This window comes from Dasypus novemcinctus, chromosome 4 (assembly GCF_030445035.2).
Source record: "Dasypus novemcinctus isolate mDasNov1 chromosome 4, mDasNov1.1.hap2, whole genome shotgun sequence".
Classification (NCBI taxonomy): domain Eukaryota; kingdom Metazoa; phylum Chordata; class Mammalia; order Cingulata; family Dasypodidae; genus Dasypus; species Dasypus novemcinctus.
Genome location: NC_080676.1, coordinates 127,888,608 through 127,960,696, shown reverse-complemented (window position 1 = coordinate 127,960,696; position 72,089 = coordinate 127,888,608). Strand labels below are relative to the sequence as shown.

At 38.4% G+C, this 72,089-nt stretch overlaps 1 protein-coding gene across 1 annotated transcript; it reads left to right on the top strand.

The window, feature by feature from the left end:
- Positions 1-28,824: 28,824 nt before the first annotated feature.
- Positions 28,825-29,154, top strand: LOC101445914 (large ribosomal subunit protein uL23-like). The gene has a single exon (XM_058296478.1). The coding sequence runs from the start codon at positions 28,825-28,827 to the stop codon at positions 29,152-29,154; it is 330 nt and encodes a 109-aa protein (XP_058152461.1).
- The last annotated feature ends 42,935 nt before the right edge of the window (positions 29,155-72,089 follow it).

Below are 72,089 nucleotides of genomic sequence, written 5' to 3'. Positions count from 1 at the left end.
ATAATTCTTATTTTTAAAGTATTTATTTATTTATTTTAAAATCCACAGATAATTCATAAAATGCATTCTTCTTTCAGAATATTAAAACAATACAGATGGCATGAAAGCCCCTCTCAACATTTCTTCCTAATTGATTTTCCTCTCTGTAGATAAATCATTTCAGTGTGTAAACTTCCAGAGTTCTCTATGCTTTCCTTGCCTATACTTCCTTATAATTTCATCCTTGAACCTCACCTGGCTCTGTGACCTGCCTTTAACCAATAGAATGTGGCATAAGTAACGTTACATTGATGTGGGCTATGGGTGGAAGGTTCTTTGTCTCTTCAGAGATAACCTTAACCTAAACTGTCTTTCCTGACTTGTGGGTGTGGAAAGGTAAGAGGCTACAGTCCTGCCTTTGGTGACCATGGCAACGGCTCCAGTCCAGGAGAAACAGTTTAGCAATGCAAACTCTATAAACTTTAAATATTCAGGGAAAATGCAAACCAAATGTGCTAAAAGCTTATCTAGAATGTATGAAGTCCATGCTAAAAGCTTATCTAGGATGTGGAAGATATATGCTCATTCAAGCCTATTGAAAACTGAAACAAAAGGACCATTTGACTCCCCACCCTGTATAAAAGGAACTTGAGAGTCTTGTTCAGGGCTCGGGATTGAAACAGAAAGTTCCCGAGTCCAGCCGGCCATCAATAAACCATTTTTCCTTCTCAAAATCATTCCTGAGTCCTAGCCTTATCTATACGCAAATAATTGAACTTCTCTCAAATTCTACAATAGAATGACTATTGAAACTGAGAGAGAAGAATCCATGCAGCTTCTGCCTTGGTCTCTGGGGATACTCACTTGAAGAAGGCAGCCAATATGGATAAAGTCCAACTACCCTTTGACTATCATACTGTGAGGAAGCCCATGCTAGCCCCATGGAAGGGCTTCACATGACCAAGCCCCAAGCTTTTCCAACCCAGGAACCAGTTGAGCAACCACATGAGAAATCTCCAATAAGAACTGCCCAATTCAGCCCAATAAACACAAAGAAATGGAAGAGATAATAATAAATGGCTGTTTTCAGCCAAGCTTTGGGTGATTTTATTTACAATGATACATAACCATTTTTCTCTATTTTTCACCAATGTATTAGCAGAAAAGTCACTTTTCATTCTTTCTTTAATTTGCATTTTCCTGATCACTAATGAAATGGAGCATTGTTTATTCTTATGAGATTTTATATCCTTCTTTAATTTTTGTTTGTTTTATTTCTTTTTAATCTTCAGCTTCCATGCCTTCTTTATGGTATTTTTTCTACCTGGAATGATCTAATTCTCCCTGTTTAAACTCTCTTTGTGCATCAAGACCACCTCATATTCCAACTCATTAAAACTTTCTAGCTTCTCTTGGTTGGAAGCAGTTTCCCCTTCATTAAACTCCCTCAAAATTTTGACTATCCATTGCAGGATTGGTGTTATTCTAACTTGTTTTAAATTTGTGTCTGTCAATTTATTGACAGTATGTGATATTTTTGCACTTAGTTTAATAACATTCAGTGATTATTTCTTATATTAGTCAACCAAAGGGGTGCTGATGCAAAGTATGAGAAATCTGTTCGCTTTTATAAAGAGTATTTATTTGGGGTAGGAGCTTACAGTTACCAGGCCATAAAGCATAAATTACTTCCCTCACCAAAGTCTGTTGCCATGTGTTTGGAGCAAGATGTCTGCCAATGTCTGTAAGAGTTCAGGCTCCCTCTACCTCTCTTGGCTCTGTGGTCCCAGCTTCTTCCAATATCAGCTGTAGGCTGGGATAAGTCTCGTCTCCGTCCAGGGGCTCATTCCTCTCTGGGCTCAGCTACTCTGTTCTCTCTACAAGGTCAGATATAGATTAGCAGGCTCTCTCTCTTCCCAGGGCCTCTGCCATGTCTATGGAGCTGTCTCTATTCCTATGTTCTTCTCCTGTGTTTACTTCCCAGGGCCCTAGCTCAAAATGCCAAACTCTGTCCTCTGCCATGTTTTTTCTCTATGAGTCCCCACCTCCTTGGTGGGCAGGGACTCAACATTCTACTGACATGGCCCAATCAAAGCCTTATTCATAATTTAATCAAGTAAGAGTGAAACCTCTGAATCCATTCCAATCTAATATGCCCAGAGGGACAGACCAGTTGACAAACATAATCCAGTATCTATTTTTGGAATTTATAAACAATATCAAATGCCTAAACTTGTTAAAGGAAAAATATTTTAAAGTGAAAAACTGGATTTTAAGAATTGATAGATTATACATTTCTACTTCAAATATATCAATAAACTAATGAGATTACAAATTATAGGTAAGATACAAGTGGAGTTGAGATAAATTTCTGGTTTATGGGCTGGGTTACAAGATGATTGTAATGACCTAAACTAAAATAATGAATGAGAAAGATCAGTTAAATTCATAAGGAAACGTGACAAATTCTACTAGATATTTGCGCTCTTATTGAAATATCCATAGAGAGATATTAAACAAGCAATAATAAAACAAGATAGAAACTAGAGCAGTTTTGAGGACACAGCAAATTGTGTTAAAATCCTGACCATTCAGAAATAAATATTCATCATAGATACAGCTATAATGACTAAAGTATGTGTTCTTCATTGAATGGGCATTTTGGAGTCACTGAGCTCCAGGTATTTCCCAGGATCATCAAATTCATGTAAAACATTTAGTGAGGTCTTTGCTGGCCAATCAAACACTATCTTTCAGGTGCAAAATCTAAGATATAAGATGTAGTCAAGTCAAAGCAGCAAAGAACTATCCAAGTAGAAGTAGTATATCCAAAACAAAAACAAAAACAAAACAGTTACAGCAGAATGAGAGGTAGAAACTGCATAGGAGCTTACTGGGGATTCAGTGGACAGTAAGGAAAAATGTGAGAGAAGATTATTATTTTGAAAAACTTGAATGAGAAGAGAGTTTGATAGTGGACTGAGGGTATAGACTCAAAGGATGTTTCTGTTTCAGCTTGGTTTTCAGCTTGGTTTTAGTATAGAAGAGGTTTACCATGTTTATAGGTGAGGGAGCCCACAGAAAAGGAGAGATTGGGGCTGTAGGAGATGCAAGGGATTGAGGAATTTTCTGGAAAAAAAATGAGGAATAATGGAATCATGAGGACAGGTGGACAGATTGTCCTTGAAGAAGAAGAAAAATAATTCATTCTATGATTTGGTGAGGGTGCGACTCAGAGCACCAAGACTAATATAAGACTGTTGGAGAATTTGATGGGCAGAGGGCATGAATTTAAATGAGAGCATGTCTGAAGTACTAAGTTTTCTCTGTGAGGCAGAAGCTAAGACTATCTGCTAAAGGAAGAGTAGTTACAAGTCAGGAAAGGGGAAAAGATTGATAAGGTTTGTTAAGAGTAACAAGATAGGGAGATAGAAAAATACAAGTAAAACAATGATTTAATATTGTTCCAATGAATATTGGTGGATAAAATCATTCCATAATTTATCATTTTACCCCATACAAACATACAAATAATGCAAGAAACAATGCTATCTCGCTATTGTGAATTAGATAAAAGTTTAAAGATTGTCTGGGGGTTGCTTTATTGTTTTTCAGATAACTTCACTTCAACAATTATGCATAGACGTTTTGCTATATTCCTGGTATTGTACTAAGTTTGAGGATACAGAAATGAACAACATGCCTTGGAGGTTACATTCTAATAACATATATAAGATATGTGTTATTAGATATTGGTAATGTTTGGTAAAATATTTGGTAAGACATTGATTTGAATACACTGCAAATAGACTAATAAGTTACCTCTTTGATGGATATACATGGTATTATATCAAAAGTGCCACCCTGGCTTCCTGAAATTTGGCCATTAACAATTCAATCATTTGAATATGAAGAGATTTTTATTATAAAAATTTCCTCTTAAATTTCTCCTAAAACCTTGAGGATTATTAGCTGAGAACAAAGGCCTGAAGTAATGGGAAAGTTTTGTCAATAATAGAGGGATAGTCCTTTGGGATGCAGAGACCAGACACATCTTGAAATGGAATTTGGAGGAATAGTCCATGACAAGGGATGAATAACACTGTATTTTGATTAGAGATTCTTTGGTCTTTTGAACTTTTTCCTACTGTAAATTCTGACTACTCAGCTTACCGACTTCTTGATAGACAATCACTTTGGGAATATTTTTCTATACCAGATCAGACTATTTTTTCCTAGATTTCCCTCTATGACTCACCTCTCTTGAAATCATGGATATATTTCTCCTTGGGTTTCTTCTAACATGTGGAAGCTATTGCCATCTGTGTGTGTGTGTGTGTTTTCTGCACTGAAGCCATAATGCCGGAAGCATTGATTTTGTTGATGGTTGATGGAACGGGTACTACTTCCTCGACAAAAATGATAACTTACTATTTATTATGAAGTCTGACCTCTGTGGTAGAGCAATGAAACTGATGGAGATCAATGAGATATCTTGACAGGGGGAAAAACAAAAACATTTAGAACCAAAGCTGATAAAATGCACTCTGTCATAAAATTCTCTTCTGTACTATTCCCAGTCACCAGTGAAAGAGTTGAAAAAGAAAGATTAATATTTTTATTTCTTGTCTGAGAAATGTGACACTGGAGGAGACTGCCTATTTTAGCAGAGGACAGCAGTACACAGCAGATGAAGAACTTAAGTGCTTTGAATAATTAAATTGGGGTAGATCCCAGAAGAGATGCTCAGAGATTTAAGAATGAGGTCAAGTACTTGGGTATAAACCAAAGAAAAGGGATCTATCATATCTGCTTTGGTGCAGAGCAGAGAGGTAAGTATAGCCGGGAGGATGAGGTAGAAGTTAAATCAAGTGTATGGGGGCCAAAACCTATAGCGGAGGAGACTTTTCTATTGTAAATCTCAACAATCACACACATCTGGGAAGTCCTTCCCATAGTACTGGTATAGTGGGCCCAAGTCCACTTTATTCAACTCTCATAGGACAGGAGGATTTCAACAGATATCTAGGTTATTGCATTAGATAATAAGTGTCATGAAGATTTATATCACCTAGAAAATTTTAACTCAATTGGGATAGCAATTGCCTTATTGAAATCATATTTTAAACATTTCAGGCTAAATTTCTGTTTTAGAGTTCCTCATTTTTTTCAGTCACTGTATCACATATCAAAAATGCAAGTAATCATTTATACATCTTGTCTTCACTTAGCAGAAGTAGCCCTTCACAACTCAATTTCAAATCTTATCTTATGTATCCTGTATCTCATTGCAAGGGCTAGTGAGCAACCTGATGTGTTTTCTGGAATATGGTGGGAATAAATACAAATATTAAACACTAAGCCTAATACAGACTGTTCAATAAATGTTACTCACTGATAGGCAGCATGATTACTTATTAGAAATATACTGAATAAATTAATTTCAAATTAGTCCAAAGTTCCATTTTTTAATATTTATTATGCTGTTCAGTAGAAATTTTTAAAATATTTTATATCAGTGTTATAAGATTCTCTGTTAACATGAGCTAATAACTATAATAAATATAAATCTGTTTTTAATGATCAGTTCTATAGTCTGGTATGATCAGTAGAGATTTTTTAAGTTACTATTAATGTGAATGTCAGCAAATTTGGTGTGGGCATTTGTACTTCCTAGAGAAGACGGTATAAATTTGTAAGCAGCTAAAACAAAACAAGTACCAAATCATAAGTTAATATACTTATTAAAAGAGACTTGTTTAATGGTCAATGGGATAAAAAATAAAAATCTCTAGTCAATATGATGAAATGACAAAACATGACAAATGAGTTGTCTTGCTTTATTTAATATTTTTACTATAGATTCATTCCACATTATTATGATCCTTTTAAAACTGATAAAACGTACATGTACTGATCCTTAGTGCTAAATTCAAGGCCCTTAGTCAATATCTATGGTACTGAAAATACACACTTGGTGGATTGCAAGGTTAAGATAATTTTAAAAACAAATTACTAGCTTGCTGTTTTCTTTCATATCTCTTAGGGTTGGCAACTCATTTTACCACACAGCTTAATTAGGTACTAATAATTACAGTCTTATCTTTTACAGAGTTATGAACTTAATATGAAACCCTGCTTAAAATTTCTCATTGAATAGCACTGCTCCCCATAGCTAAATTAAGTCTTTGAGATAATGTATCAATAGCTAAACATAATAAGTTGTAAAAATGTACATAACTTCTGTGCAGCAAGTGGTACCTTGGTCTTTCACCATTTCTTTGCAAAAATGCATTAATGTCATTGTAGATGCCAAAGGGGCAAAGTAAAGCCATCATATAAATATTTATTTGGGAGAATTTTATTTTTGAAAGGTATGGCAATTTGATATTATTTATGAATTCCAAAAAGGATATATTAATTATGTTTGTAAACTGGTCTGTTTCTCTGGGCATGGTAACCCTTTGATTATACTATTTTCAGCTGCGATGCCTTTGATTAAATTATGTTAAGATAAGGGCATACAAGACTGAGTCCCCACCTCCCCCGCTTTGGTAGGCTATATAAATGGACGCTTAATCAAGAATGCACAGAAGCAGATACGCAGAAAGAGAGAGTGTGCTCCATAGACACAGCCCTGGGAGGAGATGAGTCTGAGTCTAATAGTCTACAGCTGACCTTGTAAAGAGACCAGAGCAGCTGAACCAGGGAAGAAACGAGACCCGGGGAGAGAGATGAGCCTTATGCCAGCCTACAGCTGAGAACGGAAGAGGCTGGACCCAAGGAACCTTAAGAGGAAGAAGGAAGACTAAACACAGTCATCTTAAGAGGAACCTTAAGAGGAAGAAGGAAGACTGAACACTGTCACAGACATCGCCCACCATCATGTGTCACCATCATGTGTCAACCTTAAGAGGAAGAAGGAAGACTGAACACTGTCACAGACATCACCCACCATCATGTGTCAACACGTGGCAACAGACTTTGGGTGAGAAATTACTTTTCATGGTGCCTTGAGTTGGAGTCCTTAGACCATGGTAAGTGTAAGCTTCTACCCCAAATAAATACACTTTAAAAAACCAAAGGATTTCTGGTACTTTGCACCAGCACCCCTTTAGCTGGCTGAAACAAAGGGGGAAAAAGCAAGCTTTATGCTGATAAAAAGTAGAAAACACCATTCAATTGACTTAGTCAATATTTGAAGAGAGAGGATGAACATCAATTCCCAATATGCTGATTGGCTCTCATCTATGTCCAAGATGAGTGTGTTTCCCTGAGAATGCATTTCAGTCTCTGTTTATCAAATTTCAGGTGGTTTACTAAAACTGCCAGCAAGAGAACTAACTGATGCCAATTACAGGGTCTTTCTCAGAGGAACTGGAATGAGTCCACATTTTCATTTTATACACATGACTTATCTGTTTTCATTTTAATAATAATTGCTAGCCACCTCGGTACCATTCTAGGCAAAAAAACTATTCCTGATTTGCTTATACAATTTTTGATCTGAAGTTAAATCAAGACACTTTATTACTGGCACTCATATAGCAGATTTATCAAAATTTGGATTTGATTTTCAGCTTTACTAATATTACCACTTCTGTAGTAATGCAATATTTAGTTTCATAAAAAACAGAAATATAGTTTTAAAATATTGTTAAAATGCATCTCTCAGAGAAGTCTATTTTTGGAAAATGCAGAAATAACACAAGCTGTGCTACTATAGCACATGTCAGAAATGACAATTCAAGAAACATAATTTTAGCCACATTCTGAATGACAGTTGCTATTTATGACTACTCTAATATAAATAATTAATAACATTACCAAAAGTTAATGTTCTGCCTCTCCAAGGCTTGTTGAAATACCTCCTGTTTGAAAGCTACTATACATCTTCACAATATCTCAATGTTTTACTCTTACAGGTAAAGAATAGCCATTCTTAGGGTGTGAGAAGAATTTCTCTCCTTCGCATACTTTTAATTTAAAAAGATAGGATTTTGCTTCAAAATGAAGCAGGTGAACAGGGGTAAAATTCTATCATTGACTGTATTCTATGATATGCCAGGCATTGCAATGGTCTAATGTAACCGTCAGAGCAATTTTATGTTGTAAATATGATAATGCCTTCTCAAGGCTGAGGAAATGGAAACTAATTATCTGGTGGCACCATCCTGCAAGGCAAAGAATAGCCTGAAAAATGGAAAGAGGCCTAGAAAGTCTGACTTGTAGCAACCACAGAGTTTAAATAGTGAATGACTCTGCTCTGAGTGTGAAATTTTTAATATGAGTTGAAAGAATTACATATACGCTTAAGTAAATGTAACATGTAAATGGGATTTCTGTTCTTTACCTAAAAAAAAAATGAAGAAACTCAATTTACTTATTTTAGTTCTGCATACAAGTGTCTGATTCTTGTTTAATTGAATGGGGGAGTTTCTTAGCTAAATAAAGTTATATTTTTTTAATCCATTTCTTTGCCATTACCCAAATATTTTCTTGAGAATACAAAGTCTGGTAAAATGGAACCAGAATCTAAGTTTCAGGATAGTTAGAAAACGAGATGATCTTGGGGATCAAAGGTGATCAATCTTACCTGAAAAGTCAGGAGAACTTAAAAATGACTACTAAGATTATATGCAGATTCTTACTATCATTCTTCCTATACTGGAGGTCATTTAAACCTTTTCCTTTTCATAGGATTTGGAAGAATAAAATGCCATGTGTTTCTCTGGCCCATATTTATAACTTAATTCTATAGAGTAAAATATACCTGATAATAACATTGTATGAACTCACTTACCACATTGAGCACCACAGAATCTAAAACTGCTCTGTCAGTAAACTTTAATCCAGCATTTAAAAAGGTGAATATAGGGTGTGTGGGAAATATTATTAAAAAATAACTCACTTCAAATGATCATAGTATATTTTGTAACCTCCCTGATAGATCTTACCCTTTTGCATGCCCCTAAAATATTTTTTTAATGACAGTGCTGAGAATATTCTTACAGAACTCTATGTGTTTGTTAGTGAGGGATTCAAGAAAACTTCAGAGTATATCTACTTCATGCCTCATCTTTTTAGAAAAACTCAATAATATCTTAAGAAGACTTTACCACCTACATCTCAGTTCTTAAAGATGTTTCCCTACATTTTCTTCTAGGAATTTTATGTTCTTGCTTTTATATTTAGGTATTTGATCCATTTTCTTTTTTAAAGTTTTTTTAAAAATTTCTCTCCCCTCCCTGCACCCACGTTGCTGATCTTTGTATACATTCACTCACAGTATGTTCTTCTGTGTCTGCCTGCATTCTTGTCAGCGGCACCAGGAATCTGTGTCTCTTTTTGTTGCGTCCTCTTGCTGCATCAGTTGTGTGTGTGTACGGAGCCATTCCTGGGCAGGCTGTGCTTTTTTCATGTGGGGTGGCTCTTCTTGCAGGGTGCACTCCTTGCATGTGATGCTCCTCTATGCAGAGGACACCCCTGCGTGGCACGGCACTCCTTGTGCGCATCAGCACTTCGTGTGGGCCAGCTCACCACACGGGTCAGGAGGCCCTCGGTTTGAACCCTGGACCTCCCATATGGTAGACAGGTGCTCTATCAGTTGAGCCAAATCCACTTCCCTATTTGACCCATTTTGAGTTAAATTTCGTATAAGAAGTGAGAAAAGGTTCTCTTTCTTTCTCATAGATATGGATATTGAGCTCTCCCAGTACCTGTTGTCGAATAGACTACTGACCTATCTGTGTAGGTTTGACAGCATTGTCAAAAATCACTTGACCATAGATGTGAAGGTCTGTTTCTGAACCATTGGTCTATGTGTGTACTTTTACATCAGTATCATGCTATTTTTTATCACTGTAGCTAGATAATATGATTTAAAGTCTGAAAGTAAGAGTCCACTGATTTTGTTCTTCCTTTCTAAGATGTTTCTGGCTATTTGGGGCCCCTTACCATTCCAAATAAATTTGATAACTGTATTTTCTATTTCTTTAAAAATTGCTGGTGGAGTTTCTTCAGGATTGCACTGAATCTGTTTAATAGTACTAAGGCAGCTGGTTTATAATTGGATTGTGGCTAAAAAGGATAGTCTATGGATGTAAATGCCAATTGAAGGAAAGCTAGAGAACAATCTGTGGACTGAACAACATAGTGAACCCAGAGGTGGATGAGAATTGTAATCAATAGCACAAATACAAGAAGGTCTTTCTCTGAACTAGAACAAATGTACACCACTAATGCAAGTGGTAAGAATGTAGAGAAGCATGGGGAAAATACAGTAAATGTAGCCTATGGATTATAGTTAACAGCAATATTGTAATATTCATGCATCAATGCCAATGATGTACTATGTTAATAATAAGGAGGTATGGAAAAATATGCCAAATGTATGCTATAGACCATAGTTAGTGGTAATAGTCTGATGCGATTAATAATCTGTAACAAACATTCTGCAACAATGTAGCATGTTGGTAGAGGGGTGTCGTATGGGAATTTCACACATGTACATGATCAGTTTGTAAGTTCACAGCTTCTCTAATATAAATATATTTTGGGGAGCAGATGAGACTCATCTGGTTGAGTGCCCTCATATGTGCAGTCTCGGGATTGTTTCTTGGTGCCTCCTGAATAAATAAAAAAACAAAAACAAAACAAAAAAAAACAAGCAAAACAAATGAAAAAACCAACTCAAGGAAGACAATGTGGTTCACTGGTTGAGCACCAGCTTCCCACATACAGGTTCCAAGTTCAATCCACGGCCCCTGGTAACTGAAAAAAATAATGTTTGAAAAATCTTAATAAAACCTATATGCCTATAGCATCCACCTGGTATATAAAATGTAAGTTGTAAAAATGCAAAAAGGCAAAATAATAATAATAATAGGCTAAAGAAAATACCTGTGTAACTTATCTAGTCCCAAGACATTGTAGAATAAAAGTGTGTGAAAAATGATAAAACTATATGTTTTAAATCTTCCATCAATCATTGCTAAATTTGAGAATTCACCTGCTGCATCAGTTTTGCAAAGTAAAATTCATAACAGCATGTAATAACAACTAAAACAATAAAATAATCAGAAGTACACATCTCTGACCTTGATTTAAATTTTACTAACTTTATTCATAGAAATAGTTCACCTATTCTATTCTTTGCTTGTTTTTGGCAGGTTCGTATTTTCATTTTGTGCTCATTTTTCAATAAACTGTGAGCTTAAATGGAAGAAATACCTATGCCTGAAAAATCTGGCAGAAGTGGAATGAATGAGAAGGTACAAGCACACAAAAGGATTTACTTAAAGGATTTTAATTAAATCTGATAAAAATTCTAGGAATTTCAGAATAATTTTCTCATTAATTAAGATCAATTATGGAAGCATTTGCAGAGGGATTTCAAGAGCTATGTTAATAGAGCCATGAAAGTTTTTGATGTCTCCATAGGAAAATAATGCTATGTTGTAGGGGAGGGAATTATTTTTTTTAATGCCATCACACAACCTTGGGCAAATAAATCAACTGAATGAATGTACAGATAACAGAATGAAGGTTATGTTTAATACAGGGAAAAGTGTTTAATTACAGTAAAGACTTTTTAAAAATATCAGACATCATAATCAGTTGAATAAATTTATTTTCCCCTAAGCTTATTTCTGAAAGAAAATATGTATCAGAGTGTACACTGTATCCTAAACGCTCTTTTAAATGTTATAAAATGTCTGTGAAAATGGAGTCCTAACATATTGTAGATCTCATTTTTAAATGTGTAATTTATACACTGGGAATTTGACATAAAGAAAAAGATTTCACTGTTATAGTAGAACATCATTTGGAATGTCAAAAAATCCTCAGAGAACTTGGTAACAAGATCCACTCAGTACAAAATATTCCATGTACTGTGAGGTACTGAGAACTGCTCACTAATGAGAAGGAAAAAATAATAAGAACTGAATGTAGGTGCATAGACATTTGCTAGAATTGCTAAAGGGATAAAGGGAAACTAATCCTATGTTATGAGAATGAATAAGAAGATGTTTGTATAAAAGAGATTTCTATCAGAAATAATTTAAAATACCTACCTACTCTGGGATTGCCATCTGGGTTTTTCAACAGTGTTTTTCACTTTAAACAGCCTCAACACAAGATCAACATTCATGTTAATAAATATGTAAGGTGTACAATAATCATTCTTAGCTGGATATATCAATAAAGAGTATACAGTCAAATGAGAGAGGGAATATATAGTGATTATACCATATACTTTGCAAGCTATTAGTAATTTAATATCATTAATAAGGACAACTCGAACAAATAAGTGATTATTGAACACAGTAAAAAATGGGCTCTTTTAGTTTGCTAAAGCTACTAGGAGGAAAACATCAGAAATGGGTTGACTTTTATAAAGGGGATTTATTTAAGGTAAAAAGCTTACATTTCTGAGACTGAAAATATCCAAATCAAGGCATCATCAGAGATACTGTTTCACCAAGGCTGGCTTTGGGTGATCCTGATCTCCTGCCATGTGGCAAAGGAAAATGGCGGCTCTGCCTTCTCCTCCAAGCTCACTTTCTCCATGAGCTCAGCTGTGGGTGATTGAGCTCATGGCAGGACCTGGCTTCTTCAAGCTTCTCAAATGATTCCAGTCTCCAGCCTTCCTCTCAACCTCTAGGTATTTCTATTTTCTGCAGATGTAGGAGATCCTGGGGCCCTCTTTCTCATGTAGCAGGGTAAAAATGGTGACTGTGTTCCTCTGTGTGTTTCTGCTTTCAGTTCTCAGTTTATATAAGGCTCCAGCAAGAGGGTAGAGACCTATCCTGGGTCACACTTCACTGACATAGTCCTATCAAAAGCGCTAAACAATCTAATCAAAAGGTGATCTAACCAAAAAGGTCCCTTAACTGAATCTAATGCAATCAAAAGGGGTCCCACGCCCACAAGAATGGATTAATTCAAAGAACATGATATCTTTGGGGATTCACAAAACTTCAAACTGTCATATGGGCACATTATTCCTAGGAAATATTTTTATCAATACTTAGCATATGCAAATCTAACTTCTAATTTATAAATATAGTTAATGTATTTATTATAAATATATATTTCTAAATAATATAAATACATATTTTCCTAAAACATTTTATATAACCTCATAATCACTTCCCATAAAAAATCTATTAAAAGACATTTTATGTACTGATATATTTGGTAATACTTTGGTAGAAGTAGCTGTGACTCTGCTTTCCTTAAAATTTACATTAGCAAACTCAAAATCAAAGCAGGATATTTTTGATTGAATGAAGATAAAAAGACATTTATGTGTAGAATAATGATGAAACTTGAAAATAAAAACTTAAGGATAGTATACAACAAAATAAAATCAATAGGAAGTTCCTACCAGTTGGTTTTACCAACCTTTTTATAACATTATGGTAATATATAAAATGTATTTAATACATTCAACATTTATGTCTAATAATCACATAAAGAAAACTACCATTAAGTATCTATTACAGTATATAAGACACTGGGCAAAGCACTTTAAATCCACTTTAATCTTCACAGCATAATATATTATTAAACTCATTTTCAAGGACAGAAAAGTTGCAGAAATGATAAGAACAACATTCGATGGCTATTAGGAGAAAAGACTGAAGCAGGGATTTTTAACTGATATTCTCTGACATCAAACCCTCTGTTCTTTTTATAATCTCTTATTCTAGTACAAATCATGCATTGTGCTGGGTGCTAGGTACTATGAGGTAGAAAGTCAGAGTATGCAAAATAATTTGCAATTTGCCATTAGACAAACTTGGATTTAAATTGAAGTTCCACTGGTTGCTCTCCTACTGTATAATTATGGCTTGATTGTATAAATTCCCGGAGTCTTGAGTCTTTTTCTATAAAATGGCAATGACAGTAGCATCTTCTTCCTAGTGTTGTTCTGAGCATTCATTCTTATGGGCATTAAGTATATGATCCAGGTACATGGCACATTTTCACAAAATGATATCTGTTATTACTGGAAATTCATAGAATTGCTCTGAAGATAAAATAAGGTGGTGTGTATCAAATTCTCCGCACATCAAGAGTATTAGGTTTAATCTTTCCCATTCTACTAGAAAAAGATATTATACTGAGCTTTTGGTCAGACTAGTACTATTTTTCCCTGACACTGAAAGCCATAGATGATTATCAAAATTTTATAGATACAGCTTATTAAAAACATTATTATTGTTGACCAAACTGTTTATGAATTCAGTCTGACTTTTGTGGAGTTTATGAAAATAAAGGAATAAGGGACTCATTATCTAGAGGAAATAGTATGAAACATTCTATTTTGCCCCTCTCCTTATGACAAAAAAAGTTCTTTTCCTTGTGCCTCAGTTGTCAAGACTAGAAAGATTGAGATTACTTAATTTGGATTCAAGGATTGATAAATATTTATCAAATGGATTAATGATTGTTCTTCTTTCAAGATTGTGTGGTGTGTGCATGTGTGTCTTTCCAAATGAGAGTAATTAAAAAAGAATACACATAGAAGAGAAAGAGCAGATAAGGAAGAGAGAACAGAATAGGAAAATGGAACACTTTAACCTTGAGGAAAATCCTTCCATTGTGACTTCTAAACAGTAAAGTTGTTTGTTTCTGGTGCTTGTGGCCAGGAGGGGATGGGATTTTTCTGTCAAAAGCATTAGGAGAACCTGGGCTGAGTCTGCTTTTGCCACTAAATCAATAGAAACAAAGTTCTTCATTTCTGTTGGCCTTAGCATCCTTTCGTGTAAATAATAATAATGCCTATCATGAATTGAACTCTATCATAAGTCACCTTTTTTATATCCATTAAATTATTTGGTCTTCCAAATAATGCATTGGACACTACTATTACCTTATTTTACATAATATGGATCTTTGGCACTTGGAAGTTTAAATAAAATATCCGAAATCCAAGGCTAGGTTTTTACCAGAGCCAGGACTGGAACCCAGGAAGTCTAGTACCAGGGCTGCAATCTCAACAAGCTACTATGTGTAACTATGGGTCAGTCTAGGTGAGTCAATTTGCCTCTTCCAGAACCAACACTCTTTGAATGAATGTGAATAACAATCTAGAAATATTTTAGCTCACAATCAAAATGTTTCACAAATACAAATTCTATTTTTCGGTTGTAATAAGTGGAGACAATTCAATAAGATATTTCAGTTCCTAAGAATAATTCTTATAAGACACTTTTGTTTTATTTTCATAGGATAACTCTCATAAACGCTTCTTCCAAGGGATAATTTTACTCTTCTAATAGCATTTCATAGGAAAATGGTCTCCCTTCTAGTAGAGCTTTCCTTCTTGAAAGTCGAAATGATTTTTTGCTCTACATGGAAAATTGTTTATTATATTTTTATTTTTTCATTGCTTGTTACCTTCTGACAATATTTATAAGAACAAGAGAAATACACAGTTCCTAATAGTACAGTTTATCAACTGAGAGGTAACATTAACAATAGGTATATCTCATGTGTGTACTTGTGCTCGCATACACACACATACACCAAAGTGCTTGTAAAATAATCTATCTAGAATTTCAGATGTCCAAGTCCATTTGCCACCTGTTGACAGTTGAAGTCATATTCCTGAGAGTTGCAGGGTACAGTGTAGGGAGGAAGTGTCACTCTAATCTTTATTCGTTTTCACTTTTATCCTGTTAATTCATAATGTGAGTGAAACCTGTATTTTAAATTGAAAGGAAAGAGTAGCCTATTCACTCTCTCTAGGTGTATGCAAACCACTTGAAACCAATTAGGTGTCAACAGAATTGTTAATTATCCAGGGTCACCACCTTTTGTGAAGCCTTTCAGTGTAAAAGGGAGGTGTGGCTTAGCTCGCAGCAGGTTCAAACAGCTCTCTAATTGACAAATTTTATTCTCAGCAGTTGGGTTAGCTAGAGAGGTTAAATCACATTTACTCTTTCTCTGTTGAAGAAAATGAATGGATCATTAGTGTATCATTCATTCATTTATAAAGCAAATACCTATTGATTCTCTGGTATGAGATCCAGGCCCTGGCAATCCAGTGGTAAATGAGAAGCAGTCACTGACTCATGAAACATACATTTTCTCTGCGTGAGAAAATACTGCCACTTCTCAATTTACAAGTGGTTAATGTAGAGGAACCGATTTTAGAAAACATCAGAGGACTCCTTCGAAACTAGAGACTTCCAAAGCCTAGGCTGCTTTGTTCCAAACACCAAACAGGTGAAGGTGCTGTATCTTCATATAGGAAAAAGAATTAACAAATTCCTCACAAGTACAGCCCTAAACCACCAACAGAACACCAGCTTTTCTCTTCTGTATCCTAGTTCCAAGATCCCCATTCCTTGAAGGAGCCACCATAGCCACTTTCCTATTACCACTATCCCAACATGGAACCTGAAATACATTGGAACCCACATTTTCCTATAAAATCAGTTAATAATTCCACTTTTACATATTTGAAATAACGTTGGTAGTTTTAGAAGTACTAATCCTAAATCAGAAGCCAACATCCCTGCTCTTGTTCAGTAACTAATATAGGTCAACTATTTAACTTATTGTGGTGGTTTGGAACTGGATGTACACCAGAAAATCATGTTCTTAAAACTAACTCATTCCAGTGACCCACTGTAAGTAGGTTTTCATGAGGTTACTGCAGTTAAGGCATGGCCCAGGGTGAGTCTTAATCTTGTTGCTGGAGTCCTTTATAAGTTGGATGAATACAGAAAGAGAAAGTCACAGAAGCAAAAGCTAAAAACAACAAAATCTGGAAGAGAAGGAAGAGACCAGCAGATGGTGCCATATGACTTGTCATGTGACAGAGGAGTCCAGGATCACTAGCAGCCAGTCTTCAGGTAGAAAGCATCACCTTGATGATGTCTTGATTTGGACTCTCATGGCCTCAAAACTGTTTGTAAGTTAATAAAAACTGATGGTTAAAGCTGCTTTCAGCAGCCTAGAAAACTGAAACAATTATCTAATCCTCATTTTCCTCAGCTTCAAAATGGGGATAAGACTATTTCTTGTCAACTTAAGAGTGTTACAAAGCTTAAAACAAATACATATATAAAATGCATTTGAAAATGAAATGAGAATACAAATGCACAGCATTTTAAGAATCATTATGATTTCATTCTAAGAATTACAAATAATAACTTGTATAAACCTCATAGCATAACTGTACAGCAAAATCAACACTTCCAAAGTGTGGTCTGGGGACCACAGGCAGTTTCCAACACTTTATTTTGAGGTCCTTCAGATCAAAATTATATTCATAATGAGAATAGTAAGATGCTACTTGCTTTTTTCACTCTCATTACTGAGAAATCATCGGATTTCTCCAGAAGCAATGTGACATATGATACCACAACATATTAAATGTAGAAGCAGATATGAAAATCTAGAATATCTTCTATTAAGACAGATATTAAAGACCTTTTCCAAAATGTTATAAAAATGCCATTCTTCTTATCAATTATTATTTTTTTTAAGATTTATTTTATTTATTTATTTCTCTCCCCTTCCCCCACCACCCCGGTTGTCTGTTCTCTGGGTCTATTTGCTGCATCTTCTTTATCCGCTTCTGTTGTCAGTGGCACGGGAATCTGTGTTTCTTTTTATTGCGTCATCTTGTTGTGTCAGCTCTCTGTGTGTGCGGCACCATTCCTGAGCAGGCTGCACTTCCTTTCATGCTCCGTGGCTCTCCTTACAGGGCGCACTCCTTGCACGTGGGGCTCCCCTATGCAGGGGACACACCTATATGGCACAGCACTCCTTGCACACATCAGCACTGCACATGGGCCAGCTCCACACTGGTCAAGGAGGCCCGGGATTTGAACCGCAGACCTCCCATGTGGTAGACGGATGCCCTAACCACTGGGCCAAGTCCGCCGCCCTCCATTATTTTTGTTTGAAAAAAATGTACAAATTTTTCACAAAATATGTTATACTAATAGGCAATGAGCTTATTATTGTTATTTTTCAATGAAATAAATATCTTTAAAATGTATGAGTTGAAATTTCAAATAGAGGTAATATAGATAAATATAAAGAATATATACAAAATTGATTTGGGGTCCTCAATGATTTTTAGGAGTATAAAGTTGTCAGAGGCAAAAAAAATATTCAGAACCTTGAGCTAAAATAATATATGGAAAGGGGCTTAGTAATTATGAAGTTTCAAATACATAAAAACTGTTAAAATATTCTTTGAATTGGAATTAAGTAGCCATTTGTGAATTGGCTGGTATCCTTCACCAGCTCTTCCATATTTTGTGCTCCAAACAACTTATTTCAGTAAAAAATGTCTCAATAACTAACCCAATGTTACTGCATTATTTAGGATGCAAAGAATACCACTATTTCAACAATTTCTGTTTGGGGGTGGGTACCATAATTAGTAGTTTGCAAATCCCTGTCACCCATGTAAAGAAGTCAAAGATTGAAGAATAGGGACATTTATCCTCTTCCCCTCTTTTTCTGGGATCTTGTTGACATTGTCTCAGTCAGCTGGGTGCTCAAACCTGGGACTTTGAATCCTAAGACAAAGCAAAGGCACACAGAGAGACAGAATATTCACAGTGATGGTGGCACAGTTGAGAATCCAATCATGGTGAGCTGGTAAGTGCACAGATGCAGTGTTGCCAGCTATGGTAGTGATGCATATCCAGTGGTGGTGTTTTTGAACCAAAGACCTGGTCTTGGCTCTCTTCTCAGCAGCCTAGTGTTCCTGGGTTCAAGCATATATGCTGAGTCTGGTTCTATTATGTTCCTATGGATGCTGCAAGTTATCTTTTATCCTTTCAGTAACTTCTTTTCTGCTTATTTAGTCAAAATTGGTTTTTGTGGCTTACCATCTGAAACCCTACAAATACTGGTTGCTGAGTTAGATAGATTAAGGTATCTAATTCCAATTATGTGATGTACAAATGTAATAATTTACACAAATCATTTTACGTCTTTAAAAAAAAATAATTGTCTCCTTAGTCTTGGTTTACTCATCTGTATATTTGGAATATTTTGAGAATCAAAAGAGATAATGCATGTAAAAACTTAGCCAGTGTCTGACACATAGTAAGTCCGAGCTTTCTATGTGCACTTGCAATAGATTTGAGGGAATAGTCAGAGAAAGGCCCATTTTAGAAATAAAATTACTGAAAGATTCATATGAATGAAGACAGACAGCAGGACATCACTCTTATGCTGTTTTATATTTCCTCTCCTGAGAACAAATGGCTTGTCTACTAGATTCCTGACTCCTTTAATCCACTTCTGTCAGCATATCAAATCATAGTTTCTCCTTTCTAATTAGAGCTCATCTTAATGTTGTTCCATGAAAGTGGTGCTATTAGTATTTTTGGCAGGACAAGATTTTATTGTTAAGGATTGTCCCATGCATAGCAGGTATTTATTATCAATAAACTGTCTCTAAACTTACAGTCATCCAAAATATCCCCATACATTTCAAATTTCCTCTTGAGGACAGTTCTGTCCCCAGTAGAGAATGATTGCAAGTCTTAATTGTTCCACAATACATTAGCAGAGTGGTGTATTTTTAAGTATTTTTTAATGATTAGGTATGGAAAAGAAAATATAGTTATTAAATTTTGTAATGTTTCCAGTATGAAAGTTAGTATTTTGAGCAATGAAATACCAAAACTCATAATGGACTGAGCAAATCAGAGTGGTTGTCAAATAAGGGAATTTATTATATTATATACAAGTTTAAAGAAAAAGCACATAAATAATATTTTGAGGGACTTCCAGAACACACAGCCCAGTTTTCCTCCAAAGTTCATGTGCCTCAGAATTACTTATGGGCTTAATATAAATACAGGCACCAAATTCTACTCCCAAATTGCCAAATTGGAATTCCAGAGAGTGGGCCTTGGCATGTATATTTTTATACAACATTTTGTTCATAAATGTTTAGTGCTTTAAAGTGAATGGATTTTGTGGGTTTCATTCATTCAACATAAATAATAACAGGCTTCCATAACACATTTCATCAGAACCTACTATGTGTCCAGCATTGTGCTATGCACTAGGGAGATAGAGATGAACAATATATAGCCTTGTACTCCAAATGCTCATTGTTGAGTAATATTATAAAAGTTTCTAAAGGTAAAAAAGAGGAGGAATCTTGAAAATACAAATCAATAATAGAAACCACTTCATAGAGAATTTGATGATATTTGATGAGGAAAATAATAGGAATTAATATGGCAGAGCATGGGAGAGTTTTGCTCTTGTTCAAAACAATTTTGTGGTATCTGCAAGGAACAATTGACTGTGAACAATTATAAAAGAATAACTCTATTGGCCTGGAGCCTAAAGGTTAATATTTATGCATGTACTATTAGTTCTAATGTTTTGGCCAAATTAACTGATTACTTAGCTTTTTTCTATATAGTCTTTTTTATGAAGAGTAGGAATAGTGGTACCATGTGATATAGCAAATATCCATATATATATGTTGGAGTCTCATACTTTCTAGGGAATATAATAAAAGTAATAGTTGCATTTCCTTAGAAAATAGCACATACCCATATAGTGTGGAAATCACAGTGAAAGGTTCACAGAGGCCTGAATATCTGTTCCAGTTAAGAACCTCATATAGGGAAGTGGACTTGGCCCAGTGGTTAGGGCGTCCATCTACCACATGGGAGGTCCACAGTTCAAACCCTAGGCCTCCTTGACCTGTGTGGAGCTGGCCCATGCGCAGTGCTGATGTGCGCAAGGTGTGCCGTGCCACACAGGGATGTCCTCCACATAGGGGAGCCCCACACACAAGGAGTGCACCCCGTGAGGAGAGTTGCCCAGCACGAAAGAAAGTGCAGCCTGCCCAAGAATGTTGCTGCACACATGGAGAGCTGACACAAGATGACGCAACAAAAGGAAACACAGATTCCCGTGCTACTGACAACAACAGAAACAGACAAAGAAGACGCCACAGCAAATAGACGCAGAGAACAGACAACCAGGGAGGGGCGGGGGGGAGAAGGGGAGAGAAATGAATAAATAAATAAATCTTAAAAAAAAAAAAAGAACCTCATATATTTAAAGAGCATGGACTTTGGATTAATCTAGAGATGGATTCTAGAACTTACTTATCTGCCTGGCCATAGTAAACAAATTACTTAGTCTCTCTGTGATTTAGTTTTCTCATTTGTTAAACTGGAATAGGAATTGTATCAATCTGACGAGATTTTTGTGAGAATTAAATTGGATTATATATGTAAATCACTCAGAATAATGCTAAACACAGACTAAGATCTTAGTATATATTAGCTGCTATCATCATCGTCATCATCATTATCATCTGTTGTTTTAGTTTGCCAAAGGGCTGCTCATGCAAAGTTCCAGAAATGTGTTGGCTTTTATAAAGGGTATTCATTTGGGGTAAAAGCAAACAGTTCCAAGGCCATGAAAAATCCAGCTCAAGGGCACCATAAGAGGTGCTTTCTCGTTCAAGTCAGCTGCCATGTGTTGAAGCAAGATGGCAGGCAATCTTTGTCTGTTCTGCCTTCCCCTCCGGTCTTCCTTTCTCAGGCTCAGCTGCTCTGCTTTGTTCTCAATTGCTGCTGCAAGCTGGCATAGGGCTTTTCTCTTTTTGGGTCTCCTATATTAGTCTTGGCTGTTCTGCTCTCTTCCCAAGTTTACCTGTAAGCTAACAGGCATAAAGCAGGGCTGGTCTCTTGAGCTGCTCTGTGGGCCCAGCCTCTAGGGGGCTTTGTGCTTAAGCAATCCTCTCTCTCACACTGCAGAAACAAAACTGCAGGCTCCCTTTTTCCTCTTTCTGTTTTGAGTGTCACTTTACATCAGACCCATCAAGGGGAGGGTGACTCAACATGACATAATCCAATCAAATGGTTCTCATACTCAAAGGAATGGATTCATTTAAAACATAATCTTTTGCTTTTGGGGGTTCACAAAATTCAAACTATCATATCCATTATAATTATTTTCTATAAAATGCGACTAAAATCATTATCTCCTCATAGAATTCTTATGAAGATTAAATGAAACAAAGAATGGAAAATACAAATATGTTCATAGTAAGATCTCAGTAGACATTAACTAATATCTGCAACAGGCTTTTGGTTTATGTCCCCTCATATAAACACTGGAAAATGGACGCTGTGACTACCTTCATAGAACAGGGAAGACCTTTCTTATCACTGTGCTGTCTATAACAGAAAAAGCTTTTGGCAAGAATTAAACTTTCAAAGCAAAAGCTTTCAAACAGTTAAAAATGTGATTCTCATGCAAATATAAAATAAGCACGTGTCAATATTTCCTTCAAAACATTAATTAATGAGGGAACTGGTTGGATGTTAAGACCAGTTTAAAGAAGAGTCTGAAGAACAAAGATTCAGTCAGGGATGTTGAAGTGAATTTTTAAAGACATACGAAACTGTTTTATAACTTTTAAAGCAGTATAACGTAAAGATTTACATGATCTTTTTTTGCAGAGCAAAATGCAATTGTGTCTCTTACAGATAAAATTCGTTTGTTTATGGACAAGAATCACTCACATGATTTTCAGTTTTCTATAAATTAACTTTTATTCCTACAAATTGTAAAATAGTCCAGTCCATATAATGTAATCAAAGGTATACAGCCCTATAGAATGAGATAATCTCTGAAAAGTTTGCAAGACAAACCTAAAACTTCGCTGAAAGGGTACCCAGTAATCTTTTATACCCATTTCCAATCTTGCTCCTAAATATTTCCCCTTCCAAGGGGAAGTTATTTATTCTATGACAGTTTCACAATATTACATTTTAAATATCCCCCCTTCCCTATTCCTCTCCTTGTGGTTCTTCAGTCAAATTTCCCCACTAGTATATAGCTTATACTATATGACCCAAAATAGCTACTAATGACCCCAAATAGTCATTGCCACTTCTAGTTATTGCCATTTGGCAAAATAAATTTTATCTAAACATTCCATCTTTATGGTTAATAGAAAAATGCTACAAATGTGGCATCTTTTTTTTTCAAAGAGTAATCAATGTGAAAAAAAAAATCTCTGTATTTAAAAGCCATTTCCTCTATTACATAGGCACTAAATACATTCCATCACTCTAAAACCATATCCTCGTATACATAGGCACCGTAATAAAGTTAATTCTCCTCTCACCTATTTTTGAAAGCAATTTGTTAAGCAGAAGAATACTAAACTGTGAAATTAAAACACTAGAGGCACATGGAATTTTACTCAGATAATATAGTATATTAATGTACTTAAATTTCATTAAACATGTTAATGGAAGTAATTTCATAGGGATATGAGATAGCTAATTCAAAGTCTTCAGTAAAAAACCTTTGTCTCTTGTTTTTGTCCATTTTTTGTGTGTTTGTATCTTATGTCCTACACATAGAAATCATCTTAACCTCACTATTTTAAAATATTCAGACATCTGCAGCGATACATAGTCAGTCATAAAGGTCTTTCATATCAAGTTTTTCATCCCTCAGTCTGTTTTCATTATAGGTCTATTGGAAGATTTCCATTCTCAGCCCTATTCTCTTAACAGTTAATTAAAATACTTTTGCTATTGAAATGTGCTATATAGACCCTATGAATTAAGGGATATCAAATACTGTAGTTTGCTTAGAGTAGCTAGGATTCAATTGTTTTTTTTTAATTCCCACTATTTCATACTTGCTGTGATTTAGAAAAAATTGCTGATGCATCAATTAATGCAAATTGTATAAAAGCTTCTCTAATTTAGGTCTAAAATGCCAGATCCAACCATGGAGCTTTGTGTTCTCAAGCGCTACAACTTAAAATATGGGGCTCAATTTCCATTTACCTAATGTTCCCCAGTAATAAAGACGTGTCTATTAAGGACATCTGTTACAATTTGGTAACCTCTAATTTTAATGGGAAATAATAGAGTTCATGTCTGTAAGATTAGAGGTTATGGACTAGGTCTTTACACTGGTTTGGCGTCCCTGATATAATGTTCTGCCAGCCAACCTAATGTATTCACAAAGGGCCCAGAGACTTGGTTCTGCAGGCCAAAAAACACACATAAAAAATAAGAAAAAAGAAAGAATGAAAAGGAAAAAAAAACTTTTCTATCTTGTCACTTTGGGCATTGCCTTCTTGAAAAGCTGTCACTGCCTGCTAGAAAATAATATTTTGTTTCTCTTTTTTTAAAAAGCACATGTGGAGAAAAGAAACCAGGGAATAATAACACAGTAAAGTATACTTTTCCAACTGACTATGAATAAGAAGGGAATGGAGAGGAGAGGAGAAGGGGGCAGGGAGGAGGTAGAAGTACAGGAAGCTCCAAGGCCCCCGTGGAACCCATGGCCTCTCACTATGTTTAGGTTTTCGATATTTTTCCCTTGGTAGGGGGTAGGGGATGAGAGTAAGGGAGGGAAGAAACCTTTCCCTCCTCGTTCTCTTCTTGAACTGACAGCCTACAGATATTAAAGAGAATGCATCTGAGAAAACAATTACATCTGCCAACTGGTAACAATGCAATAGTGCATATTTTTCTTTCTTAAAGCCAAACTTCAGCATTCCTTTTGATACCAAATCCTTAATGGCCTTTATGACTCTCGTGGGCATTTGTTTTAGCTGAATATCTTGCATTTGCTATACCAAGAACAATCCTGTGTAAAAAACACTCCTGTCACTTTATTCAGGTTTCAACAAAAAGCAACCTAGCCAGTCAGTCACTAAATGGGACTACCAACTTCCTATGACATGCTTGAATAATGCCTTAACTAGTCTGTTTACTGCAAAGATTAGACTGGAGTGAGTAAAACTCTCTAGAAGGATGCCTGTACAAGCTGAGCTGAGAACTCTTTCAAAATGTATTTTCATTTGGCCTTTGAGTATTTTGAAATGTTCTAACACGAAGCAATAGAATCACATTTCTTTCCAACTCGCTTTCAATATAAAGGAAGAAGTAGGAAAATCAAACTCACCAAAAGAACAGCTTTAACTTGAGGTCGGCTTGATGGGAAAAAAATGAAAGCAATCATTTAGATTGGCAAAACTGAGTAGGACATGTTTCACACATATATGTACTTTTTTTAAGTTGGAATGTTGGAAACATCCTTGACCCAGTTCTATTGGAATATAAGAAGGGAACTTATATAGTCCATGTAGATGACCCCATGAATGAAAAGAGTGACAAGATTACGAAACTTTCAGTATGTGTAGAAGGTTGGATGAATATATTTTATTATGATCAGTTCTCTAATGAAGGTACTTACCCACAAACTTACTCATCAAAACCATGAGATCTCCATTAGGCACACATCTGTGTGCTTTTCATACCTACAGCAGAAAAAACAAAGTCATTCAAAAGTGTTCTTTCTGCCTTTTAATCACACTGGTTTCAGTTACATTTGCTCTGTAAATATACTTAGAGTTAAGTTATGCAAGCTATCACTAAATGTATAAATGACCAGCGTTCATATTTCTAAAGGAATATCCCATTTTGAGTTTTGTTTTCCTCAAATATATTATCTTAAATTGATCCCTACCCCCAAAAACATGACATAGAATCTTTTCAGTTTTAGATAAGAAATAATATGGAGTTTTATTATTGCCTAGTTAGGCAAACTTATTTTTGTTTGACTCATTATAATCATTTCAAATTATTCTTTAGCATCTCCCTCCCCCCTCTCCCCCAATAAAACCCTACGTGTTTTGCTGAGTTTATTTCAGAAAGGCTTAACAGTAAAATATCTGAAGTTTTTATATTTTACTAACATTCTCTTCTTGGGTGTTTAGAAGACTTGACATATCTTTTTTATTGGATAATAACATAGAATTTTAAAAGTAAAAATAAAGAAGGCCAAAACATCATTTTTTCAGGTTCATATGGCTCTTTTGGTGATATATAGATTAATCAATCATCAGTGGGATTAAAGGCCATTTAAACTAAACAAATTGCTTATGGCCGCAGCAAATTGTGTTTTGAGATTTAGTGATAGGAACTATAAATTGCCAGTCATGTTATTAGACATATAAATCAGAGAGTTACTGAAAATTGATTAGCTGATGCCATTTTTCAGAACACATTGTTACTCTAGCTTATTATTTTTCTTTTCCAGGTCAGAACAGTTCAACTCTACACCAACTGAAGGAATGTACACTTCCTATACATTCAGTATCTACAGTAAATGCTTGATCATGTGTTTTTATAATTCATTTCTATAGACATCTCTGAGATCAAGAAAACAGATTTTCCCCTTTATATGAATATTGCAGTATTGATTTTCTTTCTTCTTACACTCTGAATATAATTATCCCAGGTGTAGAAATGAATATATTTTAGTAACATAATTGCAAAGCATTTCTTGTGTTTAATAATGGAACCAATGTTAGGACAAGCCCATAATGAACATAACCTCTTCCTCCTTCTTTAACATTTCCCTATTATCTTAAAGATATAATTTACTTTTAAAAATATATATATCACTGAAGTGGAAGGAGTGAACCATGTATATTTGTATTATTATGATCACCTTTATGATAAAGTATAAAATGATAAGCACTCATTTTAAAAAGAGTGCATATATTATTTGCCTTCTGAGTGAGTAATTGGTAAGGAGAATATGCTAGGTACAAATTTTGAATTCCGAATTATTATACTAAGTGATACTTTTCTCTTCCTATTCCGATACACCACATACAATGTTGCCAGAATATTCTCACCCGTGACTCTCACTGTGTTATTGCCCCATTAGTTATTTTAATGGCTCTTCAACTATCAATAGCATAGTTTTCAAAATTCCATTTTCTCAAACCAATCTTCAAACTTTGTGATCCAATCAATTCCAAGATGTCCATTACCCAGACACTTTCCTGCCTTACTCAGTATTGCTGTCACCACCCACTTCAACAGTATTCCTTGTACATCCATCTATTAGTATCATACCCACCCTTCAGGGCCCAGCTCAATATCTACTCTCTCCAGAAATTATTCCCCATCTCTTTGGAAAATATTGCAAATTAAGTCACCTCTTGTCACTTACTTATTGTGGTAGGGGCATGTCTTAGTGTGGTCTGCTGCCTTTCCCTGGGACCCAAAATGCATCCTGTACTCAGGACCAGGTCTTTCAACCTGGCAGACTAAAACACAAACCCCCAGTAAATAAGGGGATTGCCTGTGCATTCTGTTTTAGTTTGTCAAAGCACTTCCAGTGTAATGTACCAGATATGTGTTGGTTTCTATAAAGGGGATTTATTTGGAGTAAAAGCTTACTATTCCAAGGTTGTGAAAAGTCCAGATCAAATCACCATAAGAGGTGTTATCTCATCAAAGTCAGTTACTCTTGATCCTGTGGTATGGCCACATGGCAATTAAGATGGCCACCCACCTCTGCCAAGGTTTCAGCCTTCCTCTCCAGGCTCACCATCTCTTGGAGTCCAGCTCCTGGAGCTCACTGTGAGCATCCAGTTTTAGGGCTTGTCTCTTCCTGGGCCTTCTCTATCAGTCTTGGCTGCTCTGTTTTCTTCCTGAGTTCAGCGGCAAGCTATCAGCCATATGACTCATCTCTCTTTGGGCTTCAGCACTTTGAGCCTCCCAGGGGCTTCTCTCCTTGTAACTCAGCTGAGGAGGCAAATGGAGTCCTCTCTCTCACATGGCAGAATTGATAAAGGGCTCTCTTTCCCTGTCTGTCTCCCTCTCTGTGCCTCTGTTTTTTTTTTCAGACCAAGCAAGAGGGTGGAGTCTTAACCTAAGTCATACCTCACTGATGTAGTCCAGTCACAAAGGCCTCATGCCCACAGGAATGGATTAGTTCTCTCTTTGAGATTCATAAAAGAACTTCAAACTGTCACACAGTCCTTCTCCTATTGCTCCAAGTATATGTAAACATTCACTGAAGACAGTCTGACTCTGGCGGGCATATTTTATGACATCCTGCTCATACAGTGGTCTTTCTGTCTCTGGCAGGGAAGGAGAAGAGTTCCTCTGCTGTAGTAGCACATGACCATAAGAGAGGGTTGCTGTGGCAAAGAACATATCCCTGCATGGATTTAGACCCACAGGCTGTGAGGAACTGGTGCCCACTAGTAAAACTGACCTTGCTCTGTCTCCTCTCTATGTTGGTAAAACATCTTTCCATCAGAGCCTGTGAAATGTGCTTCTGCTGGCAGCCCCAACACCTATATTGAAGTGGGTTGACATCTCTTTAGGTGCCTCTCTTCTTGATAGACAGTTATACTACTATTAATGCATTTATCTGTTATATTCTACTATGATCTCTATGCACGTTATGGATTGAATTGTGTCCCTCAAAAACACAGGTTCAAATTCTAACCTTTGGTCCTATGAATGTGCACTTATTTGTAAATATGATCTTTGAAATCGTTATTAATTAAGATGAGGCCAAACTTAGTTGGCCTTAGTCCAATATAACTGGTATCCTTTTAAGGAGAGGAAATTTGAATACAGGCAGAGACAGAGAGGCAGTGAGAGACACAGCCTTGTGGCAGCCATAGAGATGGAGTAATGGAATCAGCAAGTAATTACCAGAGCCCTAAGACTTCAGAGGAAGCATTTTCCTGCCAACACCTTGATTTTGGAATTCTAGTCTCCAAAACTGTGAGATAAATTTCTGTTGTAACTGGTGTGTGGTGTTTTGTTATAGCAGCTCTAGAAAACTAAGTATCATTTATAGCAGGCCTAAGTAAATTATAACAAATTGTTGGTGATAACTATTTATCCTAGCATTCCTGAGAAAATATACTGTATAGAAGAGATGATTGTCATTAACTAACCACTTGTGGGAATTCATAGTACACAATTACCAAATGTTTTAACTGATCTAGAGCCTTTTCACAAGATGGTGCCAATAGAGAAAAAGGAAGCCTATGGCTCTTCCAAAACTGAAGCCCAAACAAAAGCTTTGAAGGCCAAGAAAGCAGTACAAAAAAGGTATCCAAAGCCACACACACACACAAAGACTCACACATTACCCATATTCTGGGGACCCAAGACACTGCATCTCCAAAGACAGCCCAAATATCCTCAGAAGAGTACCCCCAGGAGATACAAGTTTGCCTGTTTTGCCATCATCAAGTTTCCTCTGACCACTGAGTCAGCCATAAAGATCAAAGACAATAACATTCTTGTATTCATTGTGGATGTCTGCGACGGTTTGCTCGGTCGGTAGAGGTGGGGTCTGGCTGCGGACGAGGGGTCGGTCCCGCTTGGGACGAGGGGTCGGTCCCACTTGGGACGAGGGGTCGGTCCGGCAGCAGACGAGGGGTCGGTCTCACAGGGGTTGCGCGGTTCGGCTGACGGGGTCGCCCGGCAAAGCCGGCGACGAAGGGGTCACCCGGAGAAGCAGGCGACGAACTGGGGACAAGGGAGGCCAGGCCCTTGTCGGGGGCTCTCAGGACTGGAGGGTGCACAGCAGAAGAACTACCGCGGAGACAAGGTAAACACGCAAGTCCACTTTATTGAGGGAGAGGCAACAGTTTTATAGGGGCTGGGGAAGGCTGATTGGTCGAAGCCACGCCCTGTTCTGATTGGTTGCCGGAGAAAGGTCAGTGGGCGGTACTGGACGGGGGAGGGGTGGTGGTTAGGGATTGGCTGTCGCTGTTGCTGGGGGAAGTGGCAGGGTTTAGTGATTGGTGGCTGCTGTTGCTGGGGGAAGGGGCAGGGTTTAGGGATTGGTGGCTGCTGTTGCTGGGGCGGAGGGCAGACTTGAGTTTCCCGCCCACGCCTCGCTGTTGCTGCTGTCGGGGGGAGGGAAAAGGGCAGACTGGATTTTTCCGCCCACGCCTGGCTGTTGCTGCTGTCAGGGGAGGGGAAAAGGGCAGACTGGATTTTTCCGCCCTGCGCCTGCGCAGGGAGAAAGAAGAAGAAGGGTGCCGCCCCACAGGCATTGTGTGGCGCCATCCGGGAGGAGGGGCGGCCACGGAAGCATGGCTGCCGAGAAGGGGAGACCCCAGGGCACTCTGCGCCCATGGCGAGCTTCCTTCAGGGGTGGCGGTGAGTCCGACCAGCCACCCTATTATGGGGGCAGCGGCTTGGCCTGCCGCGGCTGCTCCCCCACCAGGCCAGCAAACCACACTTCAGCCCGAGGGGTGACCACAGATGTCAAGGTCAACAAGCTCCAGATCATAGGTGTTAAAGAAGCTGAGTGATATTGACATGACCGAGGTCAACAAATTGATCAAGTGTAATGGAGAGAAGAAGGCCGATGTTTAATTGGCTCCTGACTATGATGCTTTGGATTTTGTCTACAAAATGGAAACATCTACACTGAGGCCAGCTGGATAATTCTAAATAAAATTTTTTCCACCATTTTAAATAATCTAGAAACCCACCTGAAAATTATAAACTAATTCTAAATATTTTATAATAGCTACCATTTGTATCAGGTCCATATATTTAAAGCATTGGCAAGAAAATAAAGGAAAAAGAGATGAGCTGTTTTCCTGATACTCACCACTAAGCTAAAATGGTGGTCAATATAAATTTAGAAGTTAAGAAGAGAGACTTTGAGTCAGAGAAATCTGGGTTCAAATTTTAACCATTGCCGTGAAAAATTCCTGCCATGGGAAACACTAGCCATTATTTGATACAAGGAGTAGTATATGAACTTTAACCCTTTTAAATTCCCCACACTAACAGTGTGTTGTCCTTAGTGGTTGTTAACTTAATATTTGTTGACTACGAATGATTCTGGATAGAAAAGTATCATATTCTATGGCATGGTCTGCTAAGATATTAGATATTTGATCTAAAGACTTGGTTTTAAGGTAACCTTATATTTACAAAGTCATCTGAACAACTGAGATCATCGAAACTAATTTTCTGTCAATTAATTATTTTATGCAAAATTGTTATTTTTTTGTTTACTCTACAAATATTTAAGTACTTCCTATATTACAGGCATTTGAGGAACAAAAATAAATAAAATGTCATCTTCTCAAGAAAACAATAGTCTAGTGAGGAAGAAAAGCATAAAAATCAACATCTATAAATGAGGAGTTTTGGTGGAATTGTACGGAAAACACAATGGGAGCTCAGAAAGGAGCAAGTGAACTACTTGGGAAGAAGCACAAAGGACTACATAGAAGAGATGAGAATTTGAATTAAGGTTTGAAGAAAGAGCAAGAGAAATCATGAACTGCTTAAGGAAGGTGGTTGATTATGAATGGCATGTGGGGAACATGGAAAGTAGAAGAAGATGATACTGGAGAGATCTGGAGTGGTCATACACAGGACTCTAATGTTTGAACGAAGTTAGAGAACAATTGCCGTATTTTTTCACTTCACTTTAACCAGTTGTAATAACACAGAACTGTTGTCTACAGTGACAGCAACATACTATCAATTTCAATTCTAACTCAACACAGATAGATTTTCCTTTGGGTTGATCTACACTCAGATATTATGGGAATGCTTTTTGGTATCCTTCAGTATATTTTCTTTCATTAAAAATAAACACAAAAGGAGGAATCTAAGATTTGTAGCATGAAATTAGCAAAAAAAAAAAATTGATGTAAAATCATAACTTAGTCCCTTAATTCTTCAAAAATGTATAAAAAATTCAAGCCCCCAAAGGATTACACAATTTTTGGTGAAACATGTAGAGTAGAATGTTAGAATTGTTTCCTCCATATTCACTCTGTATTTAATCATCATAAATGCCATGGCTTGTGCTTAAATATATATACAACTTGAAGTTTAGAGCAGAAATAAAGATCTAATTAATTGTGGCACAAATATAAATATCAGAGAACTGTTTCAGTATACTGGAAAGAGCAGTTTTTTTTAGTTTTTATTTTTGGTTTTGACTTTTAGGTACTTTAATAAATCACCCACTTCCCTTTGAGAACATAGATCTGTACAGAGGCATCATCCTATTTTATGGATCCCTAAAAATTTTGAAATTAAACATGGTATTCATATTTTCCTTTAAATGCAGAGCATAGGATTTGACCTATGCACAAGATCTTAGGATGTTGGAGGGGAGAGGTCTTTTTGTTTGTTTGTTTTTTGTTTTTAACCATGCTGTGAATATGTCCTTTGAATAAAAGGTTTTTCAGCATTCTGTAATGGCTGAGATGTTAAATATGTTGATAATTGATCTGAGGGTTTCACTAAACCCACAAACTTTTCTCAAGTTTTCTTCTTTTGTTTCTTTTTTAATCTAATCCAAGTTCCCCATGAGTGACTACTTCATGTAAACTAGTTTTACAATGACATAAAATAGCATTTGGTTGGAGGCAATAAAAAAGATGCTATAGTTATTCTTAGCTACTACACCAATATATGCTTTAGCTATATTAAAATAAAATTTATTTTATAGTAGCAAGCTGAGGGGAATCCTTTCAAAACTGTAACAAAGAAAATCCTTCCAAAGCTATATACTTTTTTTTAAAGAAGTGCTAGGAATTGAACCCAGGACCTTGTATATGGGAAGCAAGTGCTCAACCACTGAGCTACATCCACTGCCCTATATACTTTTAAAGATATCTATGCTTTTGAGGAGACATGCATTCAGAATTACTTCAATAATACTTTTTGGATATAATAAATTAGTTGATTATCTTCAGTCTGTTAAATATCTTCTTTTGTTTTGTACAGTTGCCAAAGTGGTTGGAATATTTTGGCATTATAAGATATTGTGAAAGCCAAATTTAACCATTAGCACTGGGAGACCAAGGATGTGAAAGAATTATTAAAAACTTCCTGAGAGTTGAACAAACCAAAGTTGCGTTTGGACTCTAGGTTGCACCTGACTAGGGCTAATGAAGACTCAGACCCCAAGTGACCTGCAGGTACCACAGGGTCAAATCACAGAGGGTTGTCTTTCTTGTAAGACCCATCAAATTTGCTTCGGCAAGTGTAGAATAACTTTTCTAGTGTCTACTATCCATAAAGTCATATTATTTTAAGTTTAACAAGCAAAGTATCTTTTTATTGACTGGGTGTTTTTTGGTATAATCCTCCCTCTAGCTTTCATTCTTTTTCAGTTAAACAAATCCTCCCATTCCTTTTCTTAGCTAATATTAAGGTAGAGTTTAGAGAGAGTAAAAATATTTATTTTTAATTGTGTAAAACAAGCTGGGAACCAGACATTTAGTTCTTGGGTTATCACACCAAACTAAGGGCAGCTCATTAATCTTTTATTTTCTCCCCAAGATTCCAAATTGACACATTTATGCAATTTAGCAGTTACAGAAATGATTAATAGGTTTCTCCAGGGCTAACTTAATTGCTATGACACTACAGACAAGAACATAACAAAAGATAAAGCAATGAGACCAAAATTACCTGCTTTCTATGTAACAACCAGATGTTAAAGGTAGTTCTCAAACTCCTTTGAGCAACAAATAAGTTACTGTGTTCAGGGAAGCAGATGTGGCTCAAATAGTTGGGCACCCACCTACCATACGGGAGGTCCCAGGTTCAGTTCCCAGTGCCTTGTAAAGAAGATAAGCAAGACAGCGAGCTGATGTGACAAGATGACACAACAAGATGACACAACAAGGAAACACAATGAGAGACACAACAAGCAGGAAGCAGAGGTGGCTCAAGTGATTATGTGCCTTCCTCCCACATGGGAGGTCCTGCGTTTGGTTCCAAGTACCTCCTAAAAAGAAGATGAGCAGACACTAAGCACACAACAGACAGAAAGAGCAGACAGTGAGCCCAAACAATGTGTGTATGTGTTGGGGGTGGGGGAAGAAATATAATAAATCTTTAAAAAATAATTTCTGTGGTCAAATATGATTTTTCACTTTGCTGGATTCAACTAGAAGGCAACTTGTACAAAGTTTCTGTTATTAGATTATGGCAGGAAGAAAATTCTGTTCTTAAAAACTCTAATAAATATTTTTACATATTAATTGCATGTGTAGCATATATCTGTGTATGCCTAGTTGTAAGTTTTCATCTGACATAATACCACCTACGTAACATAAAATGAATGTGTAGATGTATTTAATGAATCAAATGGAGTGAAAAGCCATTACTTTGAAAAATCCATGCCTGAGTCCCATTTGTGCTATCTATATATTTCCAAGAAAAGTACTTTTTATTGAATCATTCAGAATATTTTTTCAATGTTCTATTTTGCTCTCTGTGTCTAGATGACCTAAACGGTAAAATTTCACTTGAGCTGCAAGGTATCAAAAATATATACTAAAATCCAAAATGTCAAATAAAATATCTTAATTTTTCTAGTTTTTTAGTGCTCCTTAATTTCTTGTTTTGAATTAAAATATTACATTTGACCATTTCCACAACATACCAAAGTCTCCTCCTAGGCTATCTTTTCTTTATCAAAACAAAGTTCATTAGGAGATGCCTGCATTTTTATTTAAATCCCTAGACAACAGTGATGGAAACACATCTCAAAATTGAGAAAATATGTATATATTGGCATTGTTGGCTACATGTTCAGTCCTATCATCTAGCATAATCTGCAGTATCTGTAATTTTCCCCTAAAATAGAGTTTGTCAGTTAAGAGAAAAATATTTTCTCTCCTTTTGTACTTTGTGATTCTAATACTGTATTAAGCTGTTTAAAAAAGACATTCTTGCCTTCTTTAGGTTCTCTACTTGGTGACATTGCCGCCACTGAGTTTTTATTATGTAAATTATTGCAATCTGGTTAGCTCCTTCCGTCTTTTTTCTTAACAAAAGGGGTCTGCAAGTGCTAATCAAAATGTTGCAATTTACATATTAATGAAGTTTTTATAATGATATTTCCTTCACACACAGGGTGGGCAAAAGGGAGACTTTTATCCATTTTTGAGGATACAATCACTAAATTTTGATCTTACAAAGTATCTTTGAAACTTTCCAAAACTGATTGAAATGACGTTTATGTATTTTAATCAGATCCATAAAGAAACACAAGGTATGGACCTCACATATGCTATTATGATGTTTATAAGCAATAATTTTTTTGTATACATTCATGCACTTGCAATTACACAAAATGGTAAGGATACAATTGGCAATGAGAGTGCTGTGCACAATCAAGTCCTAATCACTTTCAAGAAAGGAAAAAACATTCCACTAAAAATGAGGAAAGACAAGGAGTGTTCAGTAGCTATGTCAAAAGTGTCCAGCTGTGTTCTTAAAACAAACGTGATTTCTTGGTACTAGCAAAATTCGGAAGAAATATAATAACTAGAAATGTCTATTATTGCTAAGAAGCCCAAGTATGAAGATTCACAAAAATAGAATAAGTGGGTGAAATTAGTTAAAACTGTCTTAACAATGAAGTACTCTGATTATAAAAGTACTTTAACTCTTTAGAAAGTGTCACTGAAAACCAAGCTGAAAAAAAATTTAACAATTTGCCTGCAGAATTTTCTTTCCGACAGACGGGTGCTCTTAAGTGGAAAGACGGTGTCTAATATTAATCATTATTCAGTCAATGTAATTCTCTGTAAATCAGACAAAGAAACAATCTTTGTCATATTTTCCTTAATTATCCAATGATTCTATAGGCACATCTGCAATTTGAATTTTTTTTTCAATCAATAGCATTCTGAGAGAATACTATAATGTATAGTGTATAGTGTATTGTTGGAGAAGTTGAGAGAGGTTCAATTATTTGCATATAGAAAGGCCAGGACTCAGGAATGATTTTGAGAAGGAAAAATGATTTATTGACAGCAGGTCGGACTTTCCGTTTCAAACCCGAGCCTCAAACAAGATTTTCAAGTTCCTATTATACAGGGTGGGGAGTCAAATGGTGCTTTTATCAAAGAAACCTACTTTCTTTGTTAGTTGTTTGCCTGAGTACCAGGTAGGTTTTGAATTCACATATCACCCACACTTCAGGTGAGCTTGAATTAGCATCTTACCTATATTCTGTCTGGATACAACTTTGAATACACATTTAGTCTTACATCCTTCCTGACCATTCAAACCCCTATCGCTTAACTGGATTTCTAGAGACTAGGCACACTTGGGTACAAAATTAGATGATTTTGAATTTATGTACAGGCTATATTATATTTCCCATTCGAGGCCAAGTCCAAGTTCCCTTAAACTTCGGCATCACCACCATCAGAGTTTCCCTGGACTGACTGGTATGTATATAGAGTTTGCATTGCTAAATGGCCTCCCAGGACTGGAGTCATTGCCATGTTCACCAAGGGCAGGACTGCACCCTTTCACTGTCCCACACCCACAAGTCAGGACACAAAGGGACCAACAGCCTCCCACCCATAGCCCACATCATTTCAGTCTGCAAGAATGCTATTGTAGTGGAAACCAAGAGGGTTCAGTGATTACATATTGAAGGCTAGGATGCAGGAATTCTCTGAGAAGGAAGATTTAGTACCACTGGCCGGGTCTGGCAGACTTCCGTCCAAAAAAAAGCTAAGCCCAGAGTAGGGCCTTAGGTTATTTTTACATAGGAGTCATACAAGGTGGGGCCAGGAGAGGTTTTGGCACCAAAAAGACTCAGTTTTTTAGTAGGGTTTAGGAGTTTGTTTGGATACCAGGTAAGCTTGGATTAACATATTGCCCACATTCCATCTGGATGTAAGTTCGAAAACACATTCAGTCTATATTCTTCCTGAATATTCAAAGCCTATAGAGTCTATATCACTTAATTGGCTTTCTGGAAACTAGGTAAACTTGGATACAGAATTAGATAAATTTTGAATTCATGCACAGACTATATTACTATAGTGTATTTTATACTAAATGAGACTAAAAGAAGAAGAAAATCTCTAAATGTGTTTGATTCCTAATTGTGTCATACACAGTACTTTATGTAAAAAATATATATATATTGTTACTAACTCCCCTGAAAAAAAGTCAGTGTTTTTCCAAACCTCTACTCTTTTTTAGGAATTGATATTGATGTGGGCTATGGGTGGGAGGCTCTTTGTCTCTTCAGAGATAACCTTAAACTAAATTGTTCTGACTTTTGGGTGTGGAATGGTAAGAGGCTGCAGTACTGCTCTTGGTGACGGTGGCAAGAACTCCAGTCCCAGTGATGTGGGCTATGGGTGGGAGGCTCTTTGTCTCTTCAGAGATAACCTAAACTATCTGTGACTTGTGGGTGTGGGGTGATAAAAGGCTGCAGTCCTGCCCTTGGTGACCATGGCAAGGACTCCAGTCCCAGGAAACAGTTTAACAATGCAAGGTTTATAAACTTTAAGTATTCAGGGGAAATGAAAGCCAAATATGCTAAAAGCTTATCTAGAATGCCTGAGGTCCATGCTAAAAGCTTACCTAAGATGTGGAAGATATATATGCTAATTCAAGCCTATTGAGAACTGAAACAAAAGGACCATTTGGCCTTTCCTCTCTGTATAAAAGGGACTCAAAAATCTTGTTCCGGGCTCAGGATTGAAACAGAAAGCTCCCAAGTCCCGCGGGCCATCAATAAACCATTTTTTCCTTCTCAAAATCATTCCTGAGTCCTGGCCTCTCTATACGCAAATATGAACCTCTCTCAAATTCTACAACACCAGGAGGCAATTTAGCAATGCAAACTCTATATACATACCAGTCAGTCCAGGGAAACTTTGATGGTGGTAATGCCAAAACTTATGGGAACTTGGACTTGGCCTTGAATGGGAAATATAATATAGCCTGTGCATAAATTCAGAATCTCTAATTCTGTATCCAAGTGTGCCTAGTCTCTAGAAATCCAGTTAAGTGATATGGGCTTTGAATGTTCAGAAAGGATGTAACACTGAATGCATATTCAAGGTTGCATCCAGACAGAATGTGGGCAAGATGCTAATTCAAGCTCACCTGAAAAGTGAATGATATGTTAATTCAAAACCTACCTGGTACTCAGGCAAACACTTAACTAACAAAGACAGTAGGTTTCTTTGATAAAAGCACCATTTGACTCCCCACCCTGTATAAAAGGAACTTGAAAATCTTGTTGGGGGCTCGGGTTTGAAATAGAAATGTCCTGAGTCTGGCCGGCCATCAGTAAACCATTTTTCTTTCTCAAAATCATTCCTGAGTCCTGGACTTTCTATACGCAAATAATTGAACCTCTCTCAAATTCTACAACAATATGAAAATTATTTGTTAGACATTTCTTCAAACAGTAATGTGGTTTGTTCCTCTAAAACAATTTATTGTTCTAAAAGACAGTCTGGTGTCTAAGATTCGAAAAATTTCCAGAATGTTAAAGAATCATGAATTATCTAATGCATCATCATAAAAATTGTTCTAATGCATCATAAAAATAGTTCTTAAATCTGAAAATTAAAGTGATTATACATAAAGGTGAACTTAACTCGCTTCAATATAATAAGCTATATATTTATTTAGAAATGGCAGTTGTTAAGAAGTGACGACTGTAGCTTTGAATTCACAAAAAGATTCTCCACCAGTGAAATGGTACAAGTCTTGCCTCCTTTCATAGCAGGGCTAGAACCCCCATTCAATTGGATTAGATGATATCCTGCCAAGAGTCATTAATCCAATCATTGATTGTGCCTGCAAGTGCTTCCATTTAGGCACATGGCACCACTTCCAACCACATCTGGCCACTTAGATTTGTGAGTTGGCACAAATAGGGGGTACAAAGAACAAATGCCCTTGCCTGGACTATTTACCCAAATTTCTCTAATAGTGCGGGGTTTTTTTTCTTTTAACAAAGTCTCCTTAAAACCATGAAACTTTGAGCCAAGCATTTAAAATTCGCTGAAAGTCTATTTTTCTTTCTCTTCTTGAGTGGTTTGGATTCTGAAAATTGACAATCTACCTCCAGGCTTTGAACTGCTGGTTTGCTCATGTTCAGGTATTGATTTCAGCTTGTACCAATTCATTGAAATTGTACTTAATTTCAAAGGACTTCTATCACCTCCTAGAAGACCAGTTTGTGCGGAAGTGGACAAATGACTTTCCTCCAGGTAACCTAACCGCTTCTAACCATAGGTATATAGGCCTTCCAATGACAGAGAATAATTGTTCTCATCTTTTGCTGGTTGTCCCACAGGTCTCATAATTGTTTGTCTCCAAAGGGAAAATATTTTCTGCTTAATTTTGTTCCCTATTGTTTTCCCCCATTCCAAAGCAAAACCTAACTAAATTAATATGCTTGGATTGTTTAAAACATAAAACAATCTTGAAAAGCTGAATTATGTACAAATGTTAATTATCCATCTTATTTTCTCATAGTTCATAGTGCCTCATTATCCAGAATTAAAACCATACATATAAATGTGCATGCGCGCACATACACAATAACATACTACAGTAATTCAGCCATAACAAACAACCACGACAGAGACTCAGTTGTTTCCTAATTCTTCCTTTGCAATCATCAAATTCTGAGTTAACTCATTGCTTACTGGCTTGGCTGTTTTGTGAGACTTCACTGTTTTCTGTCCCTAGTCACTTTATCTAAACATTACATTGATTATTTCTGGTATTATTTGATTAATACACACAATAGCTGCAACTTGTGAATATAATACATTTTTCTTAAAGGTATATTTTTGTGCTTGTTTTTAAATTTATTAAAAAAGGCATGAACATAAAAAAATAGAATGAACATGCTTTAATCCCCCCACCACACCCCCAAGAAACAAGTATGGGAAACCAGAGAATAGAAGAATGTTTTCCTAATTGGGCTTTTTTCCCCCTCAAAAAACACACTGAGACCTGGTACGCACAGACATGCCATCCCAATGCTTTTATGTAATTCAAGGTAGAAGAAACAAATCTGAAAACACATTAGGGGTCTTGTTGTAGAATTTGAGAGAGGTTCAATTATTTGCATATAGAGAGGCCAGGACTCAGGAATGATTTTGAAAAGGAAAAATGGTTTATTGACGGCCCGCGGGACTCGGGAGCTTTCTGTTTCAATCCTGAGCCGGAACAAGATTTTTGAGTCCCTTTATACAGAGAGGAAAGGCCAAAAGGTCCTTTTGTTTCAGTTCTCAATAGGCTTGAATTAGCATATGCATCTTCCACATCTTAGGTAAGCTTTTAGCATGGACCTCAGGCATTCTAGATAAGCTTTTAGCATATTTGGCTTTCATTTCCCCTGAATACTTAAAGTTTATAGACCTTGCATTGTTAAACTGTTTCCTGCTCACCAAGGGCAGGACTGCAGCCTTTTATCATCCCACACCCACAAGTCACAGATAGTTAAGGTTATCTCTGAAGAAACAAAGAGCCTCCCACCCATAGCCCACATCAGTCTATTAGGCCAAGACAATTGCAAGAAAAGCTAAAAATTCCCTCAAGCAGTGTAAGCAGTGCCTAGGAGGGATCTTATGATTTCAGTTGATCTTCTGTTTGAGATTGTATTCACAAGTCACATTTCCTATGTTTAAAGTAAAATGTCTTTAAAATATTTGATATAGATATTTTTCAAATTTCCTAAGAGTTCCTGAACATAATCATTTCATCTTTAAAGGCCATGAATAGCCTAATAAACATTTGCAGAAGACAAAAACATAGATGATTCACCAAAAAATGAGAATGAATAACAATATAACAATAATAAGGTTACCAAAAAAGTGATAAATCTGATACATCTTAATATCTTCCAAGTGTTTTAATTCTTTTGTGCTTCCTTCTACCTTTTCTTCCATCCTACTTTGCTCCCTCCTCTCTCTCCCTCCCTCCCTTCCTCTCTCTCTCTTTCCCCCTTTCCCTCCTCTCCCTCCCTCCCTTTCTTCCATTCTTTCTCATGTTCTTTTTCTTTTCTTCTTTTCTTCTTTCCATGTTCTCTCTTAAATTTTTTCCTGTAGTATGTTAAGTCAATTAAGAGAGGTTTCTGCAAAATTCTGCTCCTCCATTCTTCTCCACAGGTTTTCTGTATTCTACCTAATAAATTACCTAATAAATTTGAACACTATTGCTGAGGAGGTCTTGGATTTTGTATTAGTCAGCCAAAGGGGTGCTGATGCAAAATACCAGAAATTGGTTGGTTTTTATAAAGGTTATTGATCTGGGATAGGAGCTTATCATACCAGGCCATAAAGTCCTCACCAGTCTATTTTCATGTGTTGGAGCAAGATGACTGCCGACATCTATGTGGGTTCAGGCTTCCTGGGTTTCTCTGGGCTCAGCTCCTGTTTTCTCCACAAGATCAACTGTAGAGTATGAGGTGAACAGCTCTGTTTCTTTCCCTGGGGCTCCAGCTTAAGACTTAAACATCAAACTCCAACATCAAAACTCCAACATTAAGAACCCTCAACTCTGTCCTTTGTCATGCCTTTATCTGTGAGTCCCTATCCACCAAGGGATGGGGACAAAATGCCCTAATGACATGGCCCAATCAAAGCCCTAATCATAATGTTGTAGAATTTGAGAGAGGTTCAATTATTTGCATATAGAAAGGCCAGGACTCAGGAATGCTTTTGAGAAGGAAAAATGGTTTTTATTGACTGCCTACTGGACTCGGGAGCTTTCTGTTTTAAACCTGAGCCCCGAACAGGAATTTTGAGTTCATTTTATACAGAGGAAGGGCCTTCACTAAATCGTTCTTTATTTCAGTGCTCAATAGGGTTGAATTAGTATATGTATCTTCCACATCCTAGGTAAACTTTTAGCATGGACTTCATATATTCTAGATAAGCTTTAGCACATTTGGTTTGCATTGATAACTGTTTCCTGGGACTGGAGTCGTTACCATGGTTACCAAGGGCAGGGCTGCAGCCTCTCACCATCCCACACCCACAAGTCAGGACAGACAGCTTAGATTAAGGTTATCTCCGAAGAGACAAAGAGCCTCCCACCCCTAGCCCACATCAATAACTCAATCATGCCCAGGTACAGACCAGATTGCAAACATAATCTAATATCTATTTTTGGAATTCATATCAAACTGCTACAGATTGTAACAGCATTTTGCTATTATTCTACCTATAGCTTCTCTTCACATGTAGGATGTCCTCAGGCCACTGGGTTCCCAATAAGAGCAAGGGTTTATTTAAATTGTTTCAAAACTCATCCATTGCAAAAATCACCCATGATTAGAAACATTGGCACAGAATCTTGGAAATGGATCATAACTGGACTTGACTTATCTTGGAAATGGATCATAACTGGACTTGACTTATTAAAGCAATATATTTTGCATTTTTAGGAATTTAAAAATATAAGAGATTTATATTTATTAAATACATTTTTTTTAAGATTTATTTATTTAATTTTTCCCCTTCCCCCCTCCCCCCTCCCCAACCCCGATCATCTGTTCTCTGTCTATTTGCTGGGTCTTTTTTGTCTGCTTCTGTTGTTGTCAGCAGCACAGGAATCTGTCTTTTTTTGTTGCGTCATCTTGCTGTGTCAGCTCTCTGTGCGTGTGGCGCCATTCCTGGGCAGGCTGCACTTTCTTTCGCGCTGGGCAGCTCTCCTTACGGGGCGCACTCCTTGCGCGTGGGGCTCCCCTATGTGGGGGACTCCCCTGCATGGAACGGCACTCCTTGCGTGCATCAGCACTGCACATGGGCCAGCTCCACACGGGTCAAGGAGGCCCGGGGTTTGAACCGTGGACCTCCTATATGGTAGACGGACGCCCTAACCACTGGGCCAAGTCCGCCGCCTACATTTTTAATAAATATGTTATTTTAGGCACTCTTTACAGATTTGTAAATCTATCAATTTAGTAACATAAAATATATTGTACATGTTAAATGATTTGCATATTATATTACCGTATTGGGGTATTTACCCATCAGCAAACATGCCCATTCTTACTTCCTTTATTCTTGCTTCCATGTTCAAAAAAGCAGATCCTCACCTGAGTAAATCTTATTTTTTTTACTGGGCCTCAACATGTAGTTGACTTACATGGCAGCTGATTTTTGCAAACACAGCACAAGCCCATGCACTGTCTCCATTGTATCATATGTGGTAAATAATCAGCCTTACCCCAAAAGTGTTCTGGCCTTTGCCCTTGGCTTCTCAGAGGTGATTTCTCAGCCGTGGGACTAACCTACCTGACAAAAGTATCTTTGTTTACCTGGGCCACATAGTCTAACAATGTAATTTATGGTGGGAATTTGGGCCATGTAGTATCAAAACAAAACAATATCACCAACAAAAAAATATGGTAACACAACACAGTCATATTCCAAGACAAAACCTGGGAGTAATATTTCTTTATCTCTCTCTCTCTTTTACTCCCTGATCCAATTGGTTATTAAATCAGATTCATTCTAAGTTTTTAATATCACTCTAATCTACTTTATTGCCTCATTTCCAGGGCCCTATCAAAAACTTCGGGTGCTCATCATGCCTTTCTTGTATTTTTCCCAATTATTTCTTATTAACCTTCATAGGTTTAAGTTTCATCTGTCCCTTATTCTTTAGTCACTCAGTTACTACACTGATCTCTCTAAAATATTAGTTTGATACTATTATTCCCTGTGATAAGCTAATGTGTCAACTTGACCAGGTAATGGTGCCCAGTTGTTTGGTCAAGCAAGCACTGGGCTAATTGTAGTATGATGGCATTTCGTGGACTTTAATCCTCAGTAAATTGATTGCATAGATGACTGTTTACATCTACAATTATCTGATGACATTACCATCAACAGTTGTGACGTCTCATCCAGTCAACTGAAGACCTTAAAAGGCGAAGTGATTTTAGCATTCAGAGACAGAATCCCCATCTCTTCTTCAGACAGTCAATGTCTCCAGGGAAATTCAATGATTACTTTCATCTGAGTCACTGGCTTCTAGCCTGCCTTGCAGAATTTGGACTTGTGCATCCCATGGTCACATGAAACAATTTTATAAAATCTCTTACTCTTTATAGATAATCTCCTTTCGGTTCTGTTTCTTTAGAGAACTTTAACTAACGTACTCTTCTAATCAAAGGCTCCCATTGTCTATAGTAGGATTTCCCAGATTACTTGCTGGGACGCTTTGTTTTGTGAGGTATTCATATGTACTCTTTGAAAAAGACTGATATTCATAATATGCTTTCTTCTGATACCTAGGAAATCATATATGTTAGAAAACTATTACCATGTCATAGTAAAATGGCTTTCCAGAGTAGAGAACATTAGTATATTGCAGTGGAGCTCATTTTATGCATGAACATATATGCCTAATTTGTACAGATGGCAGAGGCAACAAATCTCACTAATTGTCATATTATATATTGCCTATTTATTTTTGCATGCTGTTGTATTTATGCATTGCCTGCTTATATTATGTATCTTAGAATTTTTTTAAAAATTGGGGCTGTTTAAATTTTATTATATTAAAAACATGCTTCAAATATTTATTCTTCCTCAGAACAAGTAATTAGCCCATAATACCATTTTCTGTTTACTGTAACCCAAACATGCATTTAAATTCCTTTGTTGGCTTTACTCTATCATATTATGATTTTTTTTCTTCCCCTTCACCCTCCTCCCTCTCCAACCCGGCTGGGGGTTTTTGCTGTCTGTGTCCATTCGCTGTGTGATCTTCTATATCTATTTCTCCTTTTGTCTTCTCTGTTCATTTTTCTCCTCTAGGATCAACCGGGATTCAATCCTGGGACCTCTGATATGCAGAGAGGGTCCCTGTCAATTGAGCCACCTCAGTTCCTGGTCTCTGCTGCACTTCACCTTGACTCTTACCTTCATCTCTCTTTTGTTGTGTCACTATCTTGCTGTGTGATTCACTTGTGTGGTCCCTGGCTCATCACGCGGACACTCAGCTTGCTGCACATGCACTTGGCTTGCCATGTGGGCACTGGCTCACCCTACGGGCACTGGCTTACCACATAGGCACTCACAAGGGCACTCAGCTCACCACACAGGCACTTGGCTTGCCACGTAGGTACTCAGCTCACCACGTGGACACCTGGCTTGCCACATGGGCACACAGCTTGCTGGCGGGAACTTAGCTCACCATATGGGCACTTGGCTCATCACTTGGGCACTCAGTCTGCCACACAGGCACTGGCTTGCTGCATAGGCGTGCTTTCTCATCTTCTTTTTCACCAGGAGGCACCAGGGATTGAACCCAGTTCCTTCCATATGGTAGGCGGAGACCTTATCACTTGAGCCACATCTGCTTCCTGCATGCTATGATTTTAAAAGTGTTTCCATGAGCAACTTAATTTTGAAATGCTGACTTTTCTAATAGAGTACAAACTCTTGTCATTCATTTGCCTACCTGAACATTTGTCTCACACTGTGTAGTTGCAATACCCCATTCTCTCATCCCTCTCTTTCTTGGTTCATGGCATTCTCTCTACTTGATACTATTTGGTCTCGTCATCCTTTGAGTCTAGTCTGTGTACAGAGTGAGTTGTCTATTTACATACCTGTCAACCTTACTCTATTTTTCTATTTTATATTGCGTATAGCTAATATTAGCTACTCAATAAATGTTGGCTAGATAAATAATTTATGTTGATTAGTATTTGTCCACAATTTCAACTTTAATGATTTAATCTATTTTGAATTTTTAAAATTGAGTTATATAATGAATTACTGAGCATGCAAAAACATAAATTCTTGTTAGTTCGTGACAAAGTAGGAAAAACACTGACAAAAGCAATATTAATATTAATAAAATTGTGATGGTTAGGTGTCCCCTGCTCCCACCCTGCCTTTCGCTTCCTTACACTTTGCCCGCCTGTTCCTCGTAACCTCCCTGTATTATGGCCCTTCTCAGCAGCAGTTTGTGCTGCTGCCTCCCTCTGCCCCTCCTCCCAGCCACTGTTATCTTCCCCCTCCCAGCCGATCGCTGTTCTCCCCGCCTCATTTCAACCGCCCTCATCCCGTATCCGCCCCGGCACAACCTCGGAAACAACCCCCTCTGCCATCAATGGCTTACGTCATAAACCGCAGGTCCGCCCTTGCCTCTGCAGCCAATCCTCAGCTGCCCCGCGGACATGCCCCTCCCACAACCTCCCCGCCTCCATGACACTATAAAACCCCATGTACTTCCCGAATAAAATCAGACCTGCGCATAGACCTCGTCTCCGTGGTTTTTCCTCCATCGAACCGCGCGTCCCCCAAGCCTTTGAGCCGCCCGCTGCCGCCCCGGTCAGGCCGTGGCGTGGGCCCGATCCCCGGCAGCGACTCGCCTGCAGTGACCCGCCTGCAGTGACCCGCCTGCAGTGCCGCAGCGGAGGCCAACAGGTGGTGCCCGAACAGGGACCCCAGCTACGGCCCCTTGTCTGGCCAGCCCGCTGCTGACCCCTCGCACGGGACCCATCGCCGTCCTCCCGTGCCGCCGCTCAAGGTAGGGACTCTCCGGCGTTGCTCCCTTCACCCCCCTCCTGAGCCCTCTGCCACGATGGGGGCCTCCCTCTCATCCCGTCAGGTTCCTCAAGTCCGCCTGCTCGCTGCCCTCTTAGAGACTCACCACGTGAAGGTCTCTCTCCGTCAGCTACAGCGGTATTGGGACCTTCTCCTACCCTTTAACCCTTGGCTCGTCACCTGTGCTCTCTGGAGCCCAGAGACCTACGAACGTTTAATTCAGCGGATGACGTCCGCTATGGAGCACGATCGCAAGCAGTTTCCCCCCGGCCTTATCCCGACCCTCGTCGCTATCTGTGCCTGTCTCCAAGGTGTGCCCTCCCCTGCCTCCGCTCTCGCCTGTGAGCCTAGCCACCCTCTCACCTGCGATCCTGATGGAGACGACGATGCTCGTTCTCTGTCCGCCCAGCTAGAGGCCGCGCTCGAACTGGATCCCCCCACAGCCTCCGATCCGGACCCCAACCAACACGGCGACCCCTCGCCTTCTCCCCCCCCCACCGCGTCCTGCAAACAATGCCAACATGGCGCACCTCCTCCTTCTTCTTCCTCGGCGCCCTCTTCCCGCCTTTACCCACCTCTTCCTGTCTCGTCGCCATCCGGTTCCGTCCCGGATGCCTGCCGATCGCCATTTTCGGCTAAACCGGCAGAGCCTCCGGTGCCATCTTGGCCTGTACCTGGAAATGACGTGGCCACTCCTCCATCTTGGCCCGAGGCCAGAAGTGATGTCAGGCGTGACGTCACCGTGCCGCCATCTTGGCCAATCAGGAACACCGTTGCCGCCGCGCCCTCCTGGCCGGCGCCCAGTGGCACCGCCCATGCCTCACCTCCATGGCCCGCTTCACCTCCCGCCTGCCCCAGCAATAGCGGGAGCATCGGGAATCCTCCTCCACCAGCGTACGACACCGCCTTTCTCACCTCCCCCACTCCGCCTCTGGCTCAGATGTTCCCCCTCAATCCTGCTCGCACTCCGCAAAACCCACAAGCTTAGATCCCCTTCTCGCCCAAAGACTTACAAATGCTTCGTACTGCAATCAAGGAAGACGGCCTCGCCAGCCCCCACGCCCAAGATCTCCTTGAGCGTATGGCCATTCTCCGCTGTATTCCTTATGACTGGATTTCCCTTGCCCGTGCTGTCCTCTCACCCGGCCAGTTTATTGACTGGCGAGCCCATCTCGGCGTGTTCATCGACACCCAGCTCGCCGACAATGCTCGTCAAGCTCCGTGACTGTGTTTTCCGAGCCTTCCGTTCATGCGCCGCGGCCGCCCCAGAGCCCCTCGTGAAGCTTTTCCAAAAACCCGAGGAGCCGTTTAACGAGTTCGTGGCACGCGTGCAAGCCGCGGCCGAGAGATGCGTCACCGGCGCCGCCGCTAAGGAGTCCTTCGTCAAAGATCTCCTACAAGAGGGAGCTAATCCAGCCTGCAAGGCCATTATCCATCCCCTTCGTGACAGGCCCCTCCAAGACTGGGTCCTTGCTTGCTCCGGAGTCTCTGGCCAAACCACCGCCCTCGCTGCCGCCCTTGTTGCCGCCGTCCAAACCACCAATACATGTTTCCGTTGTGGCGAGCTAGGCCACTTCGCACGGGAGTGCCCTAACCTCCCGGCACCGCCGCGCCCGGCCCCTCGGGGCATGGAGCCACCATCAGCAGCCCCCGCTCCCGGTGCGCCCTCCACTCCTTGCCCGTGATGCGGGAAAGGCACCCCGCACGGCCCTGCCAACCTTCCACCTCCCGACCCCCTTCCCCCGATGACCCCCACAACCTTACCCCCTGCTATGCAAACCCCTTCCAAGTTTCCCCCCTGGTCCCCCGCACGTTTAGCGTCATGTCCCTGTGCAACCCCCACACCTGCTTCGATCTCCGCGCCCTTACCTGCCACCCCAATTGCCTTGTCTCCCACGCCAACGTCTCGGTTATCACCCATACTGTCTCCTCGCCTACAACCCCTCCCCCCAACGTCACCTTCACCTCCACCCCGTTCGTTCGACACCCTTACTATTTCCTTTTATGCCCCCCTCCTTCCGAATCCACCCTCACCAACTGCAGCCTCGCAAACCACTGGAACTCTTCCTTCCCTTCCGCCTTTCTGGTGATGCAGCCCCGCGTTGTGTGGCTCCCCGTTGACTCCCCCGACTGGGTTGCCCCCCAGCTGGTAGATCTCCCCCTTTCTCGCCACCCCCGAGATTTTGGCATCACAGCCGCCATTACTGCTGCCGTCCTCCCATCCCTCGCAGCCGCCACCACCGCGGCGGCGGCCCTTGCCGTCTCTTCTGGCGCTGCCTCCGCCGTCATCAACGCATCCACAGCAGCAGCCCTTGCCCTCGGCGACCAAAGCAACATCAACTACCTTCACCACCAAGTCTTATTCAACCTACAGCAGCAAATCGACCTGCTCGCCGCTGACGTTGCCGCCCTCTGCGACATAGCCACCACCACCTGTGATGCCCGTTGGCCCCTCTCTAGCTTCTGCTTAACCCCCCACCCCGTCAACTCGTCGGTGACCGCCCGCCTTGCACTACGCCAATGGATGTTTTCCTCTTACAACACCTCCTTCCTCAACTACACCCACTCCCTCCAGCAACACATCCTCACCCTCGAATCCATCAAGCCCCCAACCCTCTCAGCTTCCCTCCTTAGAGACGTGCTCCAAAAATTCCTCTCCCTTTTCCAACCCTCCAGCCTCCTCCTCTACGCCTTCCTTTTCCTCCTTCTTCTCCTCCTCCTAGGCCTCGCCTGCTGTATCCGCAAGTCCGTTCGCCAGCACAGAGAGCGGCAAAGGCTCTTGGCCACAGCTGTCCTAGTCCTCTCCCAAAGCCATCCCCTTCCCGAGGAGGCCCGGCACGCCCAGGTGTGGCTCACGGAGGTGGCAGGAGGCGGCCATCGATAGGGCCCATCATGGCCACCTCGAGCTGCGGGTACGGGTTCTCTGCCCTCCGCATGGGGAATCGGGCGTTTCAGCCGCCCTCCCCTCTGCTCACGCCCCCCTCGTGCCCCCACGCCCCCTGCCGGTAGCCCCTCCTCATTCCTTTCTCTCCTATTTCCCCTCCTCTCACCCCCCTCATCTTTCCTCCCTACAAAATGTCAATCCCACAAAACCTGTGCGTTCTTATTTTCGAAAGAGGGAGCAATTGTCCCCTGCTCCCACCCTGCCTTTCGCTTCCTTACACTTTGCCCGCCTGTTCCTCGTAACCTCCCTGTATTATGGCCCTTCTCAGCAGCAGTTTGTGCTGCTGCCTCCCTCTGCCCCTCCTCCCAGCCACTGTTATCTTCCCCCTCCCAGCCGATCGCTGTTCTCCCCGCCTCATTTCAACCGCCCTCATCCCGTATCCGCCCCGGCACAACCTCGGAAACAACCCCCTCTGCCATCAATGGCTTACGTCATAAACCGCAGGTCCGCCCTTGCCTCTGCAGCCAATCCTCAGCTGCCCCGCGGACATGCCCCTCCCACAACCTCCCCGCCTCCATGACACTATAAAACCCCATGTACTTCCCGAATAAAATCAGACCTGCGCATAGACCTCGTCTCCGTGGTTTTTCCTCCATCAAACCGCGCGTCCCCCAAGCCTTGAGCCGCCCGCTGCCGCCCTGGTCAGGCCGTGGCGTAGGCCCGATCCCCGGCAGCGACTCACCTGCAGTGACCCGCCTGCAGTGCTGCAGCGGAGGCCAACAGTTAGGTTACCGTTTCAACTTAGCCAGGTAATGGTGTCTGGTTGTTTGGTCAAACAAGCACTGGGCTAACTGTAATACAAGGGCATTTCATGGATTTAATCATCAGTGAGTTGATTGCATAGATGGCTGTTTATATCTAAAAACAACTATGGAAATTGCAGTCAACAATGAGTGACGTCTCATCCAATCAGTTAAAAGCATTTAAAGGGGAAGTGGTTTTAGCATTCAGAGAAAGAATTCCCTTCTCTACTTCAGACAACCAGTGTCTCCTGGCAATTCATCAAGGACCCTTATCAGAGTCCCTGGCTTGCAGCCTACGCTGCAGAATTTGGATCTGTGCATGCCCACAGTCGCATGAGACAATTTTATAAAATCTCATCCTATTTACAGATATTCCCTGTTGGTTCTGTTTCCCTAGAGAACCCTAACACAAAAATGAAGAAAGCAGTTTTATTTTCTAGACTTTATTATTCTACAAAATGTCAAGTATATGCCGAAATCACTCATTTTTAAGGGACACAGCTATAGAAGGATAAAGGGAAAAGATAACAATAAAGATAAGCAAATTATAGTTTTAAACAAACAAATGGAGTAATAATTTAGCTACGTGAAACTTTACTTAAGATGAATTGGACTCATTTTTAAAGAACTCTCCATCAGCAACTTCTGCTTCTCAAGAAATAATTTTATTACTGACTTTTTTACTAAACATTTAAATTTCAACTAGTAGGTGTAAAAATGTCTCTATCATATTATATATTTTTTAATTGCATGGGTTTTTATAAACATTTCTAAACATCTAATTTTTCACATGACACACACACACTAAAAGAAACTCAGAGTGTAGTCAGAAGAGTTAAGTATTGCATTAAAGGCACACAGTGGATAGCAAGGGTCTGGTAAAATTCCAACTGCATTCCTAGACCAAATCCTAGAATATAAACTATACTGTAATAATATATCTAACAGAACTCCTTCTCTCTGTGAAAGGCAATTTATATTTGTTTGTATACTTGTTTACTGCCTGAATATCCCTCTAAGTTGCTTGAGAGTAAAATGTAATTCTCTTTTATTATCATATAACAAAAGCACCTGGCACAGTCCCTGGCACATAATAGGAACTCTGTAAATATTTGTTGAATGATCAAATAGACAAGGATGGTTTATATATTGTCTCCATGTCCTGACTCCTCCTATTTACTCCCCAAGAGCAAAAATTGTAGTCGTGGCACATCTAACACTAATAGCCTTTTGTCATTTAGGACACTGAGGGGTAGGCTCAAAGCCTTTTGATTTAGAAATTAGGCTGGTTTGCCCCATGTTGTCTAGATCCCGAAGGAACTTTAAATCTACTGAGTAATTTTTTTATATTACTATAATACATGATATAATAACAAGAAGTGTAGAGTAACAGATTCTAACAATGTCTGAAACATCTTATTATGACTAATAGACATCATCTTAAGGCATAGCTTGTTTTCTAATCTGGTTGAATGTGGCATAGCTGCTATCACTTACTGCCCTGATACCTAGGAGCAAACAAATTTATAACTGCCAATAAAATTCAATAAAATTGCCTGCCAGTAAAATTATTCTCATTTCCTAATGATTTTTTAATGGAACATATAAACTGACATATACTCAAATTTACAAAAGCAGTTTAAAGCATATTATGAGATGCATTATCTTATATAAATTACAGTAATTATAAAATGCAAAAGGTATCATAGAGAGAACATAACACTAGAATTTAGGAATTTTGTATTAACATTTTTCTTCAGTTGTATGACTTTGGTCACTTTTATTATCTTCCTTGATCTTTCCATCTTTAAAATGGGGTTATGAAAACAATAAAATGAAAAAATTCATAATTGTAAATAATAATTACTAGTTATATGGACTAATTGTGAATGCAGTTCTAAGGTTTAAAATATTTATTTTCTAAATAAGGGAGTAGGATGGGGCTAAAGTTCAGAGAGCAGTATATTAAAAATTCATCTTCCCCAGTTTATGTTTATAAAAAACCCAGTTTGGATAAGTGAATAAACCCACCATCCAAAAAGGTGGGTTTTTCCTATTTTGTGGAGTTTTTCCTCATATTTACCAGAAATACAAATATGGGAGCACTGCTACAGTAATGAAGTAGATTACAAAACCACTTTCCCAATGTATAGAAGATTCAGGAAGGATAGAATGTATACCTCTAAATAAATGGATTTTCACAGAACTTTGCTACCTCTCTACTTGCTATTAGAATATGGCACATTTGTCATTTTTATGGCAGTTATTATAAGAGCTAATCTTTTACTATTTATTAGTAGCTGTAGTTACTAATAAATGTCTGGACATATGCAGGAAAAAAACAACAAAAGCATGTTATAACAATATTCTTGGAGACAACCAGAAAAGAGAAGTTATTATTTTTATCAAAACTTCAATCAAGGAGTATTATGTCCCTAGTGCATTATATCTGCAGTGCACCAAATAACAACAGTTGTTCTTTAGTGCCCACACATAATTAATTATTTCCCTTCTGATATGCCAAGTAAGGTGACTTAGCTTCAAGGGTCACCTTCCTTTCAAAAACCATCTTGGCTACATGTTTGCTGAAGCTATTAACTCACAGCAAACAAAAGCTGTGCTTTTTTATAAATGTACAAAGCCTTGAAAAAGCTTTCAGTTTTGGACAGTCACAATTGAGTTATTTGTATAGGTATAAACATTCATCAAAGACCACCCATCTCTCTCTGTAGCACAATGCCAACCAGTTTAATGGTTGTTAAATCCGAGTAACAAGAATCTTATTAGCAGCTCTTATGATTGTACTGTCTTTATTGTTTGCCAAAAATGTGCTCAGAATTAAATAGGATGAAAATTTAGATAAGACATTCTGAAACACAGAATGTGAGTGAGGCACTCTTAACAGGAGAAAACATATAGACATTTGGCAAAGGCTGGAAGAGGAAGCATTTTTTTTTTTCTAGATCTCACACACTACTATGTATATTCACTGACCTTTAATTTTGCATTAGAAATGATAGCCATTAAGATGAAACCCTTCATGTTCCAACAATCAAAGCTACAAATCCACCTCCATTTAATTCTTCTTTTTTATTCTTCTCTAAAGTTAAAGCAGAAGTGTCTTTTCCTCTATTAAATGTCAGGGTGTCCACCAAGCTCTGGATCTCATCTCTGCTTGTTTTCACAAGACTGATTGTCCTTAGCCATCCTATAGAAAACATGCCTCATTATTATTATTTTCCTAACAATTATCAAATCCTACATTATTTTGCTTCCATGCTTTTCTTTTTTCTCCCTACCTATAATTAAATTTAATGAGGGCAGAGACTGTCCAGTCTGTGTTGTATCCTCTGGGATATAGTACTAGGCATATTCTTTGTCATATTCTTTGTTGGGATTTATTGAAAAATAAATGACTATAAAAGATACTCTACTTTAAATGATTACTGGTTAATTTATCAATAAAGTGTAAGGCTGTTATCGGAATTAAACAAGCTAATAGATATAAAACATTTAAAACAATGTTCCATCAGTTTTGAGTTAAACTTTAAGGAACTGGATATTAGGCATCACTTTGAGGATTAGATTGGAAACAATAAAATTTACAGTATATTATTATCTCACCATGTGACTTTGATAATATTCTAACAGATAAACAAGTTAAGCCAAAGAGTATCTTAGCTGTTTCCAACCATAAAATTCAAAAGCTTTGCATTCTGAGTCATTATATAAGTGATGGTATCATTGAGACTAGACTCAGTGACAAGGCTCCCAAGAAGATCTGAGATGTGATACCGTGTCTGTATTAGTGAGGGTTCCATAGGGAAACAGAATATGTATAGGGAAGTGGACTTGGCCCAGTAGTTATGGCGTCCATCTACCATATGGGAGGTCCATGGTTCAAACCCCGGGCCTCCTTGATCCATGTGGAGCTGGCCCATGCGCAGTGCTGATGTGCGCAAGGAGTGTTGTGCCACGCAGGGGTGTCCCCTGTGTAGGGGAACCCCACACACAAGGAGTGTGCCCCATAAGGAGAGCCGCCCAGTGCGAAAGGAAGTTCAGCCTGCCTAAGAATGGTGCTGCCCACACGGAGAGCTGTCCCACATGGAGAGCTGACACAACAAGATGACGCAACAAAAAGAAACACAGATTCCCATGCTGCTGACAACAACAGAAGCAAACAAAGAAGACGTAGCAAATAGATACAGAGAACAGACAACTGGGGAGGTGGGGGGAAGGAAAGAGAAATAAGTAAATAAATCTTTAAAAATAAAAAAGAGTATGTGTGTGTATATATATATATACACACATATAAAATGAGATTTTAAATGATTGTGCAATGGTGGGGATGGGTAACTCCAAATTCCATAGGGCAGGCTGCAAGCTGGGAACTCTGAAGAAGGTTTTTGATGAATTACCAGGGCAGAGCACCTGGCTGAAGAAGAGATGGAAATTCTCCCTCTGACTGCAGAAATAAACACTTCTTCTTTCAAGGCATTCAACTGACTGGATGAAACTTCTCTCATTGTTGAAGGCAGTCTCCTGAGTTAATTACATAGCCATAGATGTAATCAACTTACCGATGATTTAAATCCATGAAATATCTTCACAGGAACAATCAGGTCAGAGCTTCCATGACTAAACAATTGGGCACCATAACCTTGACAAGTTGACACATGAACTTAACCATCACAGTACACCCCTTGTCAACTTGGCGCCCATGCACATGTCTTTTTTTTTTTAATATATTTAAAGTGTTGAAGAAAATCTTTTTATTCTTTTTTTGTCTTTATTTTTTTAATGTTACATTAAAAAAATATGAGGTCCCCATATACTCCCCCACCCCCCTCAACCCATTCCTCTCCCCATAACAACAACCTCCTCCATCATCGTGAGACATTTATTGCATTTGGTGAATACATCTCTGAGCACTGCTGCACCTCATGGTCAATGGTCCACATCATAGCCAACACTCTCCCACAGTCCACCCAGTGGGCCATGCACATTTCTCTTAAACCATACCTAATCTCTAAATAAAAACAATAGTCATATTTTTGCTTAACATTACCCAACTGTCCTGCATACATGCCGAAATGCACTATCTTTTCCCAGAAAAGGGTGCAAGTCTTTAGGTAGCATTTACTCTTAAACTTGACTTCCTATAACTTAAATACTGTGACATGAAGTTAAAATGACTTATGTTATATGACAAGGAGATAAAATAGGGAAGACAAAGATATGTGCTTTATGTATATATACAAATATACTAGTACAAAACAAGGAAAAAATTCGTAACTATTACAGTCCTCATTTCTGTAACTGGTCATGTGGTCATGGCTCATAATTGTAACCATCTTCTTCTGCTACCCATTCGATATTCCTTTATCCTCAGAAAGCACCTCAGCTAGCCATGGTTATTTGTCTGGTGGAGTGACCCAAACCTTCATTCCCGAGATTTCTGGGCCATGAGTAGTCCTGCTTGGATTGCGTTGTTGCAGTTTTCAATTGACTTTAAGCACAATGAATGGTAACACCACTAAATGCCCTGGTGGCTCTTCTTTACCTTCATTTTGCAGTAGCAGTCATATTTCCCCTTGATAATCAGGATCAGTCACTCCAAGCCAGTACAGCAATTCATTTCTTTGTTGATTTAGAGGCATGAAGAGCCCAATGTGGCCAGATGGCAGTCCTAACATTCAGTTCAATGGACTCATTGTTGTGTCTCCTAGTAGAAGCACTCCTGTTTTTGGAACTAAGACCTGTAGGCCAGCAGAGCTCACAACAGTATTACCATATTTTAAAACAACCAGTCAACATTATTGTACTTTTTCACTGCAAAAAAAACTTATAGCTTCAAAAATACTCTCACTCAGGATTCGTAAACCTTACACTGAAAGTATGAGCAATGAAAGAAATCATGGATAAATGGGACTTCTCAAACCTAAACACTTTTGTGATTCAAAAGACTTCATCAAGAAGGTAAAAAAGGCAGCCCACTCAATGGGTAAAATATTTGGAAATCACATATCTGATAAGACTTGATTTCCATTCTGTACAAAGAGATCATACAATTCAACAATAAAAGAGCAAGCTATCCAATTTAAAAATGGGCAAAAGACTTGATTTCTTCAAAGAGGAAATGCAAATGGCAAAAAAGCACATGAAAAAATCTTCAATATCACTAGCTTTTAGGGAAATGCAAATCAAAATTACAAAGAGATATCATCTCACACCTCATAGAATGGCCTTTATTAGAAATACAGAAAACAATAAGTGCTGGAGATGATGTGGAGAAATAGGAACACTCCTTCAGTGTTGGTGGGAACTGTGCAGCATCTGTGGAAGATAGGCAGCTTCCCAGGGAACTAAATATAGAACTGCCATATGATCCGGCAATCCCTCTACTAGGAATATATCCAGAAGAACTGAAAACTGTGACACAAATAGATATTTGCACACCAATATCTATAGCAGCATTATTCACAATTGCCTAAGGATGGGAACAATCTAAATATCCATCAACCAGATAAACAAAATATAGTATACATATTTAATGGAACACTATGCAGCTGTAAGAAGACATTAAATTGGAACATGTATGATAATTAACAGATGAACCTTGGGGACATTATGCTGAGTGAAATAAGCAAGACACAAAAGGACAAATATTGTATGGTCTCCCTACTATGAACTAAATACAAAGAATAAACACATGGAACTAAAACCTAGAGTACAGGTTACTAGCAGATAGGATGAGTTACGAGGAGAAGGGGCACTGATTCTTAATGTACATAGAAGTTTTATTTAGCTTGACTGTAAAAGTGTGGAAATGGATAGAGTTGATGGTAACACATTATAGTGAATTATAACTAACATGGTTGACATATAAATGGGATTATGACTGAAAGAGGTAGTTTAAGGATATAAATGTCAATTGAAAGAAATCTAGAGAATAAGCTAGGGACTGAATAACATAATGAACCCACAGGTGGATGAGAACTGTGATTAATAGTACAAATACATGAATGTTCTTTTATGAACTAGAAGAAATGCTCATTACTATTACAAGATGTTAAGATTATGGAGATGCATGAGAAAAATACAATTGATGTAACCTATGGACTATAATTAACAGCAATATTGTAATATTTTTTCATCGATGTCAAGGAAGTACTCTGTTAATAATAGGGGGTATGGAAAAAAATGTAGCAAATGTACACTGTAGACCATAATTAGTGATAATATTCTGATGATGTTATCTCATAATCTGTAACAAATGTTCCACAACAGTGTAATGTGTTGGTAAAGGGATGTTGTATGGGAATTCTGCACATTTGCATGATGGTTTTGTAAGTTCACAGCTTTAATAAAAAGATTTTAAAAATTAACTATTCCCATCATAATAAATGTGAAAGATAAAAAGTAAACATAAAGAAATAAAGAAATAAAAACACACTTTCACGCAGAGACTTGCCTTTATAACATTTGTGTTGTAACAAAATCGAGCGGAAATATTTTCAAATCTCTGTTGCTAACTCATGCCATGAACTATCGGTGCCATCTTCAGATTATTAATGCCTTGAATCTAATCAGGTTATAGGATTAATTACACAAACCCCAGAACCAACTCAGAAATTTCATCCTTAAGACTCTGTTTCTCATGGACCTGATTACAAAATCTTTATTAGTCATAATGTATAATGTAAATATTATGATATTTTTAAAAATAAAAATGTGTTCACCTGTTAGGATGGGCAAGTCCAAATTCCTTAGGGCAGGACACAAGGTGGGAACTCCAATGAAGGTTTTTAATGAATTTCCCAGAAGAAGCTTTTTGGCTGATGTAGAAAGGCAAATTCTCCTTTCTGACTGCTGAAATCATCAGTTCTTCTTTTAAGGCCTTCGGCTAATTAGAAGAGACTTCTCTCATTGCTTAAAGTAAGCTCCTCTGTTGATTGTACATGTCATCAAGCATAGATGCATTCAATTTACTAATGATTAAAATCCATGAAATACCCTCACAGTAACAATCACACAGTGCTAGCATGAATAAACAACTGGACACCATAATGTGGCCAAGTAGACATATGAACTTAATCATCACAGGGTCTTCAAAATGATAAAAACTAGATAAAGCATTTTACAGACCTAGAGTTTAACATATAATGACAATGATGGACGGGACCTTCTTCCCACTTCCCACTCATCAGAGACTAATGAGCCTGGTAGGCAAACAAATAATCAGAAGACAGTGTGATCAGCTAGCCTGTGAGATATATATGTAGGAGTTGCTATTGAAATTCAGCAAATGGAGAAATTAAATTGGCCTCAAATGTCTGGGAAGGCTTTATATAAACCTGGAAAAGGGAATAGAAGTTTCTTAAATAAGTAAAAGAGGAATTTTAGGCAGAGGAAAGAGAATAAATAGATATACAATACCATATAACACTTAGAATATTTTAGAATTAGCACTAGCTTAGAGTATATACTTCTTGAGAAGAAGAAATCAAGAAAGGGCAAATGTTGAAGGAATTGGGCAAGAAAATGAGGTTGGGAATAATTTGTAAAGGGTCATATTTGTTTTAATCAATCAAGGATCTGTTCAAGAAAAGATGAAACAACAACAACAACAACAAAACAGAAATGGAAAACAACAAAACAAAACAAAAACTCTAATTATAAACAGATTTAAGAGCTTGTGAAATTGAGTGGAATGGGTTCTAGGCTGGGATTCCAGGAATATTTCCAAAGCCATATCAACACAGGTTTGATCCAGGGATCAGAAAACTATTGTTGGAGCTGAAGCAGTCTCAGTCTAGTAAAATAGGGAATTAATAGGCAGATCTGGAACTTAGCAAAGAGTCCACGTGAGCATCAGTAACTCCCAAGATGGCTGCTGGAAGATCCCCACCCCCAAGATTCTGCTATCCAGACATCTGGGAGCCAGGAAAAACCAGAGACGTCCCCTAGGAACTATCATTGGGTCCTCGCTAAGGGATTGATGGGTGGGGTAATTAGTCGAAACAGCCAACAGCTTAAACCCCCAACCCTGCTATTAGCAAAGGGGTGGAATAATTAATAGTTTAAAAGCAAACCATGAGGCTTGAGCACACTCTTGCCCCGCTCTCTTTCCTGTGGACATGTCCTGTCCTCTGTGTGCCACTTTCACCATTTTTCCTCTGCCATGTGACTATGCAAGTAAATCTGGGGATTTATAATCTATAATGGGGAACTGTAGCTAGTAAATCAGCCCTCTTTATCTCTTTTCACCCCCTTCCTCTCTACCTGGGACCCCTGCTCTGTTATTTTCTCCCATTTCTCTTCCCTCCCTACCTGAATAAATTATCGGCCTAACTCACCCGGCCTGCTCTTGAAATTCATTCCTGCAGCATAGCCAAGAACCTAGATAAAATCCGGTAACAGAGCCACCATAATTTCCTCTCAACACTAATGAGGCTGGTTATACCATTACAGAAAGCCTGTCTTCATTTCCATGCATGACAGCAAGGCAGCAGAAATATATGAGTAATCAACAACAATTGCCTTCACTTCCTCCTCTGCTGCTCACTCTTCAATCCAATCTATCTTCCAGTATTTTCCACACCATCTTTCAAATTCTTATGCAAATATTTCTAATTGGTGGAAATGAATTTGCACCCAGAAGCCTAGCTCCAAAAAGCCTTTAAACAAACTTTTAAACCTTCTAGTCTCTCTATTCCAGAAGGCACAGAAAACTGGAATTAATGTGACTGCAATCAACATATCTTCAACAATATTAAATAAGAAGGCTCAACTTTATATTGTAAGATATAGAGAGGCACCAAAGATGTAAACCCAAGGAGTTTACGGATAGTTTTAAGAAAAGAGGTAATGAAAAATTGGTGGTTTAGTTCATATAGTACTTATCTAGGAACATGAAAATACCTGAGTGGGTCAAAGGATATTAAAGATAATGAAGGTAACAGGGTAATCCACAAAATTGAGAGGCTCTAAAAATATAAGTATCATATATGTTAGTTGATGAAGATGGCAAGAGAAAGCTGTTATCTGTCCATGAGTGAAGATGGAGCAAGGTGGTTAAGTTGTAAGAGTGTGTTTTGAAAACGGCTGCTAAGTTAGTAGATGACTTAAAGCAGGAGAGACTCGGAATTGTAAGAATAAACCATATCTTCCAAGACTGGGAATGTCGAGCAAATTGTGTGTGAGTGTGTGTGCATGTCTGTGTGAGAGAGAGATATGTGGTGGTTCCCCAAAATATGAAATATAATCTCTTGTTCATTCAACAAATTTAGATTGCTAACTAGGCTCTGCATTCAATTGGCAGGTAATCATTATTATTTCCACTTTACAGACGAGGAAACTGAGGCATCGAGGATTATAATAACTTGTTCAAGGCCACACAACTAGTAAGTGATAAAGTTAATATGATAAAGATAAATATAGTGGCATGCCTTCTGTAGTACTGTGACAATCCTGCTTCAAATACTTTTCCCACATAGTTGCAAACATAGGTACAGTCTATCTGTTATCATTGGTTCTAACAGGATGTATTCACCTTTGCCCTTGACCTGGCCAAAAAAAAACCTTTAGTCTTCAGGGAAAATGCTTTTGCTCAAGCCAAAGCAACAGTGAAGGGATGTTTCAAGATGATATTTAAAAGCACTTTCGACTGGTTAATCCTCTTTAATCTTAATGTGAGGCTCCCTGGGGCTACCCATTATGTCTGTTAATGTTATTTTGGTAGCAGCCAGTGCCTGAATTTCCTTGTTTCTTTAAGACCCCTCAACAGTTGACTTCCACATCCTTACTACTTATTAGAAAAATAATTGCATCGCAATCTCAGACTGACAAACGAATAAGAGGCCAAGACCATTCTGAGTGCCAGTTTTTCTGCAAAAATTACAAAATAAACCCAAACAAAAATAGCTTCTATAAAAACTATAAAATTGACCCAAACAAACAAAATGGCAAATTGCTGGGATCAAGGACTATAGATCCAAATGTCACTTCATTAACAAAGCACCAGCTGTAGAGTTCTACTTCTCAGCTGTACGTCAAGGTCCACAAGCTAGGTCCTGGTCAACTAAATGATAATGGGAAAAAGTGGTGAGGATTCAGAGAGGCCAAATGGTCTATCAAATTCAACAAAATTAGGTAAGAATACTCTCTAGAGTAATAAACTGGTTGAGTTTGAGTCTTAGCTCCACCATTTATCACTGGCCTTGCACAAGTTATTTGATTGTTCAGTGCCTCGGTTCCCTCATCTGAAAAATGGGAACAATAAGCCTATCTACATAATATGGTTGATGTAAGGATAGAATGAGTTAATATATATAAACACAGCTAGAAAACAACTGCACATGTTTATGGTATATTAATGTTAGCTCTTCTTACTTTCTACTTGCAATTCCCTTTAAAAACTTCCTACATCATTGCTCTCCATTCACAGTAAAATTTCTTGAAAGAGTCATTGTAGCATATTGATATGGTTATGAATTCCAAAAATAGATATTAGATTATGTTTGTAATCTGTTCTGAACATGGGCATGATTAAGTTATGATTAGGGCTTTGATTGGGCCATGTCATTAGGGCACAGATAAAAGTCAAGGCAAAGGACAGAATTAGGGGTTTTTGATGCTGGAGTTTAATGCGGAAGCCTTAAGCTGGAGCCCAAGGAAGTAAGCTCACAGAGGAGAGAGAAGCAAGATCCTGGAGGGAAAAACTGAGGAAGCTTGAACCCTGGCTGATGTCAGCAGCCATCTTGCTCCACCATGTGAAAACAGACTTTGATGAAGGAAGTAACTTTTGCTTTGTGGCCTGGTATCTGTGAGCTTCTACCCCAAATAAATACCCTTTATAAAAACCAAACAATTTCTGGTATATGCATCAACACCCCTTTGGCTAACTAATACAGTCATCAACAAAGGTTGCCTTCCTTCAATTTCTTTTCTCTTTTCTATCCTCAACACAATTCAGTTTGTTTTCCATGACTACCATGCCACCAAACCTGCCTTTGTCAAGATCAACAGTGACCTCCATTTTCAAAATCCAAAAGCCATTCATTGGTCCTTATGTTACTTAACATCTCAGTGACATTAATACCTTTAATCACGGTCTTTTTAAAACACCTTGTTTTCCTGGCTTCTAAGAGATCACTTTTTGCTGGGATTCACCACAACACCAACCCTGGTTCCTGGGTTCCAGTACCCCACCATAAACAATCTTGCTTAGTGATTTTCCATTTCAGTGACTTCTGACTCCTTGTCTTAGTTTTGCTAAGCTAGGGTCACAAATACCACAGATAGGTTTTGGCATAAAGAACAGGACTTTATTGGTTCAAGGTTGCAAAAGCTAGAATGCTTGCTTCCTCCCAAGGGTTGGTAGCACTCTAGCTGGTTGGCAATCTTTAGTTTCTTGACTTTCACATGCTCCTTTCTCTTTTGGTTCTTCTGACTTGTGGTTCCCAGCTCCTCCCTAAGCCTTTCTCTTTTTTAATGCTTCCAGTAATAGAATTAAGACCCATCCTGATTCTATTAGCCACACTTGAACTAAAAATAAAATCTCCAAAATGTCCTATTTACAATAGGTTCACAGGAATAGGGTTAGAATTAAGAATACCTTTTTTTTTTTATTCAACCTATCACAGTTCACTCTCTGGTCCCCAAAGAGACATTTTCTTCCCATACATTCATTCTGTCACAACATCCCAAGGCCTTAAGTCTTTTGATTAGCAATACTAAATACAAAGTCTCATCAAAATTAGTTATATACTGGGTTATATACTAGGGCAAAATTCCTCTCCATCTGATGGACTTGTGAAACCTAGAAAATAAGTTATCTGCTTCCAAATCCAATGGTGGGAAAGTCAGAAGATAGATATTCTTATTGCAGAAGGGAGAAATTAGAATGAAAACCTGAGTCATAGGCCCCAAACAAATCCAAAACCCAGTAGGGGAAACTCCACTAGATCTCAAGTTCTGAGAACCATCTGTGGATGAATGCTTTGTCCTCTGGGCCTGGTGGAACTGCAGCCTCACCCTTTCCAAGCACTTGCACAACAGCCATACTTTCCCTGAATGCTAGGGCCTAGACCCCTCTCCATGCACTGAAGTAGTAGCTTCACTTTGCCTAAAACCTGGGCTCAACCAACTCCAAGCATTAGTGTGGCATTCAAATCTTCCCAAACAACTGAGCATAGACTCTACCCTCTCCAAGGTCTAGAGTGGCAGCTGAACTCTCCCTGAACATTAAGACAGAAGCCCCACTCTCCTTAAAGTGCCAGGGCAGATGGCCAGGCTCCTCCAAGCACAGAGGAACCACCCTTTGCACACATGTGGGTAGACCTATTCTCTTGGCCCAAGGAGATCTTTTCAGTCCAGACCCCTGCTTTCACAGAAGTCATTCATCCTTCAGTTCATCCCTTGTCTGTCACTTATGGTCCAGACTATACAGTGGTTCTGCTCATACAAATTTTGCAAAACCTTGCTGACTTTGCATGCAATTCAAGTGGGTTGAAACTATCAGATTACACGTCTTTCCACTTATCCTTTCTACAGATTCTACCTGCATAACTGAGTTTCTAATTTTCACTGAAATAACTTGATTGGATTCATGTTCAGGCCCATCCTCTGTAGCCAAGGATTGTACAGTTAAAACTTAACATGGAATCTCTGGAAGTGGCTCCTCAGGAAACGGAGGTTGGCTATCACTGAGGGCACCAAGGTGGAAGGGAAAATGGACATTAAATGTGTGGAACCAAAGTAAATGGGGGGTAAGAGAGGAGTTTCTTGAGAGTACACAAGGATGGATATAAAACATGTAATATTACACCATAACATATAGGAGATGACAGACTGATAATGTAAACCATAATGTAAAACATAGGATAACTAAAAATGTAAAGAACTGTGTATCCTAAAGTATGCACCATAATGTAAGCACAGATGTCACCTTGTTAGAAAGCTAATGTCTCAGACTCTGTACATCACTTTAAGTAAATATGATATGAATAGGGCGTAAGAGTATCACTGTGGAAGGGAAAAGGTTTTCTGGTGGATGTGTGGGAGTGCTGTATATTATATATATACATTGCTGTGGTCTAGGACTCCTGTGAAGAAAAGCTGAATAATTAGGGGGGGGGGAAAGAAAAAAATAGGATGTGGAATTTTTTCAAGTCAACATTCTTTATCTAAGTTCTTTATCTAACTTTATCCAAGTTCTTTATCTATCCTTTAAACTCATCGCTATATGCCATTCCCTAGTAAGGGACCATGACATTATATTGGGCTTCAAATTTCGGGGAGTTCTGGATCACAGAGTGTTTCAACAATGGCAATGGAGGGATACTGGTATGGGATACCAATGACAGGTGATATATGACTGACAGGGAGCTGTACAGAACATATGTCCAGGGTGCATGGTAATGTTTGGATATACTCATAGTGGCAACAATTAAAAACCACAGTAGGGGGGGTACTGGGTTCCTGGCCAGTGGTGCTCTGTCGTGGTCCCTAGGGGAGCAGCGACAGTCTCCCAGGTACAGTGGTGGGGACCGGGAGGGAGTGAGGGTTCAACAGTGAGCCCCTGATGCTAATGACTATGCTTGTGAGCTGATAAACCCAAAATAAGAACAAGGCCTAGAGCAACTTTGTGCCTGGGAATTTCCTTCTGTCTGCCTTCATGTTACTCAAATGTGGCCAGTCTCGAAGCCAAACTCAGCATGTAAATGCAATGCCTTCCCCCCAGCGTGGGACATGACACCCGGGGATGAGCCTCCCTGGCAACGAGGGACCACTATCAACTACCAACTGATGATGCAACTGGAAAATGACCTTATAAGGAAGGTTCAATGCGGATCAGCAGAATATCCATGTCTACATAAAATACCATGACTTTAAAATGCTGTTTGACCTAAAGTAAGGGGGAAATGGAAAGGAGAAATGAGTTTATATGGCTACGAGTTTCTAAAAAAGAGTCTGGAGGCTGGCAGAAGGTTTGCCCTCATGCACAACTGAGCAGAGTCAGAGAGACAGATAAAGCAGATACAACCCCCAGATATTGGTTCCTTTGAGGGCTAAAGAGACCCATGGGAGTTATGGTCATGGCCGATGGGGTTAACTACCAGGGCAGATGGCCCCTCTTTGGAAATGGTGTTTATGTGTGATGAATCTGGACTCAGATGGGATCTCCCTTCATAAGACTTTCATGCTAATGTGCTGGAGGTGCAGTTAATGTTGGGGTTTAAGATATATTTAGGGGATTTGAATCTCTGGACTGACAATGTGATAGCCAGGTCCTGAGCCTCAACAGACTCCAGCACCTACAATCTGATTTATTGGACTTACCACACTCAGCTAAGATGGAGTTGAAGAAGGACAACCACCACACCATGGAGCCTAGAGTGATTACAACTGAAAATGGGAGGATTGCATCCAGCATCCAGGTGGAATCTGAGCCTCCTCTTGACATAGAGGTGCAATGGACACAACCAATCCAATGTCCACATAGAAGAGGTAGCATTGGATTGGGAAAAGTGGACATAATGGACAAAGGGTATGGGGAAAGGCAGGAAGAGATGAGAGGTGGAGGCATCTTCGGGACATGGAGCTGCCCTGGATGGTGCTTCAGAGGTAATCACCGGACATTGTAAATCCTCACAGGGCCCACTTGATGGAATAGAGGAGAGTATGGGCCATGATGTGAACCAATGTATATGAGGTGCAGAGGTGCCCAAAGATGTACTTACCAAATCCAATGGATGTGTCATGATGATGGGAACGAGTGTTGGTGGGGGGGGGGGAGAGGGGGGGTGGGGGGGTGGGGTTGAATGGGACCTCACATATATATTTTTAATGTAATATTATTACAAAGTCAATAAAAAATAAAAAAAAAAAAAAAAAAAAAACTTAACATGGAGCCCTATTCTCTGGAAAGTCACTTCTCAAAGGCTTAGGGAGGTCCCTGACAGAGTCACTTCTGGCCCAACTCTCAAGTTCACTACGTGGATAGGCTGAGAATTTTCTAAATTACCAGTTGCTAGTTCATTTGTGCATAAGAGTTTAATTCTAAGCTTATCCTTTTCCTCTCACATTTTACTCTGAGTTGCAAGGAGAAACCAGGCTGCACCATTCATGTTTTGCTTGGAAACCTCCCTCGCCAAATAATTTAGTTCATCACTTGCACTGGGGATATGATACTCCTTGGCTGAAGTTTTGATAAAGATAACCAGTTCTCTTTTCTGGCTATCTCCAGGGATATTGTTATAACATGATTTTTTTCTGCATGTACCCAGACACTTACCTAGCTCCAGGTAGTGATACATAATAGAAGATTAGTTATTATGATAATTGTCATAAAAATGGCAAAGAAATGGCATATTCTAGCAGCAATTAAAGAGCTAAACAAAATTCTATGAAAGCGCAGAGAAGGGAGTGACTTATTCCATGTATTTAGAGACATTACAATATATCATTCCTACACTCTTTCATGCACTATGAAATTTGTTTGATATTCAAGCTCATTATTGTAGGAGTGTTACCATTATTTTCATTTTTGGTAAACATGATACAACACTAAACCACAATTTCACTAAGGGTAAAAATTCATACTTTACTAATCCCATCACTGAATCTGCATCCATTACAGGTAAATGCACTCAATTGGTATCCTGTAAATGATAAAGTCAATGAAAGAATGCTACCTTGGGAGAGATATATGCTGATATCACTTATCCTTGACCTCAATAAGTAAAAAAAAGAAACCGTGAAAATAATTGCTAGCCCTGTCCTTTAATTATCTTGCCTTATTTTAAAATATCATTTCCAGATGAAACTAGTTTTCCCAGTCACTGTACTTGAGGGGTTGATCATGTTTCGGTAACAGCTCTTACTCTAAAGACAGCAAGTTCCTTGTTTACAATGTGCACGTCCAGCATCAGTAAATGTAATGATCAGAGAAGAAGTTAAGCTAGAGATTTTAAATGATACACGGTTTCTTTCTCACGTAACGCTCCTGGGGGAGGAAAGTGGTTCAGAGCAAGTAAGTGGCTCAGGTCCATGAGGTATTCTAGGGTCATTCTAGACATGCCATTGTCTGTGGTATTCTCTAGTCTACATGGTTAAAGTTGGTTGAGTAGCACCACATCTCTACCCTAGCCATCAGGAAAGAAATTGAGGGCAAATCCTTTCCTATTTAATTATTGTAACCAGGCAGTTGCATACACCATTTTACTTAGATCTCAATGACTGGAACTTAGTCATATGGCCATAACGGACAGCAATGTAGTAAACACTAGGCAACCATATACATCTTTTTAAAAATTAGACATTCTATTATATTTCCAAAAGTAAGGAGACTATGGAAAATGGAAGAAAATTAGCAGTTTCTGCTAAAAGGCAAATTGAGAATTATTTTGCTAGAAATTAAAACCTGATGTTTTCAGCTAAAAAAATAGTGATTATATAATAAAACTGGTCATGACTCCCATGCATTATTTTATTTAGAAATCCATATTTATGGTCTAAGATTTCCTGTTGAGGTCATGACACATATCACAATGATTTCACACCAGTATAGTATTGTAATGGTAAAAAATTTCTTATTCCCAGAGAGGAAAGCCAAAACTATGTCTGTCAAATGAATATAATAAATATGATGTAGTTTCTTGATACTTCTATCAGCTTTAACTACATCAGAATCTAATGACCAGAAATAATGTTTTATTGCAACAACATGAAAAATGTTTTTGGATATTTTGTTCTTTCTCCTCAGTGACTCTGCACAATTACCCAGAACTACCTCATCTCTAGATTCAGGTTGTCAAGAAAAATAAACAACAACAACAAAGAAAAACCCAGAGAGGAGTCACTGGAGCCCTTAATGCCCAGACTTGATTTACAAGGTACAAATACTCTGAATTTAGAACCAACCTCTTTTCCTTAACTTCAAATTAAATTACTGATATACTTAGCCCCTGATATTTGTTCACTACAGGCTTATGGCTTTTCATTGTTACATTTGGAGTTGAAATATGTATAAATATAATAGAAGCAGTAATAACCAAGTTATCCAGTCTTAGGAGTCAAACACAAGTTTGGATTTAGCCTTGACTTGAGGCACTTTGATTGACATTTCCATTGCTAAAGTTGGCCCAAGTCATTTCAGGATCCAACTAAATTTCATTTTGCCCTATCTGCAGGTTATCATTCTTGCAAGAATCATCTCATCCTGGCAGGATCTTGATTTAAGGCTTTAAAACTCGGTGAGGCTCAAGGAGATTTTTGCAAGGCCGTAAACATTGTAGTTTTGTTTGTAATACAAAGCCTGAAGATGGAATGCCCACCCCATGCAAGGTCTTGCCAGTGGTTAGACATGTCACATACTACATTCTCATTCACAATTGGGATGACTTTTAAGGCCGTCTGGCTCACAGCTTTCTCTTATGGCCTGAATTCAATTTCTTCCAGGTATACACTCCTGACAAAATTCTGTTTCTCCCCAACATGTTCATCTCATGAGAGTCTTGTCAGAAAAAGAGATTAGTACCACTGAACACTCTGAATATATATTTGCTTGATTATATTTTTCTCAGATCAGATAGTCTTGTCTCCAGTGAAAATGGCTTTTGGTCTTGTAAAATCATACTTCATATCAAATTGTCTAAAGATACATAATTCGGTTCTCACTTATTCAGAATCTACACTTGCATATAGAATTGAGAATTTTGATGGAAACAATATAGCTTATAGTTAGCCTAATTTCTTGCATGCATGTGGATATATAGCTCAACTATTTTTGCTATAATTTTCCATGCACAGTGATGCTCTCTTTCAATTTCAAGATGGGCAATCTTGTATTTTAAGCTAAGTTAGATGTAACTCACATCCATATTGAAGATTTAAGAATGCGTCATTAAAATTATGTCAATATTTCATACAATACAGAGGGGAGTTAATTTAACATGCATTATATACATATGCATATGCAGCTTAAAGAGTTTAATAATTCATCATACCTCTCTTGCTATTTAACATAGACAGGCAATATAGCAATGGTGAATTAGAGCACACATTTGGAGTCAAATTGAGTTTGACTCCAAATCAAATCTAACATTTACAAGGAGATCAATCAGATTGATTCCAAAAGCACTGTGAACTACAGATTCCTCATGTATAAAATGGGCTGATAAAACCTACTTCATAAGTTTATTGTAAAGATTAAATAAGTTAATATCTATATAAATTACTAAGCACTTAATGGGTCTCCATAAAGGGGAAATTTTGTGTTTCTGATAAAACTTGGTAATTTTGGAGAGATACATTAGGCTTTGTCATCCACTATTGGTATGTTGTTTTCAATAGTGGGATAGGGTAATGGGTCATTTGCTACCAATCATTTATGGGAGGTGGAGTGTTTCCACTAACCTGAGAGGAAAAAAAAGAGGTACAAACATGCCAATAAAGAGCCCAAGATTATTGGATTGTGTACCCTCCTACTAGTTATCTAAAAACACCCTAATTTTTGAAATGTGTACCCTCAAAGTAAAGGCCAGACATAATTTATCTTTCCATACTTTGGCTGCAAAAGTTTGATGAAACTCCTGGTGGCAATGAGTTGGATTGAGGCTAAAGACTTTTTTTATCTAGACTGAGTAGACCTGATTGGCTACCTATACCTACACATCTACATTCTTAGTGTATTGAGTCTTAAATTTTTATGGAATAACATTTATCATTTTTTATGTGCTAAGGAGCATTAATTGCTTTGATATAAATTATCTCAATTTATACTCAAAACAATACACGATGGAAGAAGTAAAGGGAAGCAAAAAAAGAAAAAATTCAGTGACAGTACTTTTATTTCTTCCTCTGACCTACTATCAAGCCTATGCCTTTCCAGGGCAATCACATGGAGATGGATTATTAGAAGTGTTTCTCAAATAGGGTAGTAACCCAGGATATCTAGCAATGCCCAAGCAACCAGAAAGACAAGAAAAACACAGGAAGAATGCCAGAGAATTTTCCAAATAGAGCAATGGTTCACAACCTGGGGCAATTTTTCTCTACAAAGGACACGTAACAACAACTGGAGACAATTTTGATGAGCACAATTGGGAGTAGGAGTCATATTCTTGGTATCTAGTAGATAGAGGCAATGGATGATGCTAATCATGCTACAATGCACAGAATAGCACCCCACCAAAAATAATTCTCCTACCTAAAATTTCAATAGCACCAAGATTAAGAAAGCATGAAATAAAATATGACACTTGGATGCAATAGTTTTTTATTTCTAGCCTCAGCAAGTTAAAGTTCCACTCCCTGCCCCTGGCACAATTGCCTGGACCTATGTCCTAATCTGTGTGTATTTTTTTTTTTATCTATTCAAGTATGTCACTTATACATAAACACACATAAACAATAATGGTATAATAATAGCTGTGAACTTATAAAACATATATAACATCATACAGGACTCTCATAACTCACCCTACCACCAATAACTTGCATTGTTGTTAAATCTTTTTAACTAATGATTAAAGAGCATTGTCAAAATATTACTACTAACCATACTAACCAAAGTATTTTCCCCCAGCCAATCCTATTATTATTATCTTTATACATTTATATATGAACATACATAAACAATTAAGTGTAAGTAAAAGTTGTGAACTTACAAAGCAAATATTCATAATATCATACAGGGGTCCCATACATCAACCCTCCACCAACACCTTGCATTGTCATGAGACATTTGTTATAAATTATGAAAGAATATTGTCAAAATCTTACTACTAATCATAGTCTTATCTTCCATTTGGTATGTTTTTCCCCCAACCCACCTTATTATTATTTTTTAAATATATTTTTTATGACAGAAGTTGTAAACTTATAAAACAATCATGCACATATACAGAATTCCCAAACAACCCCTCTCCATCAACACACCACATGTGGTGTGTCATTTGCTACAGATAAAATAATATCATCTTATTGTTACCACGTCCATAGTGTATATTTGGCTCACATTTTCCATACTGCCTCAGTATAAACACACACCATCTTTCGCATAGATACAAGAATATTTTATTATTACTACTAACCACAATCCATAGGTCACTCCAGCTGTATTTTTACCCATGCTTCCCCACATTCCCTACACCCTGCTGTAATGATATACATTTGTTCTAGCTAACAAAGGACATGCTTGCATCTGTACCATCAACCACAATTCTCATCCACCTCTTGCTTTACTGTGCTATCCAGTTCCTAGATTATTCTCTAAAATTCTGTCAATTGGCATTTACTAACTAGACTACCATTTTCAGTCACATCCCCATTTATAAGCCAGCTCTTACTCACTGTGTGTTACCATCCACTGTATACATTTCCACACTTTTACAGTAAAGCTAATTAAAACTTCTACATACATTAAACATCAGTAGTCCACTCAGTCTTCCTCTTATCTCCTTTAAGAATTCACCACCTACCACCAGGTCTTGAAGATATTTTCCAATAATTTCTTATAGAAGTTTTATAGTTCTTGCTCTTATTTTTAGTTTTTTGATCCATTTTGGGTTAGTTTTTGGATAAGGTGTGAAATAGTGGTCCTCTTTCCTTCTTTTAGCTATGGATATCCAATTCTTTCAGCACAATTTGTTGAATGGATTGTTCTGGCCAAGCTATCTGAGTTTGACAGGCTAGTCAAAAATCACTTGACCATACCTGTGAGGGTTTGTTTCTGAACCAAAAATTTGGTTCCACTGGTCTATTGTGTCTGTCTTTAGGCCAGTACCATGATGTTTTTACCACTGTAGGTAGGTATTATGATTTAAAGCCTGGAATTGAGGGTTCACTTTTCCTTTTTATGATGTTTCTGGCTATTCAGGACTCCTTACCCTTCCAAATAAATTTAATGATTGTGTTTTCAATTTTTTCTTTGATGCTGGTGGAATTTTTTCAGGATTGCATTAAATCTGTATATCAATTTGAGTAGAATAGACATCTTAATGATATTTAGTCTTCCAATTCATGAGCATGGAATGTTCTTCCAGTTCTTTAGGACTTTTTTGATTTATTTAACATCGAGTTGCAGTTTTCTGAATACTTACATCATTGGTTAAGTTTATTCCTATTTGAGTTCATATTTTATTTTCATATTTTATTTTCTGTTCATATTTTATTTTCACCACTCTTTTAACACTTTTAGTTACTTTTATTGATATAATCTTCATTT

What these genes read in the sequence shown, in the direction of transcription:
- LOC101445914 (XM_058296478.1), top strand. Translation starts at nt 28,825, where the DNA reads ATGGTGCCAATAGAGAAAAAGGAAGCCTATGGCTCTTCCAAAACTGAA.